We start from the raw sequence: 71,658 nt of genomic DNA, 5'->3' as shown, positions 1-71,658 counted from the left end.
CCAAACAAACAGTTGGATTGCAACAATTTAGAGACTCTAAAAAGCAGTTAAGAGTGGAGTCAGGATTTTCCTACCTGAGGTTTTCTCTGGAAGAAATCACACATTTCTAAAGATGTTTAACCAGGTTCCTTCAGTGAGGGTTCCTAACCCACAAAACTAAGCTCACTCAGTCTGCTTAATGCTCCCTCTCAGCCTAACAGCCAGCTCCAAGACAAGAAACAGCAGCAGAAAAGTTATTTTCTTAGAAAAGTTACCAGTGAAATCCCAAAGGAAACTACACTACTGAATACATATAATGCTGCAATAAAGTTTCTTTAGATTCCAAACTTATCCAGACAACCAGCTGAAAATATGACTGCAAAGCCTTGCAGAAGATTCCCTTAGATTTCCACCCGGGTACTCTTTACTAGCATCTCAAGGTTACCAATCCAAAACTTAATGGGAAATACCACCCTAAAGACTGTGAATCATTGTTTTTAGATTAGCTACCACCACACAGGAAAAAGATCTACAAAACTCCACTGAAAAACTTCCATGAAAAGTTAAACTGATTGGTCAGTAACCCCCAAAAAGCAAGCCAGACATTTTTAGAAAAAGCAACTGAATGAAACAGAAAACAAAATGTTTCACTACTTAAGTCTATTGTGTATACACTGAATACTGTACAGAGCTTTGAGTCCTCGTTCTGAGGGGAATACAGGCAAACAAGGAAGCACAGAGCAGAATAGCAATACTGAACAGAGATATGCTTCCATATAAGAAGAGACTTAATAAACCACTGTTCTTCAGCTTTGGGAATGCGAAAACAAACATAAAAACCACACCCCAAACAAAAAATAAACAAACCCGAAACAGTAAGGGATGTATATGCTGCCTTTGTTTCATGGCTTTTCAGGTCTAGTAAGAGATTAATGCTTTTCTCTATTTAGATACTAAAATGCTCCCGTTCTACTCTTGCAGAAGTTCTGGAACTTAAGAGCCTACTGCCTCAGACTGCTAATCCATATTTTTCTATCTTCCTCAATAATCCTTTTACAATATGGAAGCAGTTTGGCAGTACTAGCTGCGCTCTCAAAACATCCTTGTGATGTAAGGGACTACAGTGCTTTAATTTTGTTGATAAACTCTGACGGAGCTTTCAGGCACTTAATTCCAAACAGCAAATGAGCTTCTGATGGCACTGACTCTGGGTGGAGGACTGTAGCTAATAGTGTACCTCAGGAATCAACAGTGGGCTCAATCCAGTATTGATCAACATTGTCATTAACGATCTCGATGATGGGACCAAGTGCGATCTCAGTAAGTTTGTTGATGACACAAACTGGGAAGACTGGCTGATGTGCCAGAGGGTCCTGATGTCATCCCAGGGGACCTTAACAGGCTGCACAAATGGGCTGACAGGACCTTGACACAGTTCAACACAGGGAAGTGGGAAGCCCCATATGTGGGCTGCGATAACCCCGCAATGCCCCAGAACACGCTGAGCACTGACCTGCTGGAAAACAGCTCCACAGGCCAGACCCTGGAGGTCCCACTGGACACCAAAGTGAACACAGGCCAGCAACACACTCAGAGGTGGACAGTGATGTCCTGGGCTGCATTTGGAGGAGTGGTGCCAGGAAGACGAGGAGGGAGATGATCCTTCCCCTCTACTCAGCACTGGCAGGACCACACCTGGAGTCTGGAGTACTGTGTCCAGCTCTGGGCCATCCCTACACAGACACACTGGACAAAGTGCAGCACAGGCCCATGAATGAGCAGGGCTCTGCAGCACAGATCACAGGGGGAAAGGCTGACAGTGCTGGCAACATCCAGCCTACAGAAGAGAAGATTCAGGGGCAATCTCATCAGTGGGCTCAAATTCCTCAAAAACACATGTTAAAATACAGAGTCAGGCTCTCTTCAGTGGTGCACTGTAACAGGACAAGAGGTGATGGGGCATGGGCTGAAACACAGGTTTCATCTGAAGGAAAGACTTTTTTCAAGACAGTGAAAGGGAGGCGATCCATGGAGATTGTGGAGTTGAAACCTGATGCCTGGTTTCAACAGGTAATGGCACTAATTCATATAGTATCACTGGCAGGAGGCGTAAGAAGAGACTGATGAAGGCAACAGTCTGAAATAAATATGGTATTTCTGATACAATTTTGAAACAGTGTTTAACAACTCAACATTTCTTAAGGAAACAAATGATTTCATCTTTGTTTCCTTCTCACACTACAACAGCAACTCCTCAAAGTCTGTGAAGGAGCGGGAGGCAAAAATCAAAACTAATTATTTTCTATGGAATACTGGACTGATATGTAATTAATTTCAAGATCACCAGAATATATTCTATCTTTTTACAGTTTCTGTGTTACCACAGGAAACAATGTTATCTCTTCCTCTATTTAAGAAATAAGTAACAGTTAAAAAAAATTTTTGAAAAACCAGATATATGTACCTGTGGCTGAAATGGTGGAGCAGTAGGCCCCTGCATCCCTTGTGATTGTTCATCCATTCTATCACACAACAACGTCCCTTATGTCCTGAAAAGAAAAACACGGTCATTACACTGTAATACAGTCCATATTTATGATTAATGAACATCAGCAAAAGAATAAAGGAATTAATCTTCTCAATTGTAGGCTTGAGTTTAGGAACATTTAACTAGTCCAGCTCTGCACTGTTTGGGGAAGGAGGTTTTCTTATGTTTAGCTGTTCTGTGAAATGAAATAAATTAGTATAGGCATCTGAATTTATTACTAAATAATGTGAATTAAATTGCACCACACAAATGATTCTGTCTGATAAATGCTGCATCATCCCATTACTCTTCAGGGGCACCAACCACTTGTTTAACTATGTAGATATCCGACCTACAGGCAGCACAGGAAACAGCAGATCAGCAGAAGAGTTACAACTGCAGCACACATACTGCTTATTTGCACTGATTTATCTGTTGGTTTTAGGGAGTATGCAAGAACAGTTCCATCTAAATAGAAAAAAAAAGCTAAACATGTACACAATACATCCTGACAAGCTGGTTAAGAGGCCTTTGAAATACCATGTTAAAAGCACAGCCTCCATTCTCTACTGTGAGTTTCTCATTTCCCATCAGTAAATGGGAGGAAAGATGCCTGCCATGTTCCCAAGAAAGACACACAAGGCTTTGACCAGTAATAAGAGTTGCAAAATGCACTGAATCATCAGTAGGAAAAACAGGAGAGACAAAAACGCAAATGCTCATTAGATTTTTTTTTTCTCAACGAAGTGAACCCTTTCTTAGGCGCTGCTGATGGGGAGCAGGTGCAGCACCCACTGGTACTGATGCCTACAAGGGCCAGCCCTGTTCAGATGAAGAAAACACAAAGTTCACTGGCAGCTTCGAAAGCAAACGATGAAATAAGCTTTCATACAAAACTAAGAGGAAAGGTCTGAACAACTTTTTCACCACACAAAGACGAAGTATCCCTGCTTACTACCTGGTCAAACCTGCCAAGACCTTCAGAGGAACAAGAATCATGTGTCTGACAGGAGTATTATCCTTGCTTTTCAATTTATTGTTTTCTTATTCCCTGCTCCAAATCCTGAATGTTCAGGAGACAGACACAGAGCATTTTTTTCTGACACCATTTAATGTTTAACATGAGGAAATTTCCTGTAATGAATTTATTCTGCTAAACCTATGTACTTCATGTACAAAGCTATTTTTTTTACACTCCACACAGATTCCAATAGCTGTTAAAACACACACAAATACTCCCAGTAATTTCTCTAGATATTCAAAGGGTTAGAAATAACTCTCAACAGAAAGCAGAAAACCTTAGAAAAGTCTTTCAAAGCCAACTGCAAAACATTCAAGAAACTAATGAATGGCTTGTGCCCGCAGTACTGTTGTCATTCTTACAGCACTGTTGTGGTAACATCACTAACAGACAAAAGAGTCACCAAGCAGCTCTGCAGAGTTTCTCCTGCACTGCCCTTGTGTAGTATGCAATGGACTGCACACACAAATCAGTCATTAGCAATCTGTTCTCCCTGGCCCATTGAAAGCAGTCACCCACATGCCATCCCAGCTCCATCAGCTCTTCCTAACACCAAACCACAGCCACCCTCCAGAGCAACCAAAGGTCCCCTTAGGCTTTGCCTTCCCATCCATCATATTTCCATACAAAGCATACAGGTTGGGGCTTCCTGTTGTTTTGTATTACCTGTAAGTGATTCAAAGACAAAGGAGATCCAAAAAATGCAATTTCAGGCAGGTCAAGAGAAAAAAAAAAAATCAATTACCAAACCAAAGTGAGAAGCAGAGAAGAGGTAGGAATTGCCAAGATTTCCAAGACTGTCAGAATGATCATGCTGAGAAAGGGGGAATCAGCTGGCAGAGAAGTGCACACCACTGACTAGGCAATCTTTCAGCCAACACTAGGACACCAATACTGACACTTTTTACAAGCTCTAAAACATCTCCCATACAACCTCCCCTCCAAGGCAAGAAATCATAACACAACAGCACTGAAAATTAAACTGTTGGCACAAAACTTAGCATCTAAGTTCTTCAGGTAGATTCACAGGGGTTGATGCAGTTGCAACAAATCCCAGGGGAGGAATGTACAGCAAACTTAAGGAATCTTCTGCTAATTTCTTGTTGTAGAGGTCCTTCTATCACTGCTAAGAAGGCAATAATTTTTTTCTGAAGTGCTATTTTATCTTTATATGAATTTTACTCTTTTCAATAGCATCAATATTTCTACTGAAGGTTTTGCGGTGTTTTACTAATATGTTTCAATATTCAAGATTTTGACCGTGTAATGTGCCAATAGGTAATTCCTATGGGTCAAACATTTGCTTCAAAATGCCAAGGGAAAAGAAGTAAAGAAAAAAACCTTTACCCTTTATTGCAAATATATACCCAGGATTAATGAAATGTAAGCTGAAATTTTTAGATGATGTATGTTGATTCAGGAAATATACAACCCACTCACCTTGTCTGAATGGTCAGAGGAACTGACTGACGTGTTCAGAAATTTCTGTCTCTCTTTCCTTGTTAAATTTGGGAAAAGAGCAGAAATGGGAGAAGTTATATTATTACCACTACCAGTTGCTCTGCCCTCTGTGGCTTGTTTTTATAATAAAACCAAAGCAAACCAAAGAGGTAAAACATTCTACCCACAAAGCACAGAAGATTTATTAACTTGTGGATTTGTTGCTGCTTTTGCAGAAAGACAAGTATTTTATGTCCATATGTAAAAGTTATTTTAATTTTTTAATTTTTCATCTTCAAAGACTGCACTGCATGATAGATCCATATTTTAGAGAAATGTGGCATTTTGATCATACAAAATCCCACAGATGCAAAAGAATGCCAACGATGCAAAGTAAATCTTTTGTACTATAAGACACAATATAAGTAAGAATTGGATTTTGTTGCTTGAAGACTTTTTTCACTGTGAGGCATGCCTTTCACCTTAATATTAACTCCAGAGGTCAAAACATAGTGCTGTAATACTGTTCATCTTTAAATTTCAATTGAGGCAATAATTACGTCTCTTCCAAAGATGGTTTTCAAGTTCTAATTTACAGTGACAAGACATTAAAAATACCCAAAAAGAGTCCAAGCTTGTTTAAAATTGAAATGTAAATACATAACACATCTATTTGTAACATGTCTGTCACCTCTTTAAACAAGTAATACAGTGACCACCTTCTGCAAATCCATCACCCTGATATATAAAGGTTCACAGAAAAGAGGCAACAGATGAGTTGAGTCAACTATACCAGCACCCCCCAATACCTCCAAATGCAACTTGTGTTTTTCAGTACTGTCAAATCACATGGGGGGAGAGGACTCCCTGCCTTCACCACATCACTTGCAAAAAAAAAAAAAAAAAAACAAAAACAAAAAAAACTTTCTGAACCATTCATCTTGCAAACATGATGTTGACTGTTTTGAACATGAAGATCATTTAGATTTGGACAACCTAACACTTTACAATTATAGTTAATACTTTTGGTTAACTGCTAATATTTTAAATCTTTGACTTTTTCAGTTGATCAAAACATTAGGTGGCACCTACACATAAAGGATGCAGAATAAGTTTCTGGGGACAGACAACAGTACCAATTTTTCATTTGGAATCACAAAGGCATGGCAACTCCTCTTACTCCACAAGGCAGAAAAGGAGCCCTCTCCAGTAAGTTAGACCATCAAACTCCAAGTGCCTGAAATGGGAGCAACACCTTTTCCTTCCTTCACAAACAGGCCTTGCTGTCCTCATTCACTTCCTCAGTGGCCACCTGTCAAAGCAATCGGGTATCTGCCCACACATCTGAAGATTATGCAAAGATATAAAGCAGCCCAACAGGCAGGAGCGCACTCCTACATGCCAAGCAACATCCCACAGGCAGCACTCAGCTTTCCAGGTGGTTTCCAGCAGCCTGCCAGAGGAGAGACAGGACTACCCACGGCTGTCAGTGCAATCAGAGCGGAGGACCCACTCCTGAACAGGAGCCAGAGCTCATCGCTTTCCTTTCACTGGAAAGTATTTTAAAATAACATTAAAGAAAGAAAAAAAAACAACCTAGGAAAAACTTGAAGCCCTTGTGATTTAAGTCTAGCAACTATGTCTTCAAAAACATGATCAAATTATTTCAGGAGAAAAAGCTTAAATGCACTGCTTAATCACATGAAACATGCTTTTTAAGAACTAGTTTCATAGCTCCAAGTCCATACAGCATTCACATCGAAATATATTTCACAGTATTTAGGCAAAAATGTTATTCCTTCAACAGATGGCAGTTCTACAACAACAAAAAAATACGTTTTCCTGTAGAAAAACATCATTAATAGTCTCAATATACATGGTTTCCATTAGCTACTCGCTATGCACTTGTTTGTCAATTTTGCATCTTAAGTGAGAACATACAGTAATCAATGTCAAAGCAGAAACAGCTACGCTTTAGGAAAAGAGCATATACTTAAAAGAATGTTCAGAATGTTACAGTTCTGCTGAGAATCTGAGAAGCTCAGTCTTCTTTATTTTCTGTAAAATATAGCTGTAACTACTTCACAAAATTGCTAACACAGAGAAACATGGAGTTACACTGGTTCAGGATGTGCTCATCACGGACACAGTCAATTGTTCTCGAAGGATGGAATGTACTATGTTTACTTCTGCATTACACCATCAATTAAGGCAGGTATTTTTAGTTTTTACTATAACCATTATTTTAGTTAGGTTGGAGACAAGGCTCTCCAGAAACAACTATCTATCTAATACCCTGAACACTCATTTTTTTGTAAATAATTTTTTTGTAAATTTTGTGTAAAGTTAGATTCTTCAGTATCTAACATGGATTTAAAATGAAAAATTTTATATCACCAAATTTCTCATTTATCTTTACTAAATTCAAAGATAAGGATCAGCCTCAGCTGAGGGTTGGGGGGGCAAACCCAACACCACAAATAAATACTATGTTTCCATGTAAGAACATAGGCTAAAGAAATATTCCTGTTTGCTTATACCACGTATCGACTCTCAGCTACCCAAAAGCACAATTTAAACGTAGGTAGAACATTCAAACAGTCACCCTGGTTGAACCTAAAAAAAGCTGTGTGCTGTGGAAACAAGCGTTCAGATTTCCAAATGCCTTCCTGAATGTCCGACACACAATTCCGCAGCCCACCGCACCAGTGTCAATCCCAGAGTGTGTGCCAGGCAGCCCAAGCGTGCCAGTCTGATCCCAGCACTGCTCTCTGACACCTGGAGTCACACTGACACAACCTCCCAGCTCCAAAGCCACAGACCCTGTGGGAGGAGGCAAATTTCAGACCCAGAAGTAACAGCGTGGCCCTTCAGCTTGATATGAGCAGGGTAAAACCAACCGCAGAACTGGTTTGTAAGTCAGACTGTCTTAACAGTCATTCTTTACCTCTTTAAGGCAAAAACTTGGCCACTGGACAGAACTGGCTTGGTGGTCGAACTCAGCCCACACTTTGTCAGGTCATCAAGACTGATCAACACTCTTCAGCACTCACTCAGTGCTGGCAACTCAGGGGTAGGCTGCAGTTTATAATGTTTATATTTGTATATATTTTTATGTGCAGGCATTAATAATGCAAAATGCATTTAAGCTGACACCCACTTGAACTCTGGCAAGACGAACTGACAAGGGACAGAGCAAACTCACTACTGGAAGACCAAGTTAACCATTATCACAATAAAATGTCACTTATCCCTATTAGTATACATACATATATATAAACATTGTATATATGCACAGTAAGAATATGTGCACACATCTATACACACAGATTATGAACCTACACCTGTGTATGTGCACAGAATATTTCTTTTTTTCCACTGTCAGCTAATAGCAAATATTTGCTTCATGCTGTCCAAAAAACTCAAAAAGTCTTCTAAAGTGTAGAAAACATACACCCATTTGTCATAGTCTCTGCAGCGCAGCAGCATCCACATCAGAGAGAAGCTGTATATGAAACTTTTAAAGTTCTGAAAGCGATTCAATACAGAACCATATACATCTATATTCAGGAAGGATTAGTTTTACTTTAGAAGCAGTTCCTAAAAGCCAGATCAATACTCCCCACAGGATGGCAAGGCACTCCTCCCCTCTGTAGGGACAGCCTTGAATCTGAACAATACAAATTCCCAGCAGCCGTTAATCTACAAAGAGATGTTTACTACCTAATTTGAAATACTGCATTTTCCAGCCAATTTATGTCCAAATTCCCAACTCATGGGCAGTCCAGTCAAAGCAGTCAAAACACACACATATAGTTAAGCTGGGGTAAAAGTTGGTTTTAGCGAGAGCAGGAGCAGCCATACACAAATAATCCTTTTGGAAAAAAGTGAAAGGAATACACTAAGAGTTCATACTCAATTTTCTCATTCATTTGGCCTGACTTACCAGGCTTATTTTCACTCCAGCCCTGAAAACACACACGCCAGTCACTGTCATTCCCCAACTACTAAGAGTTTGCTCTGTCAGTGCTGTCTGACTAGAAGATGAAAGTTGAAGCTCTCCTGCTTCACAAGTCCGCTTCCATTCCTCTTCATTTATTTGCACAGTTTTAAAAGTTAGTTTGTTTACTTCTCCCTCTCCATTTCAATTATGTCACTCAAGTAGATTGCCTACCTTGCAAGGTGCTCTCAAAGGGTAATACATGCCCTGACTTGCCCTTTATTGAACTGTTTGTTATTTCTTATGTACTGAAAAAGAAACAGGAACTGAAACTGCTTGAGCAGCAAGCTTCTGAATTTTTCATTTAGCTTCTGTTCACCTGATAGAAATTTGATAACCCACTTCTTCATACTCCATAACCAGTTATAAAGGACATAGGTAGATCACAATAATGTCACAGTGAGAAGTACTGCAGGGAACAATGCATTGTACCTAAACATGGTACCATCAACATGCAAACCCTCAGCCCACACCACACTCAGCTGTGCTCCTGCCTCTGTAAGCAAGCAGTTCTAAGGCAGCATGAACTGATGATGTGATGCTGCCGCTTCCCCTGCCTTCAGCCATGATTCCCAAACCCTCTTCCTTCCAGTGGGGTTTCTGTAGTTACCCAGACTCTTGGTAAGCAAAATAAACCTAACTGAAAACTAACCTTGACAAAGTCACTTTTTCCCAGTTCAGTTCCCCGAATCATACCATTGCAGAGACAAGGACAGAACTGTGATGGCAAAAGACAGAGGGGAACACACAGGACTGCTCTAGCCCCAGCTAACTTGGAGAAGCTGAATCTACCACCAAATTATATCTCTAACATGCAATTACACAAGTCAGTCTAACAGCTCAGTAACACCAAAGATCTTTCTTTCTCTGCCACACTGCCATCCTGAACTCTCTGGCCCTGTTGGTGAGCTGATCCAACTCCCCAATGCGGCTGGGCTTCTGCTCTGCAAGCAGTGAGCAGAACCAGCACGTGGGGGAGTCTGCTGAGCACCAGGGAAAAAAGTAAGAAGGGGAAGTTCAGGGATGGGAGATGCAAGAAAGGGACTGTAGAAGAAACAGAACATCTTCCCTCTGGCAACAGTGTGCTAGTAAGTTAGCTCACCACATTTAGCTGTGCTTCATCCTTAGCAGGGAGGTGAACAAGCACTTAAAGCTGTAACTGCAAGGCAAGAGCCAGAACGGAGAGAAGGCAATTCACTCAACAACAAGCCAAGAGTTTTGTCAACAAAATACTGTACAGGAAAGTAGAACTAGGAAACAAAATTGATGCAAGGACCATAAACCAGGATAACAAGTTAAACTGGAAAAAGGAAAAGAAAATAAAAGAAGAAAAAAAAAAAAAACACCTAAGATTTTCAGCTAAAGGAAGCTAAAGCATTATTCAGAAACCCTTACAAGCCCAGAACCTCACAGCTCTCACACAGAGAAGGAGTCCTAATGAAGGCATGGCTTTAAATACATCTGTAGAGCCAAACTGTTCATAAAGAGATGCTGAAGAGATTTTATTAAAAGTGTAAACAGCTGAGATTCAAACAAGAGTTAAAAACACAAGAAACATGAGAAGACTGGAACCACTGTCAGATAAACCCACTATGGCTAAGTGCAGGGAAAATACATCCAGATTGCAAGGCTGGGTGGACACGACTTTGCAACACCTCTGGCTGACAATGTCCATGCTGCTACAGGTGAAGTAGAACACGTGTAACAATAAATTCCACACATTCTTTAAATGTCTCAGTATTTTAGAAAGCAGCACAAGACACCTTACTGCAGGTGTTAGATGCACATTCTCAAGTTGAAAAAATTCATCTGTAGTATATAGTTTAAAATCTGCTACCCCCAAGATGATAAAGTGAATGAAGCACTATAAAGAACCAGAAAAGAAACACCAGCCATGTTTAACAGGCTTTCTGTGATCCTCTGAGCAGCATTACCCCGGACTCCTGAAAGCACACATGACAGTAGCGAGTAATCCAGGAACCGTGGGTCCAGAAGCAAAGCAGGCAGCAGCCAGCACACTCACTTCAGAGGCAAGCCAACACTCAAGTTTGCAGCTGTGTGTATGTTTTACATTAAACCACCACTGTCTAAGAGATGCAAGATCAATTTGTGGCTCTGGAGTATGCTCAGTGACCAGCTGTACGTTCAGCACTCTGTCTGCAGCGTGCTCCTCAAGTCCTGCTTGTCTCTGTAAAGTTCACACACAGCCCACGTACCCCACACACAATTCTGAATTTCAGTCAGTGCAAGGACTGGAAGTTCACTGCTGCAAAGACAACTCCTTTTTTGGATTTGCTCTCAGATGAGGACAAAAAGGGTACAGAAGAAGGGCCTCTACAGGGCAGAAGGCTATGTGTTTTCCCACCACAAGTTTTTACTTATTATTAGAAGTAACTTTTAGTTCACCTGTGATACTTTTGCCTTCCAGCTACCAAAGAATCAGTAATTTTGTAAGCTCTGTACACTAACCACAGAAAACTGAAATGAACTGAAACAGACTGGTTCATCAACACTTCACAGCACCTAATTCAAATACCTCCCAAAGGCTTCAGCAACAATCTAATCTACAAGCTCCACATGAACTTTTATGACATTGTGAAGTAATTCATCTGGTCCAACATAAATACTGCTATTAAACAAGACAGCAATAACTTTGTTATAAATCATTCCCGGCAGCTTGAAGAGGCTTGAATGCAGGCTCCCAAATGCCGCATGATGCAAACAGTCTATTTACTTTGTTACCTATAATGCAAAACAAAAGTCACTAATACTGCAAGATCAACTATGTGCAATCAGGTTTTAATGTGATTGTTCATAGTATTTTCTTACAAATTCCTCTTTTTAATGTGTTGTTTAAAATTTTATAACAAATTCCCTTGCATAAATAAGTGCTGTATGCCCAACTAGTTGTAATGGCACATGAAATACTGTGCATTTCCTAGGTACAAAATCCATGACTGAATCACAGTTATGTTTCACATGCCTGAGACAAATGCTCAGGAGTCTCTTCACCAGAGAAGCAACTCATTGTAACAGCATTGCTTCTCTGCAGCTTTTTTAACTACCCTGACAGGAAGAATCACTTTAATACTCACTAAGGAAACACAAAGTGAGATGATGCACTTCAGTCTAGGGCTCAGTTCCTCCCCATGTGGCCAGGGAAGTCAAATGGTGATAAATACAGCAAAACAGTGTTCTAAAGGCTGCCCTTATCATCACTTTGCTATTTTGGTCAGTTATTTTCATCTCTGTTGCAAAGTACATGGAACGCAGATAAACTGAACAAATTCTCTGGGAATTAGTCAGTTAACTCCTACGAATACCCACAGTATCAACCTTCATAGGATAAACCCCACCCTCTCCTAAACCCTACTCCCTGGGAATCACGAGGGATTTTTGGATAAACACCAAATAACCAAAAACTTCCCTTGAAGGTAGAAAAGAAGTTGGTGCAGTTGCACTTTTCCTAAGGGACTTCCCAAGGTAACATGAACTCAACCAACTATCCAGCACAGATGTTTGGAACAATGTCAAACTTCAGAAGGCAGCAAGGAACTGATGGTGATAAGCTGAATTTAGCGGCAGTATAAATGCAGAGAGTACTGCACTAAGCTAATTAAACGTGGAGGGGGTGTATTTATGAACAAACTGCCTCACCAGATTGTCTATGTGCTCAAATACACAGGACTGGCTACATTTAGTGCAACTGAGCACAACTGTTGCACAAAAAAAGAAAGGCACGGATGGGCTTATATGGCTCTATCTTACAGTTCAGAAGATACCACAGGTCACAGTAAAATGAGCAACTGACTTCCTGCAAGTCATTTTTCATTTGACTTTCTCATTTACTTACAGGCTTTCCAATGAGCTCTAAAATGTTATATTTTTTTCTTCTTTTGAAACAACCTTCCATGGTGAGGATGGGAATCTACTAATCTAATTTGTGTAGACCATGGAAGCGTTGTGATAAGTCAATTAAAAAAGGCTTTTTGGTTGAATAAAATTCCTTGATTTGTTCTCAAATTATTTTTTTTACTGCAATGACTAAATGGTATGTTTGAATACAAGATATCTATGAGAAAGGCAGTATCTCCATCCTTACAGTGAACAACCTCTAAGTGTGCTTTGACAGGCCACCTACCCAAACATCATGTATTTCTAAATATAGTATCTTCATGTTTTGAAATTAAAGAACAAGTGCTCTTAATATTATTCTTTCTTCCAGTATCAAAAAACTTAAAAATAACAAACACAGCTTTAAGTTCTTACTTTAAAGCTGCCAGACATTGCTTTTAAGTTTCCCTCTTTCCAGAACACATCACAGTTTTCCTTCCTCTAAGTTTTCCATAGGCCATGAACTAATAACTGTTTTCCATTTCATTTTGTCTCTCTCAAGACAGTGTAAGTCGGTAGTTTAAATACAGACATTTCTACAGCACTGCAACACATGAGTTATCTCCTGAACAGCCTGGAAAAAAAAAAATTAAATTTTGTTCTTCCTGATTAAGCCAATCTGTGAATCTAACCATCCAATCTAATCATCCAGAGTATGTATTTTATAGATTAAATTGCAACTTCTGCATCTTAAGCTTGTAATACAACTTTATATAGGCAATATACCCTGTACATTCAGTGAAATTACTGTGCACATGTGACCTTTCCTGAGAAGTGATGCCACTATTGCAATCTGAGGAAACACTGCTATCACTTCAAAAGGTGACAAAAGTTACCATTCAGTGCGTGCAAGAAGGGAAAAAGCATTTAGAAAGTTTTTATCTTTATATCAAGAATTAAATATTTGTGTGATCAATGAACACACATCCCCTCATCATCTTTTACCAGAAGTAGGGTGATTATCTTAAGTAGTTTTACCATTCAAGTAGTGATGCTCCTCACAAAATGCAGCGCAAATCAAAGCACATTCCGCTCAAAGAACAGCGTTCTCAACTTCAGAACCTTAAAACCACGCAGGTTCGGTTCGCATGGACACTGAAAGGAACTCGGGGCCGGTACCGGGATAACCGAGCCTGGGTACTCGGAAAGGTGAAGGAGGGGACACTCACTCCCCAGACGGAGGATGCCTCACTTCCAGCGTTTCCCACAAGGTCTCCGTTCTGCCCAGCCCCGGACGGCCCCGGGGAGCCGGGCGGGCAAACCCCGCACTGCGGGCGGCCCGGCAGCGGGAGGAGGGAGGGAGGGAGGGAGGGAGGACGCGCTGCGGCCGCGGGAGGGCCCGGCCGGGGAGCCCCGGCGCCCTCCCGGGGAGGCGCGGGGCAGAGGCCGCCGGACCCGCCGGGACGGGGCTGCCCCTCTTGCAGCCGCAGGGCCGCGGCTCCCGGTGCCGGCACTGATTTCACCCGGTGCCGTGTGAAACCCCCACGCTGGGCTGCCCCGGGGAGCATCCGCCTGACACCCACCCCCAAGAGAGAGGAGAGCACGGGAGCCTGGAGGAAACAAGGGGAAAACGACCAGGAACATCACGGAAAGCAGCTCCGCTTGCGGCAAGCACGCGAGGAGCCCGACGCGGCAGAGGTACGGAAGGCGGCCGGGCCGCAGGCAGGCTGAGGCCAGTGGCGAGGCCGCCGGGAAGAGTCCCCAGCCGCCCGCTCCTCTCAGCGGAGGCAGCGCGGCAGCCGCCACCGGGCGAAAGGCCACCGCAGCGCTCAGGGCGCCGCTTGCCCTGCCGGCGCACGGCGGCTCGGCGCCGCTCCGGCCGCAGGGCAGGTGCCCGGACGCGGCGCAGCCCGCGGCCATCCCACCCCACGCCGCGGCCGTGCCGCCCCAGCGCCGCGCACAAACTTTCTCGCAGCGGCCCCGCGCCGCTCCCTCCCCACGCGGCGGGCGGAGCGGCAGCAGCCGCAGCCAATGGCGCCGCGCGCCGCAGCCCCGCGGCCAATGGGCGGCGGCGGGAGGCGGGACCGCGGCAGCCCCGCGGCGGGGGGAGCGCTCCGGCAGCGCCGGCTCGCAGCCCGAACCCCCGGGACTCCCCGGCCCCGCCGCTGCCCACGGCCCCGCTGCCGCCCCGCTCACCGGGCAGCCTGGCTCCGCCTGCTCCTGACACGAGGGACCGGGACCGGCCGCCCCTCCTCCCCGGCTTCTCCGGCGCCTCGGGCCCGGGGCCGCGCCGGCGGCGGGCGCCTAGCGGGGCTCCTGGCGGGCGGCGCGGGCACCAGCAGCAGCCCCGACCTGCTCTCCGCCCCCCGCCGCTCCTGCCAGGCCCGTAAACATCCCGGCATCCCCGAGGATGGGGCGGGGCGGCCGCCGGGCCCCGCCTCGCTCCGCTCCCCCCGCCCGGCCGGAGCCGCGGGGTCCGGCGGGGCGCCCGCGATCGGTCCCGGCGGGCAGGGTCCGGCTGTGCGCGGGGGACCCGCAGCTCCTCTGGAAGTGACCGGGGTTGTAAGTGCGGTGAGACAGGGAGTGCCTGTCCCAGCGTGTTCGTGCCGTGGAGCACACGGGGCCCAGGCATTGCGGTAACGCAGCGGGCATGGGCAGCGCCGCTCGCCCGGGCCGAACCAGGAGCGGCCGGGAACGGGAGGGACACCAGGTCCAGCCTCTGGAGCAGGGACTGGCCTCTCTGCACTGCTCTGAACAGCACTGGTCTAAGGCTTGGGCCCAGCCAGATTTGAAAACGCAGCATGCCACCAGACTTGCTCATTTTGTGTATGAGGTGTGGTACTCACTCTGCGAGACATTCGATATTAACTGAGTACATCATCTGGAAGTGACACAAACTCCTTTTTGCTATACTGGGAGAAATAAAAGTGACGGGAACAAAAAAGACCAGACTCTTGGTGAGTCCTGCTCCTCCAGTTTCTACTTTGCAACAGTACTGGGTTTAAGTAGATTAAAAATACTGAATTCCAGAATACTACGGTTTTTCAGGCTGCTGAAAGTTTACCGTGCTTCAGTGCAAGGAAAGGCAATTAACTACACAGAAGAGAAGCCTTAAGAACCAATGATGGGGAAAAAGTATGAAAGCTGACCACAGTTTCCCCAGTAAGGTTATGGATTACTGTGATCAAATAACTTTTTCCTCAGGTGTAGAAGCCCTCTGTAAAAGGCACTCCAGTAATTTAAAAAAGAGAAAGGAGTAATTTTAAATCATCTTGAGTTAGATGTACCTGATTTTTCCAAAGCAAAACTTAAGTTCTCGTTGCAGTTTGAGGTTTTGCTGCAGTCTTTCCCTTGTAACAGGTAAAGTAATACTTGATTGAAACCTTGCAAAATAAGTAGGAAATGGGCCAGTGTGTCTGGAAAAAGTCTATTCGCCTCCCTGTGTACAAAATTATATGTGTTTTTGAGGCAAATTTTCAGCTTTGAGACATCTGCAATGTCTCCAGTGATACAAAGTCTAATGAAATTTGAAAGGAAATCGTTTTTGTTGGCTCTCATTTCTCTGATTCGTTAATCATTCTGCACATTGCCTCTGTGTTAGCATTGGGGCATTCGATGCCACTGGCCAAATACAGTAACAAGGTGACCACCCAGGCTGTGGAATCAGACGTACCCTATAACCTTCCCCTTTGATGTGCATTTTGTATTTCTTTAAGATAGTCCAAAAGAATGAATTCCAAAATAATGTGATTAAGAGATTTTGATTTTTTTTTTTTTTTTTTGGTGGATAAACTGTCTTGCAAATACACTTTCTTGAACAAGAATTCCCTGGATTGTTTTCTTGTAGAAAGTGCAATACTTCAGGGCTCCCCACATACCAAAGAGTGATAGATCTGCCATGTAATGTTAAGAAGTTACTCAAAAGAATTACAGTCAGCAATTCCACTGACTGTTTCCCATCTCCGAAATCTCTTCAGCCTCAACCAGAAATTGGGTTGTGTGAGGTAGTCACCTATTTGCAAAACCTCTGATGGAAAAAGGAGATTGTTATTTGGTGTATAGCTGACTGTAAAATACTGAGTCTTGTTAGGTCTCATTTTTTCACAGGTAAAGGCAATTAGTACTATAACACCCAGCTATTGCTATTTTCTAGACTCTATTAAATGGAAAATGAGCAATTCACAATCTAGACTTAGGTAGCATTTGAAGGCTCATGCATAAGAGAGTAACCCAGGGCCTACTTGCCTTTCTTACAGTAGGTTTCTCACTGTCTTCCTTTGCTTAATCTGATTGTATTTGGATTTTTTTTTCTTTCATCCTATTTTTATACTCTGTGCTCTTTCACTTTCTTTTTCCTTTATTTTCTCCATGCTGCTTTTTCACTGTACAGTTGAATAATATTTTGACTTCTCTCTTTAGTCACCTGAATCCAGTGGCTACTTTAGCCTGACATTACCAATTGCTGAAACATCTCCTCTTTCCTGTATTTCAGCCTTATCTTTCTTAGAAGATGGTTGTTTCCATTTTATTCTTGGTGCTTGGGACTCAGAGAACCTAAAACTGAATAGTCTGCTTTAGTTAATTAGTTCATCATCACAACCAGGCAAACAGGCTTTCATATAAATGTAACTACACTGCCCCCATTAATTTTAAATTTGCAGAGTGACACATCTTCCACATACCGCAGAAGATCCTCTTCAGACCTGGGTTGTACAAATGTTTATTTATAGAAAGATGTTTTTCTTTGCTTTTCAATGCACATTTACAGTTAAATAAATTTGTCTAGTATTCCCTGTAATGGAGACTTTATATCAAACAGAATCAGAAAGGCAGAAGAGGCTCCAGAAGATCCAGTAGCCTTAGGGATTGTTAAGGAGCAGGCTTATCTCTGGCAAATGCTTCTCTCAGAGGCCAGAGGGGACACTGCCTAACCAGCTAGCAAAGGATTAGAGAAAATGGACAAAGACTGGAATTAGGAATCTGTGAGGGAGAATATGGCTTGTTCCCTAAGTCTTACCAACTTCTGAAGGTGTTGGCAGCAAATGATTTAGACCTGGAATTGAACAGGCCAGAGACAGAAGGAACAGGGACCTCCCTGTTTATCAGTGGATGCTACACTTCATTAGCCATGCTATTATTAATCTATTTACATATCAGCATTGATTTAAGAAAGCTGCACCAGTCTTCTTCTGATCATTGAAATCTGTGAATATATATAACCTATAAATATTGTCAGGGTTTGAGAATATCAAAGATATCAAATGATGACAATGGGTATTATTTGGGATGGCAATGTGACACTTGGATTGTCTCTGAAAGCAGTGTTCTTTGTCAGGACTAAGCTGCTAGACTTGAAAGCACCTAGAGAGTGTTAGGTAACAACATAAAAATCAACCAGGAATTCAAACATTTAGCCCAGCTCCCTGGATTGTTCTTAACTTGCTTCCGCTATTATCCAGGCCCCTGTACAGCTGGAGACTCCTGAGATGTTCATTAACAGAATAAACTGAAGACTCAGGAGAACTATAGATATGAAAACTTTAAAACTTTCAGGCAAAAGAGCTCACTAGGACAGTGGAGGATGGGGATAGATGTCTTCGAGGTCACAGAGATAGGAACATAACGTAACAGCTCACTGGTTAACAATTCTTCAGGTTCTTCAAATCAATAAACTACAGGAAATTAATCAAAAGGAGCAACTGCTCTGCTCTAAGTCCTTGAAGCCTGAAAAGTCTCCCTCTCTCCTGGTTCTTTGTTACTAAAAGTAAAAAGGCTAGGATAGCTGCCTGCGACATGGATGGGGAAATGAGAAAGGCTGTGAAGGCAGGGGTAAAGAGATCTCCATTATACTTGCCCTGGATAAATATTATGATAGGGCTTTATGCAGAACTTAAGCTTTTAGACAACATAAATCATTAAATGGAGCAATCCAGGGGAGCTTGGAGAACTCCTGATTTGTATCAAGCAGGGCACCAGACGTTCTTCAGAATTTCTATATCAAAGAACTGTTTTAGAATTTTGATCATAATATATTCAAATTCAAAAACCCTGTAGAAGTGAAAAGGCCAAATAAACCTACCATAGCAACAGTGAATGTTGAAAAGAGGACTATATAAAATCAAGGAAGTTTGTTAAAAGTAAATTAGGAGGAAATGACCTGTATTAGAGTTTCTGAGTAAGTATCTATCATCTGTCAAAGCCAGTTAGAGGGTCTCCAAAAGACTACCAGAGCTCTACATGAGAATAAAGGATATTATTAAAAAGGAAAAGGAACTCCTAAAAAACATTGTGTTCAGATGAGAAAAACAGAAAATAGCAAAACCTCTGGCAAGCTAAATGTAAAACTGTAAAAGGCAGACCAAAAGCATTTGAAGGAAAATGTTAGTAATGGTATAAAACTTTATTATAAAACCTCTTCCAAACACATCAGAAGCAGGAAGCCTGCAGGATAGAAAAATGGTTTGCGTATGTGGATATTATGAGAAGTTCCTACAGGGAATCCCTTTATACCACAGAAACCTGTGAGAGTTTTTGGAAAGGTATGTGGAAACAGGGAACTTGGATAATAGGAGATTCCTGTATTTCAGTAAAACTTCTCAACAAATCTTCACTAAAATTGCTTAGAGAAATTAAGCTGCATTGCAATAAAAAGAAAGAATCAGTACTGAGCTATATCAAGTACTGTGCAATACCTTTTCCTAAAATTTGGTTCTATATACATAATCGCAGTTAAATACAGTTCTTTTTTTCAAAATTTTTCTTTGCTCTAGCACACTGCTATTTTGATGTATTATCTTAATACATGTGTTATTGTTTAAATGAAGGAAGAAAATATTTGTATGTTGTAGTGAGCACAGTTAGCCGAACCTAGCTTACTGGTAATGAAGAAAACTACATTTTGGTGCAGGTTAATTGACCACAGGCTGATCTCAGTGTAGGACAGGCTGTTCTGCCCATCCAAACTCCCACTCCACTGCAGATAGATGAGCAGGCTTCAGGCTTTTTATACCCCAGTCCATCCCCATCTACCCTCAGCATCTCCTGGCATTCCCCATGTTCCCTGAGGGCAGGACTACTCACCCTCGTTTTAGTAATGTCAGTAACAGGCTACCCAGGCAGCAAGTTCAAATGCAGTTTAGGGCTGGTTCTGCCATTTACGCAGGATGGCAATGACTGTTCAAGAACCAGCAGCAGACATATTCATCTGTATTATGTCTTACCTCAGTTCTTCCTGTTTAACAAATATTTATCATAAACCCCAAACTGTTCTTCTCAAGATTTTATTTTTTTGCTAAGTCATCCTTTACATTTATCTAAAGGTCCAGCATGTTTTGAACATTGCAAATGTAACAGTTTCAGTAACAATGCGACAATGAACTGTATGACTAATCAGCGATGGCAAAGTATTCCCTTTATATATTTTTCAATTTTCCCCCTTGTAAGTTGATTACCCGGCTCTGAATGCCAGAATCTGAATATTAGTACATTTTGCTAGTGGTAGAAACTATCTAACTTCTGTCTGGCAATGGTCCTTCATGCATGTGGTTCTTTCACATGCATGGGGCTCTTTCACAGAAGAGCAGAAATGTATTCATATAAAAGAAACCCTTAGAGAAGTGGGTAAGACTTTCAGCGTCCAAATTATTGTTCTCTCTGTTTGTCCAAGGTGGTAGTGTTTACGATATGACACAGGATTAGAAACTGCCTCCAAGTCTATAAACATGTACTTGCCAATAAAACCTGTAAACTGTATATCTGGTGTCACTGAAGTTCAGACTCTTACCTAGTGTAAGTTGGTGTAGCTGCTCTGACTTCAGTGGAGTCATGCTGATTTATACAGCTGAAGACCTGGGCCTTAGCTTTTGGACCTGGGAATTTTAACAAAAAAAAAAAGGAAAAAGTAAAATTTAGTCAAGTTCATCCGTTCCTTCAGTAAGTTATAGCTGCCAGCTTGTTATGCTGGAGACATTATTACTATAATATGACAAAACAAAAATGCAGTATTATGAATGAAAATTCATAGCCATTACATTTTAAGCCAAATAAAATAAATATCCATGCATATAGATCCCATTGGCTTTAGTGATGGAAATGAGGAGTGAGGATGTGGTGTCTAAAAAAATGACTGAAACCTTAACCATAACTTTAATTTTCCTCTCCCACCTGAATAAAACCCAGGGTAAATCAGACATCCTCACCATTGTACCCCCAGTGTTGAACTCTGGGATGTCCATAGGAGCAAGTTACCTTACATTGTAACACAGGTAAAATTTAAAAGTTTGTAAAATATATTGGGATTTTTCAATGGACCATGGTAGATGTCTTGTCTATTTAGCACACAAGTCAGTGAAGCCACAGACCTCATGGAGGTGCATATTCGAATACATTGTGTTATCCACTGTGTCATTCCAGGTGACAGACCTGACAGCTATTGTAAATACACAGTTCAGGTCTTCTTGCCTGAACTCAATAAAGTGTACACCTTTGCAGAAAGGCAGCCTGAGGTTCATGATTAATTAAACACCATTTAGTGTTTACATTTAGTCCTGACACGAGACAAAAAGGTACCTACATTGCATGTAGGCATTTTGCCCAGAGTCTAATATGTCTTTGACCAGTATGTTCTCAATTCCATTGTTACTCAAGAAATTTAATTCAAATCACTTTATTCATTCTTTCCATATATATAAGCTTGACCAAATTTCCTAATCTCTTGTTCCAGCCTTTCAGATAAAAACAAAATGAAGGTAAACCAGCATTTGTTCTGCTAGCATCCTTTCTCTCACTCAGCCTGTGTCACAACTGGTTAGAGTGCAATTCTCCCAAATAAGAATTGTCTCTCACCATGTCTTTGCACTTTGCCTGGTTGAATGGAGCCTATGCCTGTGCTGCAATGCAAATGAATAATAATTTATGGTGATGTTGGAAGGGTGTTGACAGAAATGGAGCTAACGGCATGAGTGGGGAATAAGGCATTTATCCTAAAAAATAACTATTGTCAGTCAAAAAAGCAAACTTAATTTCCACTGTTTAGTCTTCATTAGCTGAAACCTTAGAAAGAACATGATTTTCAGTGGCAATTCTGCTAGAATGGGGACTGCGGAAGTTTTCTACTGACTTCAGAGCCAGCTTAAGACAAGAAAATTGCACAGAACAAGTGAAATAAATATTGCTGGCATTTTACAATAAAATGGGGGTGCATTTTATAGGTGGCTAGCAGCTTGTAATTACCCTTAATAAAACTAATCCTTTCCCTGTGGTTATTAAAATGTTTCATGAATCAGCAGGCCATGAAAAGGACTCACTCCCAATCTCTTAACTTGCACTAAAACTGAGAGATGTCCACTTGAGCCATAATTCCCAGTGCCAGTCTTGTTTCTCTGCCTGCTATTGGAATTCAAAGCCTCTGAGGGAATTAAAACTAACCCATTAGTTCCTAATTAAATCCAAAAGGGTTGTGAAATGTAACCAAATAACTTTATAGTGTTTCTTGGGAATATGATCTCAGGAGGATAAGGAAGGAGCAATGGCTTTCAATTAATGATTTTCCCCTTCTAACCCACAGGAAATGTCTGCAATGTTCTTTTGACCCCTTTTGATTTCTTCAAGGGGAGCATTTGACTCTTCAAGCTTCCTCCTACAAATATATTTTTAAAACTTCCTGCAGGTTTGTAATAATTTAGTAGGATAAAGAAGTACAGTCATTACTATAGCAGTCCTTTTTTCTTCAATTAGTATTTCTAATCACATTAGACATGTTTTCAGTATCCAGAGAGGATGCCTGATCCCTACAGCTATCGTGAACTATTAACTTTAATTAAAATTTACAAGTCTAATGTTGTTACATCTGCTAAAAGCATTAACTGCCATGTTAATTACCAAAATGTTAATGTTGCGTTAAAATATGAATGTTCCCTTTTGACAGTTCATCTGTGGTTTAATTATTTATTTTTGGTGGAATATCTCCTCAAAAAAAGAAAAAGGCATAAAAGCATAAATGCTGGCTGAAAAAATGAGACATAATGGGAAAACTTCATCCAGGAAGAAAACTTAATACTTTAGAATACCAGTTGTTAGCAGAAATTCATTTGCATTCCTTGCTGTGTCTAAAATAAATACATAGCACTTGTGTCATGTCTAAAATGTTATTTATAATTGCAGCACATTCTTCTGCTTTTACTTGATAGGGATATCTAATGTGCAGGACAAGTTCTTAAATCCCTGTAGTTCAGCAGTGTCACCGTGTTGGTGCTAAAATAGAAACCCCCCTAAAAAAAAGATTTCAGGACTTCACATCAAAAACTTTCTTGAATTTCTGAAGGTTTCCCCATATAACTCATTTCAAAATAGATTTACAAAAGGAGAGATCTAGAACACAGTCCTGGAGTTACTGTACTCACTATCCCAAGAGTACAGGATCAAAGTGAAAGTCTTTTTAAATCGCTGCAATTAGTAACAAGTATAGCAAAGACTTCGCAGTGGCTCATCTAAAGTAAACAGAAATCTCTGCTTAAAGTAAAGCTGTCTCTTGCTATATTTCATGGTAAGATACTCCTCTATCATATTATTCTTAAAGGCATTGTCACTGAACTTAATAAATGAGAAAGTTCTGACAAACCAATGTTAAATATAATTGTTAGTTTCTCTCACGTTGAATAATTATTTTAATAGCTGAAGTTAACAGTCTGCCAAGTAATTTCTTAATATGATTGTAAATAGGTACTGTTAGATTTTATGCCATACTCTATTTTTAAATTTTGCATGAAGAAACCTTAATTTCTCCTGTAGATCTTCTATGGTACTTGTCAGAGGCACATTCCTCATACTCTGTACTCTCTTGAATGTTGGAAGTAGGCAGTTGTTTAGTGGCAAGTGCATAATTGGTTTTGTGGGTGGAGGAAAATTTTTAGAGATCAGATGTCCAGTTCACAGATTTAGATGGTCTATTAGGATAATAAAATTTTTTAAATCCCCAAGTAAGACCACTGCTAGTTGTCAGTGGACTTTGAGCTACCAGGACAGCACACGTAACCCCTCTTGCTTCACCACAGCCTGACCTCTTCTAATGTCCGGATTTTCTCTGCATTGTATGGTGGAATTAGGTAGTTCCAATTATAAAACAGGAGCTTTAATGTAACATATTTAGAGCTCTTCTTAGAGGTGTGTATCGTACCAGAGCAATGGAATTCTACATGAAAAGTTGCATTCAGTTTTCTTTTCAAGTTAATATGGTAGGAGAGTGCTGCAATAAATCATCATTTGTCTTCCGCAGAGTTTGGAGGATTTGCCTCCCAATCCATTTGCAGGGCCTTTAATAAAAAAGAGCCACTGAACAAACTGGTCTGAAGCAGAGAAAAGCTCTGCAGTCTCCCAGATGTTCGGAGCCCAGATTGGTCAGAGTTTATAGAATATATCCACATACAACCCCACCTCCCCTCACGAAAAACCCCAAGCAAACAAAAAAACTAACCCACACATTCAAGCTCAGATGGCTGGTTATGTCCTATGAGCCCTGTTGCAGGCACATTCAGCAAGACTAGTGATAAGACACACTCTGGTGTGCTCTGATCCTGAGGCTTTTTAAAATACTACTTCAAACAGAAAAGATTTCCGTTTAAAAATAATAGTGGTAATTGTTTTGAAGAATGTAGCAAGTTGCTAAAGAAATGTTTTCTAATAGTCTGCCAGAAGGCAACCTATCTCCTGGGCTTTGTTTGCTTTTATAGATTTCATTGCCTGCAGCAATACTTCTTTAAGTCAAGTTTACAGAAACTTGTCTCTCTTGGGGGGATGAATATCTTTCAAAGCTCATTATTTATTTGGGAATATTCAAGCACTCTAGAGAAGACAAGGAAATAATTCAAATGATTCATTTGCAATTAATCTGATACTAACTTTTGTGTTGCAGTGCTCTAGCTTATATAACTTCTTGCAAAGGTCTGTGTTACCGCCAGTCTTGATGCACGAAATTCACCCCTCTCTTTCAGTGCCACAGTTCTTACAGCATGGGGAAACTACTTAACTCCTTTTCTAAGCAAAAAAAGAAACACATTTTTTATCTGGTGGCTTGTAGCTGCTTGTTTGGCTGTCACTGTAAAGCAGAGAGTGAAGGATAATCCTGTACAGCCACTGAGACACACAGACAAGCTAGAAGCTTCCCTTTTCATTTATGCAATTATCAGAACTCCTTTTATTTTGTGAAATGTAAATAAATAAATTAACCCCATTGTACCATGCCCACAGAGTAGCTCCAGCAAAAATGTTGCCTTTTCTCAGTCATTCTGATTAAGGTAAAGCCAGATCTTATTCAAAGATGTAGCATTAAGGAAACAGAGTACCTCCATTCAACAGTTTTGATTTGCCACTAAATGTACATTAAAAAAAAAAAGAACTAAAATAATTTGTGTTTAAGATCAATGTCTGCCTTAAAATTTGCATATCTTCCTTCTCTGCCTACATTTTAATATTTTTTTTCTGTTGTGCATATACTATTAAACTTCAGAATGTTTCTGTCATTCCCTTCACCAAGCTTTTGGTGAAGGCTGCTCCTCTGAGTACACTGTAATAGCTGGCAATCAGCCTGGCACATCATCCACTGAGAAACTCTTGCTGGGCTCTAAAACAGTGCAGTCTTATTATTAATAGTTAATTAAAAGGGCAGTGTAAGGGTATTATTTTATGTTCTCTTTCAAGATGTGTTCACAACAATTTTTATCAGACAAAGCATCAACAGGCAAACTGCTTGGTTTTGCTGTGCAGAACTTTTTGATAAGAGTGACAGAGTCAGCTTCAGCAGTAAACCTTTTTTTGACCTTTATTGCAGACATACACACATATTTGAATGAACACGGAGAAAAGCACTGCATTCTTAAAATTACAGCAAAGTTCTGGAGCTCTGCTGCAGAATCACTGCTGTTACAAATCAAGATTTACTTTAAAGAGAGCCATATTGACCTCACATAGCTGATTTCATCCACAGAGATCTCCAATGTGTGAATATGTAAGATCATACCTAGCATCAAGGCGCTATTTGTAGAGGACTACACTATTCACATATTTTAATTTGGGCATGTGATTTATGATTTACCTTCCAGAACATTAACAGGTTTTGGGTTCATTATATGTATGCATCTGTGGGTGTATATATATAAAAATATTATATGTACAATAGAAATTAACAAATCAGAAGTAAATACATTAAAAGTGTTGTTTCAGGTCAAGGCATACTGAAAACAAGACCTTAAATTTCAAAAGTGAAATCTTGGCTCATTAGACCTGAGGGAAATACTCATTTATTTCTCTGTGACCAGGATTTTCCTTTAAAAACTTAATTTCCACCTAACATCATGCTTTCTGTTCTAATTATTTATTCTTCTGCAATTAGCCCAAGTAATATTCCAGCAGTGGAAAAAACCACTGGTATCTTGATGTTTGGCAGATGTCTTCCATCAGTCATTTTTAGATCTGAAGCTTATGCAATTGGATTGTAATTTTGAAAAACATAGCATCTGCTTAATGAGGCAGTGCTTCAATGTTTAGAAGTCTGATTTTAGATTCTTAAAAAAAATTTTGTTCCACATTTCTCATCTGAAACATTGAAAACTATATATCATCTTCTCATCTGCCCTAAACTTTAGAGACTCTCAAGGCTATATGTGGGAGTATGTCACCTTTTTTGTGTGGTCTCACTAAGGAACAGTGTTAATCACTCTCCTAACAAGTATTTTATACCCAGTGTACTAAAAAATACTCTTGATTTGCTCAAAGCTTCTTATGAGATACTTCTAAGACACATAATCCATACAGACAGTCCATTCACAATCTTGTTAATGGGATACAGCAGTATTTAATGAAATGGCACTGAAACCGGGCACTATTTTACTACCTGCAAACTGAACCTGTAAGTTAAGGTGTTCCTGTTATTTACTTGTAGTAGATTTAATGCAGCATAATGCTCCTACATCTGCACTGGTTTAGATAAACCTACACACACAAACTTACTAGAAGTCAAATACTTATTTTACAATATGCATACAAAAACAGGAGCATATATACTTACTAAATATTCTCATTAAATGTCTAGAAATGTACCATTTCTTGTTCTACAAACTGCATCCCATCAATGATAAAGCACACTCAAGAGCCATTCCTCGTGCCTTTGTTCCTTTTACCTAACTAATCTCCCCCATCTCTGGTTTATTCTTTTAATTCTACCTTATGCAATGAAAAATAGAAATCTCTGGTGGGGTTTCCTTTATAAGTGAAAAATGGAATAATAGTTTTGTTCCAGGTACTCCACAAACTACTGCCTCATCTGGCATGACATTACAGCTGAAATTGAATTTGGAGGCTTCATGGACTGCTCTCCCCCCAAAAATACAAGAAAATATGCATGAATGAAAACTTTGTTCCAGGATATCCAACTTACAGGAAGTCAGAGCAAGCCAACAATGATTTTCCTGCTCCTGTTGTCGCTCACTTTTCACCTTTTTCCTAATAAAATAGTCATTTCAATTACACACAAGCTGTTGAATAAAATCTATACAGGTGCACTGACTATCCCCTGCTGTTCACTCATGTTCAAAGCATGCTGTTGTTCTTTAACTCCTTATCCATCTGATTTCATAAAGGTTGCCAATTACATATTCAAAAACTGTTAGATTGACAAATGTAATTATTTTAGCCTATTAAATTACTAAAATATGAGTTTAGATCTATGGATTGATCCTTAATTAAGCAAACATCAAAGAACAGAAACCCAGAGAAATCAAATAGGGTACAATTATTTGCCCAGAAAAAGACTTTGCTGTTGTCAATACTTCCCACAAGTGAGAACAAGTCACAAGTTCAGAAAAAAAAGTTGCACAGAAAATACCCAGTCTCCCAGTACTATATTTTGCAAAACTTAAGCTATGTACGTAATTCAGTAGCAACACTGAAAGGGTGGAGGAGCCATCCTCATATCCAGCTTTTAGGTCTTCTGCAAGAATGGAGTGAAAGGACAACATGATTTAGGGCTGAACATTTGATCATCCTAAGTAGATCCTAATTGTCAGTGTAAAGGAGGGTGTACAGAGCCTTTTATAAAATAGCACCATTTGGTAGAAGTGTGGGATGCAGAAATATTGTTTGTTCCCTCTAATGCTCTTCCACGTTTCCTGTTCATACAGATTTGCTGTTACTGTAACAAAGTGAAACAGGACAAGTTTCTTCCTTTTGGAGTGCTGCTTCCAAAACCCCACTCCAATACTCCTGAAGCATTGCCACAGACCTAATAAATTCCAGAGACCACTGGGAGCAAGGTTTGGAAACACTTCAGCAGATGAACCGCTTTCTGAGGACTGAAACCTTTGTTTCGAAAACACATTCAATACAATCTGACTCACAGGAGGCCTGAAGTTAGAGCTTCCTTCTCTCTTTTCCAGATTCAGTCCAAAGAGAGAAAACTTGGACAGAGAGGAAGGTTGGTGTAACGATCAGGATACAAATAAACAAAACATATAGGAAACATTGGTATGCATCTGCGCAGATACCAGAGTAAAAAATTAGCATTCATTCAAAGCTGCTTCTGCTTTCTGACAGGTAATAATGATTGTTAATGGGACTGACATTTCCATTGTACAATCAAAACATATTCTTCAAAACCTATTGCATAATTAACATTACTTACACACAATTCACATCAAATAACATCAAATTAGAAAGACTTATGGGGCTAGTGAATAGCATCCTGAAAAATATCTTGTCCAGGTGTTGAGTGAGCCCTGATAACACATGCAAGGCTGTGCTTGGTTCTTCTCTCAGCCAGACAAGTCCTCAGTGTGTTCTGCCACTGCAATGAGTAAAAGGCTGCACACATGAACACAGGACTCACAGGGATGCTTTTCCTTTCTGCACATTTTCCTGACAAGGACAGGGATTGGTTTGCCATACAGGAGACATGTTCCTGCACTGTAATCCACATGAAATAGCAGGAGAGGCAGGAGCAAGGTTCATATCTTTACTCACCTGATTAATGGCTTGATGTTGCTCAAGATTAGGCAAGACTATAAAGGAGTTCAAATTCTTAATTTCCTTATATCTTTATTAAATCAGATACTTGATGCAAATTCTATTTGTGCTGTCAATAAGCTTTTCACTCGTTTTCTAGAACAGAGACTGATCTATGCCCAGATGTTTCCAGAAACACTGCACCTACTAGATATAAACATTTCAGCTGTGGCCTCTTGGTCAGCCAGAGTGGAGTTAACCATGTGGCCTCTTTGCTGAATAGAGACGTGATGGTCTGCAATAGCTTCCCAAGGGAACAGTCAGGGGAAAAGCCTCATTACTTTTAATGTGATGTTTAGTCATTACATGAACATCATTTTGTGCCATAGTGCCCAAAACACAAACCTGGGAGGTGCCTTCCCAAGCTAGAGCCTGTATGGTTGGGAGGAACCTTGCAGACAACAACCCAATGATTTCCTGTTCTTCTCTTAGAAGAAACTTGACATATTTTGGGGGGTTGCAGTGGGAGAAGGAGGGGGAAAGGAGGTTGCTATCAAACAGCTGTTAAAAACATGCTAAATAAAAGGTCTAGATAAAAAAAAAAAAAACCTTCTTCTACAGGCTTTGATGTTGCCAAACATTGATTGTGAATTGAACAAGAAAAAAAATAAAGCAAGCTGAAAATGTGCTGTCAGGACTTTTATAACGCCAAGCTTTTTTATGATTTTTTAATGCTCCAATGACAGATATATGAAAATGAGTGCAAAATGCAGAGAAGAAAGAAAATAAAACCTCTCTGTAGAATTTGCATAGACAAAAAAGAAGTATAATTTCCCACCATTGACGACAGCATAAGCATGGAGTAACTTTCAGGAGAATTATTTTTGCTAAACACCAGTATGTTTCACATGCTTTGGTTTCTAATATGTCATTGTTAAATCAAAGAGTACTTTTTTTTTTCCCCCAGGCATGTGGAAGAGTTAAGAAATATGAAACAAATTTTAACACTACCACTAAGGCTTTAAAAAAGAAAATAAAAGTTACTTTTTTATATTATTCATCTAGACCATGCCAACAGATAAAATAGCCTACAGATTTCCAGTACAGTACAGGGGACTGCACAAAATATGGTAGTTAAATCTTGCATCAAAGTTTATGTAAAGTGTAATTATATCTGGCACTTCAGTTTATCACTTTTTGAGGATTTGTGCAGGAGATAGGTGGTACACAAGTCATATCTTCCTACTGAATCTGAGCAGGACTAAATTTCACTCCATTTAGTCTTTGTTTCCACTTCTCATTTTGCATATCAAAGACTAAATAGCTCAAGCTAAATTTTAGGAAAATTGCATACTTAAGCTTTCTTAGAACTTGTCTCCAGAATGTTTTTCCAGTCTACCTGTAGTGGAATAATCCGTGTGTTGATCACTCAAGAATAAAGGAAATTAATTTGGATTCCTAAATAGGAAATTATTTAGGATTTTGTTTATTTAAAATATTGCATTTATAGCACAGAAATAGATCTAAACATATGTTTTTATTTGCACTTCAACAATTCACCTTCCCAGAAAGAAATATCCCATGCATCTGACCTCAAGCTGCCACTAGCAACAACCTGCAAGTAGGTCATAAGCAGGTTGCTAAAACCCATCTCCTGGATATTGGGAATGAAAGTAGCATAGCTAGAGTATATCACAAGCATATTGCTCAAACATTTCTAAAATTAGAAGTAGTTATATAATCTAAATAATAGAAAAGAAATTCGCAATAAGGCAGAAACTGAGGACGATTGAAAGAGGTTCATGCTACCATAAAGAGGAACAAACTTTCTTAATACTGGTTCCTGAGTTTTAAATTGTCAAGGAAAAAAATACTCAAATCTGTGGCCCAAGTTTACCTTCCTCAAAACTATCGTTTAATCTCTTTAACAAAAACACCTTTTAAAACTTTTAAGTACTTTTGATTTTTACTGCCTGTGAAATCCACTCTTGCATACCTGTCAGCACTCCAGTCTACCTGAAAAACTTGGTGTAACATCCCAGCCATAAAAGTTACTTCATATCAGAACTGGGCATTTCCAAAGTGATTGAAGAGGCTAAAATGTAGTCTAAGCCCAGACTGAAGCTAGCACAGTGGCACCTCAGTTTTTCCCACTTTCATTTATGTTGTCTTGTTTTTGCATTTTTAACATGAAAAAAACTCCATGGGGAAAATCCTCCATTATATATTTGCTGGCTGCCAAAACAATAATTCTGAAAATTCTGTAATGAAAAGGATATAAATTCCAGAAGCAGCTTCTTGTAGTAACTTTCATAGGTTTCAGTGTGGTAAAAACAAGCTTGGAAGCGCTTGAGATTCACCTTTTGATTATGTGCCATATGTTTCTCTTCCATGGCATTTCTCTTGCTTTGGGAAGCCTGAAAGGATGGTCCAGTGGAAGTCTGTGATGGATCTCTCTGCCTAGGAGAGTCCCCCCCAGTAAAGGTTAGTCCTGTCCCCCCAGATCCCCACAAGTCTTTGTGATCAACAGCGCTGTCCACACTCTTCACCACGACTTTGGTGAACAGTCATCTTTCTCCTGTCCTGTTCTGTTCTTTGGAAAGGGAACTTTATGCCACCCAGATCAAGCCTTCCTTCCAGGAATCATTTTTCAAAACAGAGGCAACTCCTTAGGAACTCCCAGAAGAAAGAACACAGGCAGGCTGGAACATAGCACAGAGATACTCAAGCAAGGTTTAAGCAAGCTGGATCAGCGCTGGAATCAGCAGAGTATTTAATGCAGGCTCGTTGAGCTGGTCTCTCCAAGGGCACTGGAAGGATTTAGTAGTTAATTACGTGTCGAGGCTGCGCGCCCAGGGCACCGCGCTGTGACAGGAGACAGAAGGACCCGCTCTGTGCTCTGTGGCTGATCTGCCTCAGAACCACGCACCACATTGCCTCCTCCCCTCCCCTCATGAAGCTGTCTTGCTCATTAGGAGGGTGAGGATTTTTGTGGCAGGCAATGTTTTTCCTCACAGGTGAAATCGTTGATGTGTTGCAGGCAATAGTAAAACTCCAAGCTCTGGGCATTCCAAGTTTTAATTCTATGCATTCATAAACTGCTTAGCGCAGTGAGGGCTCTACTTCAGTTTCTAGGTGCAAATAAATTATAGCTACAAAGGATCTGTAAATTATAATTTTAGAGCAAAGCAATAGAATCTTTCATAGGTAGGAGGATGTGTTTATTTATCCACATATTTATATATATTTATATATCCCAATTACCATAGAGAGGAAAGCAATTTTTTAATCATTAAAAAAAGTACATGAAAAACGAGTGTAACATTTTTCCCTTATCCCCTGACTAGGCACACTTCAGGCAGGTCAACAGCATATATTGGAACCCAGACAATGTGAGGCATTTGGAAGAGGGAGAGAGGTTAGGAAAAAGGAAGAAAGAAAAGCAGATTGCAAGTTTGGGCAACATTTGGATAGTTTGGAATTGCTTCGAATACTGCACTCTAAGCTGTTGAGGTGTGACAAATTTGGGCTTTGTTTTAAACTGGCATAGTCTGCTGTTACTGAGAATGCTTTTAATATTTCAACTCAAAGATATCCTTTAGGGTGACATATTGCATACATGCTTTCTGTTTTGTTTTCAATTTTGCTTTGTTGTCGGAGTTGTAATGTAAATATGCACCATATTTTCCTCTGCATATTCCTCATTATACTCATTTTAAAGTCTTCTCTATGAAGTATCTTCCTCCCAGCACCAGAGCGTACAGGAATATATTGTCTCTATTCTGAGTTTGGCAATGAAAATATTCTTCGTGGTTTAACTATACAAGGGCAGAAATTGGGACAGTGGGCAGCAGCATCTGAAATTCATTAGCAAACATCTGAGATGACTTCCTGAGTGGGCCACAACAAACTGTGGAATGAGCAAACCATCTGCAGGGGTGGCAGAGGGGAAGAATTCCCATGTATGATAAAGGCAAAGAAGGAAATGCACATTTGTCAATACAAATCTTTTCTTCGCCCTGATTCTGGTGCCTTCCATGCAAGTCTCTTTTCCCCCTTTACTTAACATGAGAATCAAGAACTCAGGATTCCTTTAACAACCTATTACTCCATTTCACTCAGCTGTCAATTTCAACAGGTTCAGTACCATGATACGTGCTTCCAGGAAAGTCTTGCTTCCTATTTTTCTTTGATTCACTCTTAATTCACCCACTTGGCACTAACCTGTGCCATCCTGTTTGAAATCCAAAGATGAATTCTTGATTACTACATGGTGGCTACCAGAAGCAAAAAGAAGAATGCTCTGTAAGAAAGGAAACTGGTATTATATTATGGTTTTATGCCATGGTTTTTTTCAAATCATGCTCTTTAGACTGCAACATTCTTCAATAGCTGTTTTGTTACCATAGCAACTACAAGTACTTGCTGTGGCCCACTGTGCAAGGGTCTGTGTGGAACAGAAATGGTCCTCGTTGCTAATTCAAGAAGTTCCAAGAGAGGCGTACAGATGCTTGGGAGAAAAAATACAGATTTTTGATACACAAGATGGTGTGTGATATCACTATATGAGCAGTCCCAAAACTGAAATATTTATTGTAGGTATCACAGTGAAGGGGAAGTTTGAGGAAGGATGGAGCCTAACACTGAAAAATTTTTTGTTATGCCCCTTAAAATTTATCAGCAGTTGAGGGTTTCTACAATTCCGCAAAATTTTGTATCACTATGACCAAAAAAAAAAAAAAAAATCAAAGAATTATTCTACTGTATATTCTATAATTTGTACATTAGACATTACATTGACTTCAGGTGTTGAAATGAGGTGTGTTATTTTTGTACTAGAGCACTTGTCATTGCTTTCCTGAATTTAAATTCAAGTATAAAATATCTGTCATTAAATTTTTAAACATGCTTAGATTATTACATTTCAAAACAAAGCAAGAACTGAATTAACTGCTAAAAAAAAAAAAAAAACAAAAAACCCGAGCAATAATTCGATCTGTCAGTTCAGAATTGTCAAATACATCACTCTAAGCAGCAGTGGTTTTGCCATTTTCCTGTTTGCCTTTAAGACCTTTTTTGAATAATGTTCAACTATATTTTTTTTTGTTTTATTTTATTTTTCTAGGAGAGACAAACTCATTTTTTATCTTGAATTCATGGGTACAAATCAAACAAATCTCATTGCTCAGGCATGGCATAGGCAGAGAGGGGTTTTCAGCATCCCACTGCTGAATTCAGCAAATGACATTGTATTGCATGTCTCAGGCTGAAATATTATTCATGTATTTGTTTCTGTATTTCCTGATGCAATTCTACTGCTATGGAGAGAGTAACCACACTTCCATTTTTCTGAAGGTTGTATTAGAATAACCCCCTTAACTTTTTGTGAAAGTCAGTGCTATTTTTAGTATCTGAGTTCTTGAAGGTAAATGAGATTTACACTGAAGATAAGGTCTGATTTCAAACAAATTTCGTGAGATGGTCTCATCTCTAAAGAAGGTGTTTTAATTTTTTTTGTGAAGATTAGGGAATCTAATCACCCCCTGCTAGCAGGTGGTTAATTTTTTGTTTACAAAATCACTGGTTACACACAGAATGTGGGGGGATTTTATGTTGTTGAGTTGGGTGGGGGTTTTTTTCCAAATATACACACTTCAAGAACTGAAAGCACAAAGTTTTATCTAGGTTCTGACTGTTGTCATATTTGAGCAACTGTTCAGATGTGCCAGTCAGGCTTTTGGAGGAAAACTGGCCACGTTCTCCCGCAGTTGTCATGTATTTGTCACACTGACACCAGCTAGAAAAATCAAATTGGAACCATTCTGTTACGAGCTGTGAACATCCTTTGCAGCAGTGCCATGTGCATCAGAACGGCTGGTATTGTTTTCAAATGTCAATATTAATATTTCAAATGGAACAGGAAAGGCAAAGCAGTCTTTTGTTGAAAGTTAGCCTGTTCATGAGTGCAGTGAGGAAAACAGACTGAGGCAGAAAGTAGATCAGATGGGATTTAGATCCTTCAACAACTTCCATGTACCTTCCACCAAGACACTGGGGATAGATACAGCTCTCACAAACTGCCTTTCCCTCTTTCAAAACACTAGCTATCAAAAAGGCAGAAATAGACATCTACAATGAAGAACTGCAGTCCAGGACAGTTTCTGTAGTCACTAATTTAATTTTTAAAGTGGCAACTACAGCTTAAAGTCTTTCCAATACTGGTCCTCCTAAATACTCATCCTCCCAACCTATGTATTTAGAAAACAGACAATTCTGTAAGCTATTCATTCTTACAGCACTTAAGGAAGAGTTCTTTCTCCTGATAAGAAAAAGGACATGTTTTTTAAAAATTGAATAGATAACATGACACACAGGAATAAGATAAAAAGTAATTCTCTCAAACCAGAGGATACACTGAATCATTTAAGAACTCTGCAGGAAAATTTGCTTCTTGGCAAACTGCTTAGGCATATTTCTATGACAGTGATTTGTCTTTATTCTTTCCACTGGCACTCAAAGATATGGATAGTATATTTCTAGCATTTTTAGTATGTGGTTGTTGTCCTTCTTTATCATCACAATATAGACACACTAAGAAGTGTGAAATACTTGCTTGTACTATTTTCCTTCCATTTCTTAAGTTCAAACAGCTTTTCACTGCAAGATATTCTAATAATATGTTCTCACACCTATTTGTTTATTGTCTCGTCTATTCTAAACATTATTCTACCCATCCTGTTTGAAGTCCTACACTGCAGCAAAACACCCGGGTTCCCCAACATATGACTCTGAATAATAATCTACTAAAAATAGAAGTATGTATAGTTATTTATATGCAGTATCTGGCTGTACTTGACAAATAGAAATTGATTTCATTGTCTTCTTTGAAATTGGGAACTCCCCAGAGATTGACCAGTGGTGGAACCTGAAAATTATGGAAGTAGGCTGCATGTGGTGTGGAGAAAAAATGAAGTTAGGTGGACTTAAAGAATTGAGTCATGTGAACAAAATGAGAATGAAAACATTTAACAGCACTTTGAGCGGACATAAGCACAACAGAACTGAAAACAATATTGACACAATTGAATATTTTAATTATATATTCTAGCTGTGTGAATAAATCAAAAAAGAGAAATCTCAGTTAGGTATGGAAAAATCCACAATATTCGACTATCACCTAAATCTGTAGATCACAAAAGAGATGATGATAAAATAATTACTGCATGAATGACAAAGTTTAATTTTGTTCACAGTTATTAAAAAGGAGGAAAGGAACAACATGATGAAAACGCTAAGGGGTTTAGTCATCTTGCATACGAACTAAAATTCAAACCATCAGATCATGTCAGAATAGCTAAAGCCGTAGTTTGCATGGAGGGAAACGGGTGTGAAGATGAAAGAGTGAGAAGATGGATCTGCATGTCACCTGCACAGCAGCAATTGTTAAAAGACAGATTCCCTGGTTTATGAAAAGGGCTTAGACAGCACAAAATCAAGGAGTCCAGAGAGGAAGAGATTTAAAGGAAGGACACCTGCCACTTTCAGAAGGATAATACCACCAGTCATGGGATTTTACTTGGATGAAGTAAAGACTTTGGCAAAGGTTTTTTCAATTATGGTTAAGGCATAATGCATACTGGAGAAGAACTAGAAAGAAATAGATGGGTTGTTCTTGTCTTTTCTAAAAAGAGCAAACACTTCTGGGTATCTTTCTGCACAAAAAATTAATCATTCTCACTGTCTGTCTCTCAGGTTCCCTAATCCCACAGCATTATATTGGAAGTTTGAAAACCCAAGACTGATTATTGTTCAATCATATGATTTTGGAGTATGATGAAAACCAAGGTCTGACTCTGAACTTGGCATTATTTCCAATGGGATCTGTGTATAGATGTGACAAAATGTACCCAAAGACTTTTACTGCAGATTTTAATTTCTAATACCATTCATGTGCTCATTTGCAGGTCTAGACCTATAATGCTTAGTTAGCTTGAACAGCTGTGTTTTTATGGCTGGAATAGGTTTGAATGAAACTTTAAAAGCTTGTGTGTACTTATTGTATATGTCCAATTAATCTTCACTCTGCAAAATCAAGGTTTTCCCTTCTTTTTGCTACACCACAGTTCTTATGCTTGCTTTGGACTGCAATCCTGGCTCACACTTCACGTTAACAAGGCTGTGGTACTGCCCTAATAATCCCTAACATGTTTAAACAGATGTTTATAGCTGCTGGTGTACCTAAGCTCTTGTTTTAATTCGTGAGGTTGCTTGTTAAACCTGAGTATGACACAAGGTTTCTGGCGATAAAGTGGGATTTTTGCTATATTTGATGGATGATATATGAATGCCAACACCTGAAGCATCTCAGACTGTTCAAAATAAATGACAAGTACAGAGATACGTGGTTTAAATCTCATAGCAACACAGCAGACTAATTTTATCTCAAACTGGGAGAAAACATCTAAAAGGAATATTATTTGACCAAGATTTCCACCATCTAACAAGCTTTTTTGTGATAAATTTTGAGGGAGGCATATTTAAAAATCTGGATTTATAAAATCCATACAAACCGACTTATTCCAAAAGGGCCAACAGAAGAGTTTTGTAACTCCTCATTTAATTCATCAGATTGCTCTGCAGATGGCAGTAAAATTTATTTTCTATTTAAAGAGCGTCTCGCCTCATCATAATCAAGGAAATATACTTTCCAACTTGACCAAAAACTTGGCAAGGACAAAGTTCTGCACTGGCACCAAGTAATCCCATACAAAAAGCCTGTCTCCCATCTTATTTGTTTTGCTGTGCCAGAAATATTTTTAAAAGACCACAAAGTAGACCTTTCATATTTTACTGTGAAATATTCACACTCACTTTAAACACACACATGCTCTCAGGATCCCAGCAATTGGCTCAGCCGACCTGGACCACATGAAATAGGTGTTTCCCTTCCCCACAACTGGCCTGTGGGAAGTCAGAGCATCTCCAGACTGTCAAGACTGGGGCAGAGAAGCACAGCTGGATAATTGCCTGCTCACACCTTGTGGTGTGAATGGGAAATGTCCTGAGAGGAAACCAAACTCTTCCAGAGCAAACCTACACAACTTTCCCATACAGCTGTCGAGTCATTTTTCCACAAAGGAGAGAAAGAAAAGGGCTTTCCCAGGAGACTGGAAAGTCAGAGCTATCAGGATAGGTGTCAGAGAATCCAAGGCAAAGGATGGGAAGATAAAAGGGGAGGAAGACTACAGTTAGCTCCAAGATGAGCACAGAGCCACTAGGACAAAGCACCCCATTTCCGACAGCAAGTGGCAGTTGGTGGACAGCAAACCTGAAACATTTCCATGGAGCATTGGGGCAGGACTAGGCTGCAGACAGGATAAAATTCTGCATAAAGGGCATTATCAGAAAGGTAAGTTCTATACCTTACTGCACTTCCACACTGATACTTGAGTGCCTTTTCCTGGAAGCTCCTCTGGAGAAAGTGACCACAAGGAGTCTGCAGGTGACACTCAGGCTTGGATAGTTTGCTTCTTAGCTGTGTTATCAGTGCCAAGTGGTTTGAAAAGGTGTACTTTTCCTCACTTGCACTTGCAAGCTATTCCCATGACTGTGAATCCAGGACATTTATCATTCAAATAGTTGAGCAACTCTACTCAAGACTTGTCGTCACTTGGAGGGAGCTACCACCACTTTATTTGTGCAGCTCTCACTTTGTAAAACATTTTCACAGTAAAAGTTAACGACAACTTCACGTGCCTTCTTGAGACTGAAAATTAGGTAGTAAGCTAAGAATCAAGATCTTGGAAGACTCTGAAGCATTTCTGGTGACTCTCCAAAGGAATACTTAGCTCTGTTAATTCATCTGCTCAGCAGTTCAGCTACATATTTTCCTAATCTGGTGGTTCTTGGCTTTAAATGGTTAAAAACTTCTTCATTAAATAATAGAAAATGTCTCAGAAATTATTTATCAAGTAATTCAAAAATACAGCTATAGATAAGAGAAATATTTCCTCACCTCCAGAATTGTTTCAAAGGTATATTTACAACTGTAATATATGCAGCAAGAAAATCTTTACAGTATAAAGTTTTCTAGCTTCAAACCTGCTGCTTGGAATGAAACTTGAGATAGAATCAAGGCAGATCTCTGGGGAGGTAATGATAGGAGTATATATTGAACTGCTGGGAGCATGAATATGCATAGCTCAGTAAAGGGCACATTACAGACAATGGCCTATTGTATCCAGCTGAAATGGGTGTATATGTTTGTTCTTTCCTCAAAAAAAAACCTGAATTCACCCCAAAAATAGCAACTAAATATTTACAGCCCTTTATTAAAGTAGGTTTCATCTTGAACTTTAGCATTGAATGTGTTTAGATTTGAGGAATCTTGTCGGGTTTCATTACTGCAGTATGGTAGCATCTCCTATATTAATGCCAGGGGGATAGTTACAAACAGAACATAAATGTACATTTTAAATTTTATTTATTAAGTTTTATCATGTAAGAGGAAGGAAGGAAGGAAGGAACCTGAGATTGACACCACAGATCATACGCTACTTTGAAATTTAATTGCTAAATAATATTATAATGTACAAAATAGTTACTTGACTTGGATGCTGAGTAATTATTTGCCAGTACCTGGCAGTTTTTGGCAGGGCTTCTCTTACTCAGTTGCTAACCAAAATGCAAAATGATAGCCCTTAAGACAAAGCCAGGATTACAGATGAAACTACTCTTTTGTTAAAAGTCTGTATAATTTTAATTCTGCTTGGTTTAAAACATCTTGAGAGATGTAGATGCTTATGCCTAAGGCAGCAAAGAATTACAAACCTTGCTGTAAGGGTACTGCTGCAATACACCAGCCAGGCTTCAGTGGGACTGTTTATCATCAAATATACATGAAAGACCAGGACCCCTACTTGACTAGACATGACAATTTAACTTTGCCTCTTCCATCACAGTGACATGATCATAAACATATTATCAAGTCCTGCAGTGTGATCAACAACAGATGTAAAATTAAGAGCTGGCAAGTTTTAGCAGGTAGCTGAGTCCTACATATTTTCTGCCAAATTTAATTTTAATTTCCAAAAATCTTCCAGGCAGCTCTTTTTTAAAGACTTCAGGAACCAGTCTTATTTTTCTCTTCTATTCTTGCAGTTAGAACCAGTGTTCTGAAAAAGTAGGATTTACATGTTGTCTCTTTCAGGACAAGTGTCTTTCCTCTTCTGTTTGCCTCTATTTTATTATTTTATACAGAAAATAAATCCAGGAAACAGGTTGTATACAGTTTTATTCACAACCTGAGTGACAACACACCTTGATGCAGCAAGGAAAGCCAAAAGGATTCTGGGTTGCATCAAAAAGGGCATCACCAGCAGAGATAAAAAAGGCATTATCCCACTCTACTCTGTGCTTGCCAGGCCACAGCTGGGATGCTGTGTTCAGTTGTGGTCCCCACTATAAAAAAAGATGGGGATAGGCTGGGCAGGGTCCTGAGATGGGCCATAAAGATGACCCAAGGACTAGGAGCCTGCCGTAAGGAAAGGCTGAGATGCCTGTGTTTATTCAGCCTTGAGGAAAGAGGTTTAGGAGAGACCTTGTCACCATGTTCCAGTATTTAAAGGGTGTTTACTTGAAAGTGTAAACTACAAGAAATTGGAGACTCCCATTTTACAAGGAGTTACATGGAAAAGAGGAGGGGTAATAGGTACAAGTTACTCCTGGGCCAATTCCAACTGGACACAAGAAGAAAATTTTTCACAACGAGAGCAATCAGCCATTGGAACAATCTCCCCAGGGAAGTGGTGGATTCCCCAACAAAGATTTTGGTTGGGCCATCTTGTCTTGGCTTTTGCCCAAAAAGTCTGGACCACACAACCCTTCAGGTCCTTTCCATCTGGGTCTTCTATGATTCTATGATAATAAATTAACAATAAGCCATGGCAGGTAGTGCACCTGTTATTTGAGAGTTAACTCCCATGGCATTGTAAAGCATAAGGTACCAATGAATGTGTCCTTCCCCTTTGGGTGCAATTATATTTCAAAAGCCATTTCCTGGAGTTGCTGGTATAGCTTCTCTTTGGTTAAAAGTTTCTCTATCTTCCATGGATTGCACTCATATTTGTCTTTGTGATTGGCAAGTGCTGACATGAGGATTTACTTGTGCTATGTGAGGTTCAAAGTTTAGTGCTCAACTTGATATGGCTTAACCATGAGAGCATTATATTGAAACATGAACACCAACCTTCTAAACCAAGTTTTAGTCCAAAGACTAAGCATCATTCATTCTAAACAGTAAAAATGTAGAAACAGACGTTTCTGATCATTAATTCTTCTCCTGGGAGTTCACAGTTAAACCCACGCTAGTATGGTAGGAGCAGTGGTGGTATAGCAATCACATCCGTGAGATTTATTGAAGATCTTAAATCTATTCGGTACCACTGTCAACTGTCTTTTTTCCTGTCTTAAAAACAAAGCCAAATCAGAGTACAGTCATCTGCAGCATGGTGAAAGTAAAGGAAAAGGCCAAGGAGAAGGCTTACTGCCAAATATTGGGAGCATTTAACCTAAAATATTATTAAGACCTAAAACACTACAGAAAAGTGAAAGCTGAACAACTATATGCCTGGATCATTTAAGATGAATATTTACCTTAACAAATAACATAAATATCTATTGTGGTTGCTGAGAAATAGCATCTTTAATGTAATCACATTGCCTCTCAATTAGTTTGTTTGGGGTTTTTTGCCTGGGATTCTTTATTTAAATGTTCCCTGTCTTTGAAATTTCTATTTGCAACCTTGTGCAAGTCACTCCCCCCCCATACAAACTTTTATAAATGTAATTTTTAAACTTGAAAATACCTGGTGTGTATTACAGTAACTGAGTACTTGTGAGCTGGGCCATAAATAGAGTTTAATGAATGTTTATGCCATTTAAATTAAAAATTTTCAGGAGCTTGAAAACAAAACTCAGTTACTTCATAAGGAAAAATAATTATGATTGTGTTATAAAGTACAGGTAGTTAAGTACTAAAGCAGATCAAAAGGTTATGAAATCAACCCTTATAAAAAGGTAGTGATAACTACACGCAACATGGAGAGAATATTGGAATGAAAAGGTGATAATCCAGTTTAGAAAGCTTGGAACAAAAACTGAGAATTGCAATTAATGAATAAAACAGAATTGAGGGAAAGGGGGAAGGGATAGCCATAAAAATCACATTAAACAAGTTTGTCATTTCCTCCAGTGAGTGATGGGGACTCAGACAAAAAATGTTAGGTTTGATCTGTTTTGCTATACTTTTTCTTCTGAAAAACAAAAACAGAAATCCTGCTGACAGATTCAGGGCACACTTTGCAGCAGTTAAAAGTGGTGATTGCTCTACTAATATTCCTTCCCATTTTGTTCTATTCGGCTATGACTTCTATGACCTCTGTCTACACCTTCCAAAAAAGGATTCCAGGACACCTAACACAGAAAAAAGGTCCTAACCAAACTCATTATATACAGTTATTAAATAGCAGAACTACTAAAACTACCTCAAGATTTCTTTCCTTGGTTTTTTTATACATTCTTATGCTGTATCAGTTTGCTCCTTCTTACTTCTTTTTCCTAAATTAACTGTTCCTATCTGTCACTTGTTTGTTATATGCTTCATTCACTTCTAAAATCTGGCATGATACCGCAATCATTCACTTTGACATCAGTAGTCCACAGTGGAAAGCTGCCAGCAATACTCTTATCATTCTGAGGTATTTCACTTCTTGTATTCTAAATTAAATATTTTGAGCTTCTTCATTAATTTGAAAGATTTGCTACAAGGGAAGTCTACCAACATCTTAATGATACTTTTCTTTCTCTAACCAGAGGCCTGAAAGTCCCTTCTCCGCCACACCCCAAACCAGAAATCTTGTCTTCATTCCTATGAAACTGTTTGTAAAAAACTTTTGAGTTTTCCACATTTATATACCAGATGTTGACTGCTTCAAAAATTTCAGTGTTACTTTAATGACAAATTTGTCTCAGTTCACATTTTCCCCAAAACACAGAACTCAGACATGCCCGTATTTGGTAGAATAGTGTTACCAAATTGAATGAATCATAGATGAAAATGAAGTTACTATTTTATCCTTAGGATGTTTAGGTTTTCCCAGTTGTTAGTAGTTACGGAGAACTGATCCCAGACCTCATGATCTGCCATTAATTTTTGTTTGTACTTCTCAAGCTCTATGCAGCATGAAGAAAGAACACATGTAGCTTATCCGCACGTTAGTAGTTCTGTAAGCTGAGTCAGTGTATGTGCAGAGATCATCTCTCAAGAAGCTTGAATGGAAAAAGAATGAAGGGTGACAGAACACTGCTGTCCATGGCACGACAAACAGCATTAGTGAACAGCAACATTTCAGCCACAGTGCCCTAGAAAGGCATGATCTGTTTACTGCAGCAACCCAAAACCACTCAGATAAAGTGGTTATACTTTATAAAACCCATTCAGTTCCAAATAATAGTAAAGGGTATACAAAATTTAATATTTCATGTCAATTAGTTATATTTGTCCTGCTGCATGCAATTATGAACTTCAGTAACTTTGGTGCAGATACCTTAGAATTCCATATATTCTGTAACAATGGGCCTCATACACTAACATACGTCATGTGTCAAAGCTAGCATAACTTACTCTGTTAGTCCATATGGTAGAAATACTCTTCCTACTTCTATTACAACATCTTACAACATAATGAAGAATGTTAGGTTTTTTCCCCCACCCAAAGTGAGCAAAAATATGGAAATAAAACTTGGGAGTCTGCAATGGTTGTATTTTCAAGTTTGAGTTTGTCTTGCACAAGAGATGGTTCTCCAAGGTGCTGTGCAGTATAAAACCAGCTCCTTACATGTAGCTGCATGTTTGCAAAAAACTTTACTAAGACATTGCATCTTAGAGTGCTATATAAAGTAAGTGCATTTTGAGTATTAAGTGTATTTTTTTTTTAGAAATTTTAGTCAATAGTTTGATGATTTTTTTTTTTAATTTAAAAAATTTAAAATAACACCTTCTCCACAAAAGCAGATAAATGTGTCAGATTCATAGTAGGAGGGTTTTCCTCCAAGAAGATTTCCTTCCACTAAAATATCTTTTTTAAGCCTTTCTTCTGCCTGGAGCTGGATGTGGCTGGGAAAAGAAAAAGAAAATAGAACAAGAACAAAAAAAAATTGTTTGTTGGTTTTTTTAGTGTTGTTCCACAAAAAAACAAACAAGTAAAAGTATATTTTAAACTTCCAGTTCATCATACACAAACCTGTTCAGAATTTGATCCATGGTCTTACCATCTATTTCCTTCTGGCACTTCCATAAGTCCAAACCTGACTAAAAGTTTCAGATTAAGTTTATATGACAGGCATGATCTTTGTGGTGTTACAACACGATCCAAAAATATAGAGTAAAAACTAAGGAGTTCCCCCCATCCTGTCTGGTTGGACTCTTTGTGTTCTGCTGTCCCAGTCATTATCTTTTGCTTACTGAGATTTCTCTATCTCCTCTGATTCCTTAGACATTTCATAGCTGCTGGTTAGATGCTATTACCATGTGACATGTTCAACCTTTGAAACAAATAATTTACTGTGAAAGTTGAAAACTGTTAGAATGATGAATTTGAATGTTTATCACTGAGTTCTTCAGGCCTAAGAATACTGTCAAACTCTAAAACAAACAAGTACAATAAAATTACCCTTCTTTTCAAGGTCTCAGTGGGTGGAGGGCAGGGTTTTTTCTGGCTCTTTGCTTAGTGCTGTGTAGCCTGTCTGGAGGTGCTGTTTGCAAAACAGCATTTTCAGCTTTTATCTGACATCCCCATTTGGAATTAGCGGCAGATAAGCACTGTGCTGCTACCTGCCATTCCCACTCTTGTTTCTGTGGGAAGGAACGTCACATCAGCTGAAGCTGGAGGCCAAGCCATGTGCAGAGAAGAGAAGGAGCTTAGACAGGGTAAGCAAAGTTCCCCAAATCCCAGAGCACTGAAGTGGCACCAAAGCAACAAGCACTGTGTTGCAAGAGAGCCTGAGGAACTGCTCTGCACAGAAAAGGACAGGGAATGAAAGAAAAAATGGTGCTTGTTTTCTGTCCTAGCTAGCCAGCAAAAGTGCTACAAAAAAGCATAAACCCAGCTCTAACTGAGTTACTAGTCTGAAGGAAGCTGCAAAAAATGCAGAAGCTCATGGTTCCACCAACCACCCCACAATGAAAAGGTGAGTTTTCAGTCAGGCCTGGGCTTGGGCAGCTCATACCTTCTACCATAGGCTGACAGCCCCTCCATGGCCTGCCCGAGATGTTTGTAGTACTTTCTAGTAGTTTTATTATTGTTCATCTGTTAATCAAGTTAAACGGTATCAACCCTACCCTAAAACCATTTTCAGGTGTCATACAGATGTGTTTTTTCCAGCCTCTACCATTTTGATTTCAGGGAAAGATAGCAGCAATGCCTTAGAAACTAAGACAGGGACCAGTCTTTTTACCTCATGTTTTTTTCTTAAAATCAAATCATGCCTCAACTGAAAGAGACTTTCTGCTAACTGCATTTTGAGACTGAGAGAGAGTGTGGTTGAATTTAATAAGTTTAGTAATTTAATTTGGCATTGAGTCTGGCTCTAGGCCTTAGAAACTAAGATAGCTAAGGTAGCTAAGATCTAGTGGCATTTCTGTAATGGAGGGAGATAAAAGCTGGACAGATCTCCAGTTTCCTCAACTGTAAAACCTATGTTCTGTTGTCCAGAAAAAGATGGTTTATGTTGAATTCTTGAAAACTGCTTGAATAGCTGCAAATCCTATAGAAATCATTGAGCAGAAAGATGCTGAAGAAGATGTGGAATATGGAACTGTGCTAAATATGCTAGTGTTGTAATAAAAAAAAAAATTATTGTGCTTTCAGCACTTTCCATTCAGAATATAAAACAATAGTCTGACTGATTGTTCTGTGCACTTTCATTTGTGCCTCCCAGGAAAGCTTTTGGATAGGCTTGAGTGTTAAAATTATTTTATAGAGTTCAAAATATCTTCTTCTGAAATGAAGAAAGCAACCATTGCCTCCAACTGTAAACGCTCTATTACTTCTATGGTATTTAGGACACTAAAAGAAAAGACCCCATAGAAAGGGGCCAGGGATTTTTAATGTCAGCACAAGGGAATGTCATCATTTGTTTCCTTCCAGTTACAATCCTCAAATAACAAACAAACCAACAAACATAAAACCAGCAAGCATTCATTGCTCTAATAACACCTTATTTTAAAAAAAAGGAAAATCCTTCACACCTTCTCTGAAGTTATGCAAATATTATACGAGTTCCAAAAATAAACCAACAGAAATAGTAGAATTAAGGTAATGTTAAAGAGAAATGAATGTGTTCCTAAATCCTGTTTATTTCAACAAGGTTCAGTAAGGACAGGTTCTATGCTTTAAGTACATAGACAGAAAAATCTGGGCATGCAGCTAGTCTGGGCGTGAAGAGTTTTCAGGCCAGAAAATGTAAAATCCTGTGTGCAACTTGAAACTCAAATGTTAAATTCCCTAAAACTAAAATGCTGTTGCTAACACAAGAAGCTTTCAACAAAATTCTGATCACTCTGTAGCAGAAAACTTTAATTCCCTAAACAAAGATCAATGCTGCCCTTTCCTAACTAGAGTAGAATCTCAAAATGTCACTCTAATTCTTGCCACAATTGTCTTTCACAGAAGTTGAACAAGTTACTAAAGTCTCTCAGGCAATAGTTTAGAACTGTTTATGATACTTAATGCTTTCTTCTCTTTTTCCTCTTCCTCTACTACCACTTTAGTGACACATAGTTTTGTTTCTTCTGACCCTATACATGCCCTTTACTATTTTTACAAACTCAATATCAAAGTCTTTCTTCAGGAAAAAAGGACAGATGAATTTGGACCTTCAGATTGCTGAAGCAACAACAGAGTAACAAGGCAGCAGGCCTTGTCAAAACATATTTAATGACAGAATTCTTCAGAGAGCTTTGCAAGATCAAAAAAGAAAAAAAAATTACTTGATGTTACAGTTCCCTGTGAGACTTGATTTTTGTTTTAAATTGGGAAATATTGTTCCGGAATAAACAGTGTATTGATTTGTTAAATCCCTGTTTTAAGAGAAGCTTTTTAGAATTGAAATGTAAATGGCATCTTTTCTTTGTTAGTTAAAAAAGTCTTCAGAGAAAACGATCCTCTAAGAGACTCTGCAAGCATCAAAACATTACTTATTTGTAAAACATTTAGTCAAGAAACATTGGACATGTTAGTAGGAATTAGTGCTTTTTGCCAGGACTGGGTGCAGAGCTGTACTAAACTACACAAAACAAGATCTGCATTTTCGTAAGGTACACCAGGGCAACTGCATCAGGCTATCTTGTAGAAAAAAGAATTAAATACTAGAAAAGCCAAAAAACAACAAGAAAGCAAATAAAATCTTCAGTATAGATGGTACAGATTAAAAAGCAGGCAGAGAGGAGAACTTTTTTCAGTTTTTTTTACTAAAACGCAGTCATTTTAAGCCAAAAATAGTTCTTTGCTGAAGCAGAACAGCTTGATTTGGTACTTGTATGAAGATCAGAACTTAGTTTTATAACTATGCCCCCCCAAGGCCCAAAAATCTATTGTTTAGATAGTGAGTTTTGTTCCACTGTTGTTAATTATCACAAGCTCTTCCAATATTTCTTCATAGCTCTGGATTTAAGTATATGAGTGTGTGCTGTGCCCACGGTATGCTCCCTTTTCTCCTAAATGTGAATAACCAAGGTCCTGTCTGCACATTAACTTTTTGTATTTGTATCTTCTTTAGGAAAGACTACGGCTTAAGTGTTTGGTTTGTAGTTGTCTCACCCTCTAGTGGCAGAGAAGCTTTAGTTCTCAGGGATGAAGAAATGGGAGAGGAGTTTTTTTCGTCTGGTCAACTGTGCTGTGTTGCCTGTTTACAGCAGGCTGGTAAAGAACTGAAATTGTTTTATTTGTTTATAAAGCCGCAGATCATTGTCTGCAATGTGTGCCCATCACTTCTAATGGAGCAATGCAAAATATGCTGACCTACAGGCACTGAAATAATTAAAAAGGTGCTAATGAAGGGTAGTTGTATGCTCAGATGTACTCCTTCAGTTATGTGAAATGACTGCTATTAAAGCCTTCCTGTGCCACCACAATTAGCAGTAGTATAGTGCTGCTACCTGATGACTAACAGAGATAGAGCCTCTATTTTCCTCTAAATTCAAATTCCCTATTAAATTTTCATTTAAAAGCAGAAGACAGACACCAGATTATTTTTGTCCCCAGAAAGACTTAAAATCATAATGCACAGCTTTTATAAAATAACATGCTGACCAGATATTAGCTGAAAAATTAATTGATTTCCTATCCTGTGTTTGGGAAAAAGAAACAAAAAATAAAAAGAGATAAAAAGAGTATTGAGTAATGTTGGCTTCTGCAGAAATTTCTATGCTACTTTACAAGATTAGAGCCTTGGAAACAGAATTAATTCAAACCTGGATCATTTAAGTTTTGTTATTGTTATTTAGTCTGTACAGTTGGACCAAAACAGAATAGAGAAAAAAAATATGAGGCATTGCCAGCACTTCCTGAGAGGTAGCCACTAAGCAAATGGAGAACTCTGGAGATACTAATCAGCTGTAAGGAAAGGCCTTTGGCCATATTTTAGAGGAGGATGTATAAAGTACAAAACCACAGGGAGCAGTAGCTTGGCTGCCAGTGTGCCAGCTCATTTGTTCAAACAACTTTACCATTTTTTAAAAGCTTTATGAAGGCATAATTCTTAGTTGTAAATATGTTGTTGCTGATAATCAGGTTAAGTTCTAATGTCACCTGTAGCTGTGATTGTTTAATTAACAAGTATGATTATGGTGCATCATTCTAATTGCCTGCATTCTCCACTATGATGTTTCTTATGCTCTGGTCTCTTGCAATTCAGCCAGATTTTGGCCAGTTGGATTTATTTTTCACATGGAAATACAAGACAGGTATTTCTGAAAATTAGGGTACAGAAAGCTACAGTATTTTTGCTACATCCAAAAATCCTACTGGCGTTTAAAATGAGAACTCTTCCTAACAGAGCACAGAAAAATTTGCGTCTAACCTTATAGGACTTTGAAGCACGAAATGCCCTTATGGTTTCTCCAAGCACGTGAGCAACAATAGGATTTGCTATATCCAAGAAGCCCAAACTGTAGAATTATGATGAAAATGAGTCTAATGATCCAAGCACAATCCCACGCCAACACTATTATTTTAATACCAACCATGAAATAGCATTTTTGCAAGGATACTGGCCCACATTTGCGCAGTCATTTTGTAGATACAGTGATCAACAGTGTCTTCAGGAAGACTTGTGGAGAAGGCAAACCTTCAGAGAGAATAGCTGACAGTCACAAGGTGCAGTGTTCAGGCTCCAGAGTGAATCTGTCTTGCTTGGTTACAAAGTCCAAGTTTAACCTATTACCTTGGAGCTGGCTGCAGTGATTGCTGGAAAAATCTGAAATTGTGCAGCCCCATTGTCTCACCATCCAAGATAGGGTGCAAATGCTGCCTCGAGTACAGCAAGCTTGCTTAACCTACTGCCCTGGATGCTCAGTACTTTCTCCATTTTCTTATGTACTTTAAAAGTGTCTAATAAAAATGTTTTACTTAATGTTTCCTCATATATAGGTCTCAAAGCATGGATAATGGGAAACAGATGATGTGAGCACATACAAGCAGGCTCATTTTGTATATATAAGTAACTTTCAGAAGAGAGATTGAATTCTTGTGAGCGGGATTGGTTTAATTACACCACAGACTTTGATCCTGTTCACAATTCCAGTGTGAATTTGGGCAAAACTTCACTGAAATGGTACAATTACAGACAAAAGTAAAATAAGAAAAGGTGTTTCATGACTCAGGGCTGAGAGAGCATTTCTGAGCAAAGAAGATGCTATTAGACAGAGTGCACAGGTCATACCAGCCTACCAGCCTTATTCATTGCAAAGTCCACACAGTGCATGTTCTGCTCATGTAAATAAGGCCCTTAGAAAACAATAGTGCAATATCAATTCACAAGGAACAAAACATGTAATACTGTAATAATATTTTTTTGCGTGTGCTACATTTGTCACCATATTAAGCATTTTTAAGGGATTTTGACTTGCTTTTTCCCATTATTCTACACTGGATTTCACTTTCACTAGCAGTGCTATATTAATGATAATAAATGTATTGCAGCAGTAGCACAGCAATGCCCACATCCCCCAGCCACCACTCCTTGCTGTTAAGGGCAACAGACAAGCACCAGGTTAATGCCTGCTGCACTCCCTTTGACAGGCTGCTGAACTTGAGGGTAGCTACAAATGACATTGATTAATTCCGATCACGTGCTCCATGCGTGTAATGGCAAATTCTCACCTATGACCCTATTTCCCTTTCAAACAAGGTGCAGTGCAAAATCAGGATGCATGAATGAGGATCACAGAGTTTGCAGTTTGGAGCTTGCAGGTCTTGAAAGCTGCTCGAGTGTAGTAACTTCCAACTTAGCTAAAGACGGGAGTGGCCCAGGTACGTGCAAGGTCACAGCAAGCTGACATTCACCACTGAAGAATTTATACGCTGGACAACACTGTCTTCTAAGGAGCTGAGCCATGAACCTTTCAGTCCATCACATGCCCTTGTTTGCATTTAAATACACAGCATATAGCACTTCCCTCTGGAGAACACACAGATACATTTACCTGTTCAGCCAACTACTGCTATTCCCCATTTGGAACTTCAATAATAGGGGATCAAAGTTCACCCTAGATTCAGGACAGACTTAAGTCTGTAGAGAACTTGAAGCACACATTCTAAATCCCATCTGTACACACCACAGGGCTAGCAGAACATCATAAAAGGATGCTGCATACCCCTGTAGCAGTGTTCTGCTTTCTGACATTGGTAACTGGTCAGTTATCCACACAGTGCTCCCTCCTCAGGAGGGAGAAGAGCTTCCTGGAGGACGTGCAAAAACACTTCCCTGAACAGGACTGCCATCAGCACTCCAGGTGAAGCCCCAGCCTAGGACACAGTCCCTGTTAGCCAGGGAGGGGATGGCCCCCAGGCTGTGACACAGCAGCAGGAGCACGAGCAGTGATGCAGGGACCGGCCTGTGTTCCACCACTGCCTCTGCTCACACTGTGCTCTGCACCCAGAGTAATTGACAGTCACCACACGATGGGATTTATGCTCTGTGCAAACTATTATCCTACTGAGGTGACCATGTGGGACTGCATGTGGGGGATGGAAGTGGGTTTTAAACAGTTAGCATGGTTGTGAAGGCATTGTTGGATGCTGCTTCCCTTTCCTCCTCAGGCTTTGGGTTGCCTGAATCTTTTTACCTGAAGAGAAGGAGCAAGAAACCACTTTCACCTGTGAGCAAGGAAATCAGGTTCAAAAAACTCCCAGAAATATTGCTTGAGTTTGAAACAGCTTTTTTTTCTACAGCTTTCTAAAAGTTCTTGCTTATCCTCTTCATTGTTCAAACACGAACCAAAAACCCTGGTGCTTTGTATTTATACACTGGCAGTAAACCCCAAATCTGGGCATGCTTTATTGCTATCTCTGCCTCTCATATAGCTACTTAAAAGTTGTGCTGAATATTAAGTATCATAATTTGGAAGCAGAGAAGAAATAACATCTGTTGTAACCTGAAATACCAAAAGTAGGCCTTTTCATTCCATGCCAGTCAGGAAACTAATAACATATGTGCAGAATGCATTTCATATATGGCAGTGACATATTTGCAAAACATTTAAATTATAGTTTTATCCTTTGACCATTTGTATTCTTGACCATTAATCCAACTGCTTCCATTCCTTCTAATGCTAATTCCTAAGCAAATGTTAGCAATTGACAGCAAAAAAGGCAAAATTCAGATGCTGTAGGGATATTTCACTGGTATTCTACTAATATGCCTAAAAATCTTTTAAATCATTAAGAAGGAAATAGAGTTGGTATAAATTATACACTAAACTCTAGATTTCATACCTCCAGTTAAGTCAAGTACTGCAAATAATCCCATTTAAATACATGTCAGTGGTATCACATAGGATAAGGAAGTTAAAGACAAGCATAAATGTTTTCACTACCAGAATCATAGCATATGGGTGCAAGTTGCAATTAGAAAGAGGAGCTTAAATTAGTTTCTCCTATCAGGGTTCTGCTGCCCATTAGAGTTACGGTGAGTTGCGTGGGATGGGTGCATGAATGCCAGGCTGGACAGGCCTTGAACAACCTGGTCTAGTCAAAGATGTCCCCACCCACGGCTGGGGGATAGGAAGGGAGTGAACTTTAAAGTCCTTTTTAGTCCAGACTATTCCATGATTCAAGAAAGCAGTCTCTGACCAAATCTTGAGGTATTCCTTTCTTACCAAAAGCCAGCTGGGCCTGAGGGTCCATGGGCAGCCTGGGATAGAGGCGGGCCCTGCAGCATTCCCCCTGGAAGCCAGACTGGAGGCAGGGGAAGCACAACAGAGCTGAGGGCTCAGGTGGGGCTGCTCAGGGGGTGAGTGCCCTCAGCCCAGCAGGGCTCCTGCCATGCACACCATGAAGGCCAAGCATTAATAAAAGGGATAAAAGTTGCTTAAGGAGAACAGCCGGGTGTGCTCAGCCCTCGGACTGATAGCCAGTGCAGAATCGCATTCCCAGCGCAGGCCGTGCTGATAAGGCTGCCAGAGCAATCCTGCCTGGACTGGCTTCACACGGGCAGAAATGGGACAGAGGAAACACAGGTGGCCAAAAGCACTGAAGGGAAAAAAAGAGTAAAATGATTTGGAGGATTCAGAGGATTCAGCTTACTTGAATTTTTTTAATGAAGTGTTATTTAATTTGATGACAGAATTCTTCAGAGATGCTCAAGAGTGGCCTTTGGAAACTAGTTATTAGAGTGCCTGATCCCAAAAAATGAGTTTCTCTGTTATTTTTCTTAGGAAATAAAGGAAAAGCCCACACATTTTGAAACTTTTAATTCTGTAAAATTGTTTCTTCACTGATGCTATTCATTATGTCATTTTTTAGTTTTTTATAAGACCAGAAAGTCCAATAGGCTATTATAAGACTGATTTTCAGTTTCAGCAGACCCAGATAAAGAAATCAAGAAAATTTAATGAAAAAGCTCCAGATTTCACCAGAATTCAGCAGTCCATGTTAGAAATATGACTTAGACAGTTTGAATAGGTTCAAGAACACAAATATGCTTTTAAGCTCACCAGTTTTAATTTGCCCATGTTATAGTACAAGGAGATAAAAAGATCTCGGATTCTGGATGTTATTTAAAAAAGGTCTGACCACTACAAATAATGTAGTCTATTTTTTAATGGTACTATTTTAGAGGTAAATTGTGACTTGAATATCTTCTCGATTTTGATCCATCCACAACAGCATAAGTGGTTAAAATTAGTGTTTTGAACCATATATTACTATGTAGTTGCTGTCATGTTAGTGCTCTGTTACAGGTTAAAAAGAGAAGAAATTGATTCATTCCAGTGAATTCTAACATTATTGTAAGTTTAAAACAATTCTGGACACATAAAATATTTCTAATTGATCATAATGAACTAACTTCTTAATTTACTCTAGCCAGTTTCACAAAAAATCCTATATCTGTCCAAGGGTTTGATTATTAAGAAATATTTGACAGACTGGAGTAGGTAATTACTTCAGCTAATGTAGTTACAGCTCATCTATGTAACTTCATATATAAGAAGCAAGGCACCTTCAAATTATAAAGCAGAAAGAAAGCAGTAATATCAGTCCGTGAGTCTGGCAGACAGAGCCTCAAAGCCGCAGCATTTTATATCAAATATGCTAGCAGGCACATAAAAGGCACACAATCCCATTCAGGTACTTTTCAGTGTCCATTTAACTTCTTTTTCTGTAGCCCACTCTTTCTCATAAAGTAAAAGATATTCTGCTGGACAGCCAGAAAAGAAAATGAGAGGTATTGTCTAACACTTGTGGCTGCAGCCCGAGCAGTAACAATACAAGTTTCTTGGCAGATAAAAATACTCACCTCCAAGCTGCCAAGCTGGTTACTTTCTAAACTGATCTCAGCTCTCCCTACTGACATTACATGCATGGCTCCTCATTCTGATGGGATATGTATTTGTTTGGTAAAGGTAATTATCATCCATGAACTAAACAGAAGCCATGAGCCTGCATATCTCTCTGTCTAAGATATAGTAGTAATCAGGGCTTTCAGCTTTCCAGAGGTTGCATTTCATTTTACTGGTTTTAGGACATCGGGCAACAATTTTTTATTTTGCTCGATAATAATTCCTGAAAAATTCTTGTTACAGGTTGTTCTTTATTGCATCTCAGTTCTGGGATCAAGGTGCATGTGGCAAAGCAAGCTACTTGATCATTTACTCTATGGTAGGTCCAAATTCCTCTAACAAAATGGTGAAATAAGAATTCATAGCATGTTAAATAAAAAAACAACATCTCTTCCAGGGACTGCATGTATTTGCAACTTGATAACCATTTCTTAGCTTGTTCTTTCCCTTATTATTTACTTGCTATAGGCAGCATTCTCACAGATTCAAAATGCTATTTATCTGTTCAGCCTCAAAAATCTATACTGAAGTGCGCAACTGTGGTGCAAAAGGGAAGCATATATAACTTTTATTGTTTTGCAGTAAAATAATTATTAACAATACTTTTATTCTCTGTTAAAGCCAAACTTGAAAAGAGAGAAAACTGGAAAATAACACTGATTTTTGTCAAGCTAGAGCTGCCCTTCAGTCTAGCTCTCTATTCCTAGCAGCAGCAAATACCAGAAATTTCAAAGGATGCTTTTTTGCAAAAACATTTCCAAAACCAGAAGCATACTTGAGCCAGAAATGAGTAAAGCTAAAAAAATGCTATCATTTCTAATATTAATCATATTAGTTAAAATTAGAATTTTCTATATTTTATATTGTTTGTTGTGATAAAATTCATCTGCAGAGGGGAACACCTTACAGTAACATGCAAGCCAGGAATTCAGTGATTACCATAGATTTGTTATTCTGGATATTGGAAGAAAAGCTGGCAAAATAATCTGTACACTTAAATGCATCAAGCACTACAGTTGGGTTTTTGTCAAATCTATGAAAAGAAAAAAATAAACCATACAAATGTACAAACTTCTAACATAAAACCTACTACAGAAAAATTTTTTACGGTAAAGGAGTATCAGAACAAAAATTATGACAACTGCCTTTGCTAGAACGTGGAAGCATGGAGCGTTGCTTCCCGTAGGTTTGAATGACTTAAATAAATATGAAGGTACTGGTTATCTGAAGGCAAGACAAGGATGTGTGTATAGGTATGTGTCAAGATAAGTCTGTGTCAAGTGAGAAGCGCAAAAGAATTGTTCAACATTGCAGAATAACTGAATAAAGTCTCTGACACTATAGTAGCTTCTGGAAATTCCAGTAGTATAATTTGTGTCCTGCATTTGGCTGAAGGAGGAAGAAATATTTTGAAGTCAATTTAATGCATGTGCCAGGTGCTTGGGTTAGCAGCTCTGAAGGATGAAGTCCAAAGCACAGAGCAGCATTGCTGTCCCATATATTCTATCTCATTCTGAGGGTTATGCTTTCTTTAGAGACAAGAGGATAATTTAATCTCCATGTTCATTCAGCTCCTGGCTCAAAGCCCATGGAACTGGAGACAGAATATTTCACCAATTGCAGTGGGCTGCAGTGTCATCCTTCTGTCACTTGACCCGGTCCTGCAAGCCATTTCTCTGGTGAACAATTCTGAGTGAGATGTTCTAGGACTGCACAATTTGACTTCATTTTCAAGACCAGGACAGCAAAGAAATGCTGTGTCTAGACATGGATATGTATCCCCTACAAAGACCCGTAAGACATTTCTCACTCACAACAATACTGAAAACCTACCTTTGCCTTGTGTTCTCTCAAGCCTTGTCTGAAATGTTCCTTTCCTTCTTTCTCAGATAATGCTGGCCTTTCAACATGTTTGCTTTCTTAATGCAGGAGACAGTTCAGTATCTCTGAAAAAATTTGGATTGTCTAATGCCACTTGTCGGGTCAGTCAGAGCACTGTGTGCAGGACTGTCTCCAAACAAAACTAAGTGTTGTTAAGAAAAATCAAACCTTAATGTCTAAATCAGACACAGAAAAATAAAATTGTCCTGGTTTTATTTTAGATTTTGCCAGTATTTCACCAGGATTATTTAATTAATTTATTTTTCAAATTTAAATGAGGTGAAAAATGCAGCACATGGACAGGTATCTAGACTAGAAATATCTCTATTAAGTATTAAATTGGGGGGGGGGAGAAATCCAACTTATTGAAGAATACAGTGATTTACAAAAGAAAAATTATAGTGCATAGGTTTTTTTCTTGGTCCTAAGCACCACCAAGTTCTTTACTGATTGGAATAATTAATGGTTGTATATATTTTCCTAAGGACAATGAGAGGAAACCACATTGTGGCTGTGACACGAATAATTGCTTTCCTACATTTACTTACTTTCTGCAGTAATAAATACACATAAGGCTCAGCTTAAGAATTTCACAATAGACTTAAATTTCTGATCAAGCTGATTTGAATTAAGTCCACTATGCTAACCTTTTTCAATAGAACTTTACAACATACTATAAAACTGTTGTTTAAACAATGCTTCCCATAATTACCACCAATAAATGATACCTTTTTATTGCCATTAGAACACTCTTAGTTACCGGTTTCCAGAGATTGCTGCAGTAACCTGTACATAACTTTGTGTTATGTTGTTAATAATTGTATGGTTTTCTTTTTAGAATTCTGAAACTGGAAAGGTTTAAGAAAACATGCAAAATGCTGAGGATACACGTAAGTGAAATATTTAATGTCCATCATTCATAAAAGTTACATTGTTTACATAGGGTTCATTAGTATATAATAAAAATGTCATCTTAATGAAAGATTTTCTGGCAAGTCTTTTATATGTTAATTTGTTTAACATATGCTTTGGCTATACAGCTAAATAGGAATATATTTTAAAAAATCTTTCTGCAAATAGTTGCTCAACAGTTACAAAACCTCATTACTAAGAATTGGTTATTGTTACACTTGCTTGTTGGCTTGTAAAAATCATCTGGAATTTGGACTCGGAATCTTAGGACCAACTCTATGTAGCAAGCTTGCTCATTGCATAGTGACCATGTAAACAGCTCAGGGACACACAAACTATATCCTTGTACTCTAAAGTCACTGAGGATTTTACACACTGTACTGCTCATGTTTTCTTATATTGATGAAGAATTTGGGGATTGTTTTATTGTCAATGCGGACAGGAATTTCTTTTTAAAACATGTCAGTTTTATACAAGAAGTTAAAAAATTTAAAAATTAATACCAAAGGGAATAATTTTACACTGTGTAATAGTATTGCTACTTCGTTCCTTTTGATTTTAGATATATATATAGCATATTGGAACTGCACTGTACTGCTTCCTTTCAAAAGAAAAGTTTAAATTAGTTGGAACAATTAGCTATGTGTTTACATAAAGTTAACTATGTTTGCGTCAAATAAAATGTTTATTAATGAAAGGTATTATACAAGAAACATCAAAGAGAAATTCATCATACAGAAATGTACACTATATGTGACAGATGGAAAAGTGCATGCAGAGTTGTCTCATTTAAAAAAAAATAATTCGGAAACAATAGTACTAAAGTTACTGGGTTTTGATTCCTATGATCTCAGATGAGTGAAAAGTTCTTGAATTTACAAAAATCCATTTAACAGATATGACTAGTACACATTAGCAAGCAAGTGGAATGAATGCACTCAAGTTTTATTTTACAAGTACTTGTGCTTGACAAATGTGATTTTTTTTAAAAAAAGAAAAGTTTTCTTCGAATATGGGCTGGGTAGATTGCTGCCAGGTTGCTCTGGTTTTATACATAGTTTCTCTAAATTTGTTTTTGATACCACACAATTTGTTGAAGCCTTCAGTTCTGTTAATTAGACACCATAAAATAACATATGTTTTGTTAACATTCAGGAAATGACATCGAGTCTTTTATTTTTATTTTTTGGCTCAATAGATTTTTAAATGTATGATTATCATAACCTAATATTGTCTTTGTCTTCACTGCAGTGGATTTCCGATCAAACTTTTCCCCTTCTTTTAATACTTTAGGGAATTTTCAAACGTCGGGATGTTTGGCTGTAATGCCCCATGATTTGTTCTCCCTGAAAGAAATCATAGTGACAATTTATTAAACTACAGAGCAACCTGGCTTTTCAGGGTCTGCAATTCTATTTTGTGCTCAATATACCTAGCATTAAATCTGGATTCATTTCATCATACTATTTAGGTTATATTTGTCATGCAATTACTTTAGCTCCTAGTTTTCTGGCTTTTTTAGAGGGCTAAGACAGGGTTTCAGTATCAAATCAGTGGGGCATTACTTTGCATGTTCAAAAAAGGAGGTTAAAAGGCTAAAGTCTAAATTGCACCAGCAGTAGCATATACATTGAATATGAAGAAATTGAAAACCTAAGAAGGAACCGTACTTTAAAATATTTAAAAGGCCGTGTTTCTGTGTTTAATACCAATTGTTCAGCGGTACTGTAAAAGCAAAGAGACACACAGGTACATGTAGACCTTAAATTTTTAAAAAGAAACAAAAAAAAAAACCCCAAACCAAAAAAAAAACCCAACAAAAAACTGATGGGAAATAAAACTCCTTAGATTCAAAATGGTTTATTCACACAAATTTAATAGGATATATCACAATTGTTTGGTCCATAAATATTTAGGGGAAATAGTTTCTATACAATGCATTTATCAATAAACAAAGAAACATGGACAATTTTGCTAGACCACTTACTGTACTATAAACACGAAGCTCAATATATAAGATTATTGGATTTATCAACTATATCTGAAAGAGTGCACAACTGCTTTCTATGACATGTTTGTCCCCTCTAACAGGATACACCATAAAAAGAGTTTCAGAAATAAGAGGTAAAACAGTACAAAACTAGTGAGGTGTCAAAAGGGCTTAAAACAGTTAATTTAACAAACAACACATATATCCTGATTTTTCACAAACTTACTCCCAAGGTATATCATAAGGCACATAGTAGAACTGAGTTTTAATTAGTCTACTTAATAAAGTAGATCTCTAGTACCATATATTGTTCTGTCAAAGAACAAAATTTATAAGTATCAATATTTTTACCTGTAAAAGTGTATTAATAAAGATCTCAGCCTTACCAAGGTCTTTTGGTCTGGTTAGTGGTAAATGCCCATAAGGTAATAGAAATAGGAAAAGTCAAGATTCAATATCCGTAGAAGATGATAACCATACTTGCTAAATATATAATGGCAAACACACCTTTCTTCTATTACAGTGTTAACATCTCTTCCGTCATCTTTTTTAAAAATAAGCTACTTTTCTGTGCTAATTTTCTAAAAACCCTGAGCAAAAATTACAATAATGCACTTTAATGTGGGCAGTGAACTGTCAATATGTAACCACACATTTATACAGCCAAAAAGGACACCTTTAAAATATATTAAATAGCCACTTTGACCACCAAAAAGAGATTTGATGGTGTCTAAAAAGTGGGGTATATGTGCAAAGTTATTCTTAACAATCCACTAAAAGCAAGACATAGATCTTGACTGGTTTTTGTTCGTTTTTGTTTCTGAGACTCTCCACAATCTAATTGGTGTTCAACTACAATAAAAGGATACAGATGAACATTCACCACTGCCCAGACCATTCAGACTTTTAGCTTAAATAAAACTAAAAAAAGAAAGATCACTATTGTAAACTAAGAAATGTATTCAGATCAGCATCCACAAGGCTTCTGAGTTTATCGGCTTCGAAGTTATTCATTGCCAATTCCTGGTTTTGTATGATTTTTGCTAACATATTTTTCTTTTATATAAAGTTTAAAAAGTTTAAGTATACATTAGAGATATTAATGAACTAAAGATTTTAAGTTCCTGTGTTAAACAAAGTGTCTGATACAATCTCAGGAAACATCTAAAGTAAATTCAAAATAGTAATGAATAAATTGTACTGAAATTTTTTTCCTTAAACATCTTAATAAATTATATTTTGCTTATTTCCATTTTCCCTGAAAAAAAAAAAAAAAAAAGTAGGATTTATCAAAAGTTCATTTGAATAGTACGCATGCATACACCTTCTTGAAAATTATTTTTGTGCCCACTAAAGTAACTGGGCAATCTCCTGTTTGCTTTAAAGGTACGGCATTGAAGCCGTGTAGCGAACTGCAATTTTTATGTTTTTTAGTTACAAAACTTCAGAGCTGCTTGACAGACAAAAATTAAAACCCCTTCCTAGGCAACATTTCAGATCAGCAGGACTCTCCACTTGCATTGTTACTTTGCTGTTTTTGCTTTAATGACATCCTTATAGGAGTGAGCTCACTCTGGAGGCTTTTTTCCAGATCTTGCCTCCTCAGTGTGCAGGGCACAACCTTAGGAGGCCAACAGCCTGGTCCTGCCATCCTCACCCACACATGCTCTCATCACTGGTCTCTCTCCAAGTCCTCCATCCAGGCATGGCTTTCAGTGGTGGCCAAGGACGTCCCAGCTGGGTGAAGAACTGGCAGAGGGGCGTTTAGCTATCCCAGTGAGACTCCCCAGTGCTCAGGAAGGAGCAGGCTTGCGACTAATGCATTAAGGAAAGAGCACTGGTACTTGCAGTCTGACTGTTTCCAGGATTAGTTTAATTCCTCTTGTATTATTTTTCAACATTTAAAAAATAAATCATACAAAACTTTTGGATGTATTATAAAAATAAAATTAAATTTGTGGTTCTTAAATGCTGTAAGTGAACATACAATCCTGAAGCAGCATTCTTTTGGCTATAATTAAAATGCTTTTTATGTGGTTATCAAGGAGGAATAGAATCTTCTTTTTTTTGGGGGGGGGGGTGGTAACAACGAATTTTTTTCAAGGTTCTGGAAATAAGTAACATACAATTTTAAGAGGCACTTATTAGAATGATTCATAACCTTCTCTTCAGTCGTTTGATAAATTTAAAGAATTTGAGTACAATTTAACAACAATAAATGTTCATTTATTATAGCAACATGTTACTTCAAACTCATTTGCCAGGTGGCTGCAGATGCTACACATCGAGCTGTTTATTTTCCCAAATATTTTGTGGGTTTGTTTGTTGTTTTCTTTTTTTTTTTAAAAAAAAAAGGCTTGAAAATAATAATAATAATTATAATAATTATAATAATAATAATAATGAAGAGTAAGAATTAAAAAAAAAAAAAAAATGAAATGTTAGAAAAGGTTCGTTAAGGTAGTTTGTGAGGGGCTCCCGGATTCGTGGCTGTCCAAGTTAGAGGTCACTGATGTCACTACAGTGATAGTGGGATTGGTCAGGTCTGTTAAAGTGGTCGCAGTGCCGGGTGGAGTGAGTGCGCCGCTGTCTGCTGAGGGCGGTGCCGGGAGCGAGGTGCCGTCAGCTTTATCGACACCCCCATTCTCCTGCCGCAAAAGGTTCCTTCTGAATTTGGCTCTTGCGTTTTGAAACCAAACCTGCAAACCAATCCCAATGGATTTCTTTACCGATGCTTGTTTTGCTTTGCTTATTTTTTGTCTTTGTTCTTGCTTTTTTAAGTCATTTTTGATGTTTGATTTTGCATGGCACATCACCTAAGTCATTCTATAGCTTTTCTGCTACTGGTGGTACTGACCCTCTGCATACAGGCTCAGTGCTACAGGTGCTCACAGACCTCAGAGAGCAGCCTTGAGAAAACTCTGTTTGCTCGCTTACCTAAAGAAAGCAACTTTCTTGATGGCCACGTAGTGTTTCTGGGGTTGGGTAGCTTTGGGGTCAAGACACATAAAGATTGAGGAAAAGGGTGAGTGAGCAGACTTTTGCCAAGGCTGAAAGTTTGCCTTGATTATTTGAAAAGGCTGAAGACAAAGGAGGGGTAATTACACCATCCCTGTCATACAGATTGTTGATATGGGTCATCCAATCTTTCTGTTCTGTGAGGTTCACTGGCAGTGGTTTAGGTGACATGTAACACAGACAAGGAATTGCCGCTAATAGATTCTCCTTCTACCTCACTCGCTGCCCTTCTTTGGCACTCTGCATGTAATACACACCTCGTTTTAACTTCACTGAGCTATCACACACCATATAGGGATTTTTAACATAATTTGCTAGGTTGTCCTTCACAGGGAAGTGCCTTTTGACTATGTAGGCCCTTAAGAAAAACAGTTGTCTAACAAGCATTGAGAGGGGGAGCCAGCTGGTCCTGGAGGATCATATTGGTCAAAGCTTGCTTCAAACACATCGGGGATCTGCTTACTGAAGGGCCACATTAACTCCTTCAGGGGAGCCCAAAGGCTTCACCCATAAAATCAGTAGCTTCGCCACCTTTATCCTTAGTGCAATCACCACAGAGAGACCACAGACCCCAGGATATCTACCGGGTGGGTGGACTCTGAAGACATTTTCCTCATGTTGAGGATGCAGCTAATCATAAACCACAGTTTGGTGTTTGGCTGCCTTGGGGCAATAAGGCACACATTTGGCACTCCTGCCACGTAATATAATACCCCTCTGCACACCCACTAGGGACACACCCAGAAAAAGTACTTTTCTATGTATATTGCTATTGTTACACATAAGGGAAAGACTATTGACTAGCAGGGGAAAATTCTGTCAAGTCTGTGATGTGGCTTCTTACCTGCAGAACTCTCTTGGTCAGGCCTGTTTTCTGGGCAAGCTGCTTGAGGTCCTTGGCATCTGGGTTGTGGTTGATAGCAAAATAGGACTTCATGGTACGAAGCTGGTGGTGTTTGAAGGAGGTACGCATGCGCTTTGTTTTCTGGGATGGGGGATAAGGCTGCTGGTCTCTGTCCAGGTGATCTGCCTCATTCTCATTACAACCTGTTGAATAAACAAAGTGGAACAAGGAGTTAGAGGCCATCCATCATGTAAATGATGCAATAAAGGGTTGATCAATGAAAATGGTCAATAAAGGCAAAAATCTTGAGAGGGAGGGAGGGAGGAAGGAAGGAAGGAAGGAAAGGAAGGAAAGGAAAGGAAGGAAAGGAAGGAAAGGAAGATGGTACAAGGATAAGTACAGGTGTGATAATTAAATTAGACCAAAAAAGATCTAGAACATTATCATTTCCTGTTCTTATAACATGCTATGACTCCCAGGCCTGTACCTACTAAGGGCAGACTTAGAAAGTTCTCTCTCCTTTGGCATTTATTTCAAATAAATCTTTTCCCTGTGGTGATGGTTTTGCTTTGGGCGCTCAAAGAGTCATTTGAAATCTCATTCAGATTTTGAAATCTCACTCATTGAAACATTCTTAGCTTGAGAGAAGAGTAAAGGTCAAACCAGTGTTTTGAATGTTCCTGAGCTTTTCCCCCAAATCACAAGCACCTATAAAAAGAGATGTACAGCAGGAAAGTTTGTTATGACAGTTCATCAAGAAAGCTGAGTTCTTTGCTAATAAAATAAATGCTTTTGGACTCTGCCTGGGAGTTTATATGAACTGCTCAAAGCCCTTCATCTGTAAAACATATCTAGGAAGCAGTTGCATCCAGACTTGATCCAGTCCCCCAGCCACAATCAGCAGTAGCCCTTAGCTGGTACTGGTTTAGGACATTTCTGCAAGCAAGCAGCTAGGGGCTCAAAACTTGAAAAGAGTTTCTCTGCTTTTTCTGATTCATTATTTTCAAAGTGTCTATGAAGGTTTGTTTCAGATTACACTTTTATGGGTGTGAATTGTACACAAGAGTTGCAGCTGTTTGGGGACAGTGGAACCATTACTTCATACTGGAGAAAGAAATCACAGTATTAGCAAAAAAAAAAAAATACATCTATGCTTTTCTTTTTCAGCCTAAACAAAAAGGGTTAGCCATTTCTAGGATCTCATTTTATAAAGATAGCTCAGTCACACAGGAGAAAATTAATGGTGTCATCATAGCAGGGAATATTAATTAAAGAAGAGCTAATTAAAAATGTTTCAGAATGTCTGTAAATTAGACTGAGTTTCATTAGTTGCTCTTTTTGATTTTTGAACTGCTTTCCAGTAGTTACTGGATTATTTACAAGGCCTAGCTGATCCCCATTTCTAATTGACAGAGAGAGAGAAGAGAAAGAGGGAAAGCATAGAATACAGAGAGACTGATGTAGGCAGTGCTGAAAACAGAGGCAAAGCAACTTGAAACCACAAGAAAATAAAAAGCTTCTTGAAGGTGTTTTCTCTTTTGAATTATAAGACAAGTCAGCATGAACAGATGCTGGTAAGACAACGCTTTGACAGAAAATCAGGTGAATATTTAATTATAGCTAGCTTTGCTCCTAGTCTTGGTAAGAAGTATATCTGTACTTTCAAACAAAGTAAGCTGACACTTCTGAAAAGACCAGGAGTTGAAAGTTGCCTTAAAAACAATTTCAGACCAGATTCAGATTGTATTTACTACTTGTTTTCACAAGCAATCACACTGCCTTCAGTCAAACTGCGTGGGCTGTAACTTATGAGCTGACATATATCAGAGTACCAGAATTCAGTCCTCAGGTTTTACTTCAGAGTTGCAAGCTGCTTGTTTGTGTTATTTTCCTTGGGTCGCTCAGGCTTACAGCAGCAACACAAACTTCCTCAGGCTCCTCTGTCCTGCTTACTGCCTTTGTTTCTGTACTCTACTTTTTTTTTGTCCTTTTTTTTGTGTCAATGGTCTACTTTATTTTGGATTTTATTTTCAAGAGAAAATGAGAAGAGGGTTCCAAGAATCTTCAGACAATCCTAGTTTATATAATGATTACACTCTCTGTTTTACATAAGCAAAACAGTGTTGTAACACTTGGTTTGGCCACATCGTAGGGCAGAGTTTTACACTATCTCCAGGAGAACTAAGGGAAAGCAAGAAGTCAGGCAAGACATTGCTCATTTCTTTGCAGCAGGATTGGAGGGTTGTTTAATTTTTGCTTTCAAAAGATCTAGAACAGTTTGCTTCTTATTGCCAAGAACTCTTCAAATGAGCTCTTCATAGTTTTTCACACACACACACACACACACACACATATAATGAAATAAAGTAAACAGCTCTTTGAGGAACAGCTGTGTAAAATATTTTCCTAGGGAAATCTTCTTCACCATCTCATTTCTATATCCTGTAAGCTGTAAGTCAACACAGTTTCCCTCAAAATACATATTAATTATGTGATATAAGATGTAATATAGAGAAAGCCTTGAATGTTTTAAGTACTTTTGAATAGTTTCTTCCATTTTTCACATTAATTCCAGGCAGCTCACAAGTATGAGTGACTTCTACCTCATAACATTTTGAGTTATTTATTGTTGTGTTTTCACTTTACTACCGAGGAGCTGAGAAAAAGAAATTAAGCTAGCAAACAAAATACAGAATAGAAAAGCTGTTGTAGATCCTGCAGCAGAGTCCGATTTTCCATTCTGGACCAGAGCTCAGCTCCCCTGAAACATAATGTGCACACAAATCTAAGCCAGGGCCTGCTGGATGGCTGTGAATACACACATGCTCATGCTCAGCTGGGTGAAGTTGTTGGCTCCATCGGAGTTTCGTTTTTAAAACTCGGGGTCGTTTTCCGTAGTGGCTTGGCACAGGGGTATGGACACCGCTGCTGGGACTGTTTGGGAAGGTACTTGACTTACTGGGGAGGTCACAGCCGGGGTGCCCCCAGCCCCGGAGCGCCGAGAGAGCCCCGGCCGCGGGCGAGGAGCTGCGGGCGCGGCTGCGGAGCGCGGTTCCCGCTCGGTACACCCCGGCGCGGGGGCGATGTGCGGGGCAGGGCTGTGCCCGTGCCCGCGGCTGTCCCCGGCCGGGGCACCGCGCCGCGCCATCCCCGCGGGGCCACCCGGCCCGGACACCGCCCGCCCGCCGCTGCCGGGGCTGCGCGGCCCCGCTCCTCTCTCGGAAGGAGGCAGCCGGGTATCCGACATTTAATTCCTGCGGACTGCTTGCCCTTTGTAAATGATTACGTGCAAGAGCAGTTACTGAGTCACAGGGCAGGGAACGAAAAATGTGTGTAGGGAAGTGGCTGCCAATTAGTTAGAGACTTTTTTTTTTTTCTCTCAAGAAGCGATTTCATCTACTGCAACTCATTTCGTAGCTGTTCCACATTCGCTTTCCTCCTCCTGGATCTGCAGCACAGTGGGTCAATGGGCTGGAGCCGTTTGCACCGGATGCATGGTTTGGCTGCAAACTTTCTCGAGACCATGTGTCAACCCTGGACATTGCTAGATAATATTTATAAAAGAAAATAAAATCACGGCCCTAACAGAACAAATTTCTCAGCCATCTAGCCTGAGTCCAATGCATCAGAGCGTTTGCTGATTTGTTTTGGTTTGGTTTTTTTCTCCCCGTTGCCCGGAGGATTCTGAGAGTTTCTCAATGCAGTGAGCTGTATTTTCATAATGGGTGGTGCTTTTTAATCTGATTTGGAGTCAGTGGTCCATCTTATATGGCCCGTTGTTGTAAAGAAGGGTAGTTTTAAGACTAGTACACAAAAATTACATCAGTGTTCACATATGTCTCTCTTGAGTCCTGATCTGAAGTTTAAGGGGTGCTTTATCACATCCACAACTCTTCATCCTGCCCTAACTTCTGATTCTAATTCTAAGGCTAAGTTGTCCCTAGAAATATTTCCCTTTAGGAATCTGGGGATTCGGGTGATGCTGTGTGGACCAGGGATAGAGACCAGAGAGGAGCGCGGGTGGACGGGAAATCCACCGTTGGAAGCTGGGGCTGAATGAATCCTGGCTGCGCTACAGGTTCCCTTTTCTTTAGCAGCTTTCAGGATTGATTGGAAGCAGCTCCGTAGCCAGGGATTCCAATGTCATCTTCAATTAACAAGGAACAATTAGCGCAGTGATTACCCTGGCTCCAAGGTCTACGCATCAGAGGAGATGAAATCGCCTTGCACAGCTCCCCGGTTCCCAGCTAAAGCCCGTTTCACGAGCGGCCCCAGAGGAGGTGCCGGGGGAGGGGTGGGGAGGGCAGGGGGGCGGTGGAAGGTTCCTTATGTATCTCAGTGGCAGCGGGTTGAACTTGGTGGACGGGAGAGAGCTCCGGGCCGAGAGCGGTACGCTGTTACCGACCCGCCGTTGTCGGAAGGGGAGGCCCTGACCCCTCTCCCGGCTCCCCGGTGGGGCCAGCGGTCCGCAGCCCTGGGCCCGGAGCCCCCGGCTCCCTGCCCCAGCCGGGACGGCTCCACACTTCACGGGGAAGCACACCTTGCATCACTCTTGCTGCCCACGGCTTTCTTTCCTCTGTTACCGTCCATCGGAAGCTTAAGTTTCTCTAAAATAATTTTGGAGTCGGGAGTTTGCTGATTCGTATTTACCCTTACTGCTTTCGTCTTTTATCTAATGAAGCTCTGCCTCAACTGCTTGGTCATACCTGAAACTCCTTCACCTCTGGCCGCTAGCACTCTTCATACACGGTTTGGGTACTCAATACTGGAGTTAGAGAGGATATTTAATACAGGGCAACACTTGTTCCTTTCCTACTGTTGAGAGAACAGAAACCGTTCTCATTAATTACATTTGTTAGGGTCTAGTTACAGGGAACAACATTTACTCGTTGACCTCTTGTACAGTTTGATCATTTATGAGTCAGTAAAACAAAATTATTCAGCCTGAAGAATTAATCACTGTAAATTCAATATATAAATCGATATGTGCATACTACATTGATGTTGTAGGAACCATATATAACTTTAATTCTTTTTTCTCATTCATTTGGTTACTCCTAAATTGAGGTTTAAGTGGTGAAATGCTTTTAGCTAATCAAATATAAATAGTGATAACTGTATCTCTGAGATTCCAACAGAGAAAGAGCTATGTGGTTTTGGGGTTGGGTTGGGATTTTTTTTTTTTTTTTTTTGTCTTTACCCTGGGAAGTGGCTAAGTTTGGGTGTTTGACATTAATAGGCAAAGACAGCCTTTGAGGAGGGCTGCTGTTAGCTTTCCTGCAAACGCTCCAACCCTCAGAGGGCTGTTTGTTTGATTTTCCAATGGTTAAGCAAGATTTGGCCTGGCTGAGTTACTCACGCACTGCCTGGCTGAGGGGAAGAATGCTCTGTTCGGGGGAGCGGGAGGCAGACTCGGCGTGTGTTTCCCACCTGAGTTGTAGCTGACGATGTCCACTCCCAAGGCAGGGCTCTTTCGTTTCCTGGGCCTCCCCTTCTGGACCGTGCCAGTGCCGTTGAAGTAAGGCAGGGCCAGCCCTCCGCTCTTGGCAGCCAGCTCGGTGTAGCTCAGCTGAGGGGGGTATTCTCCTTGCAAAAGGGACTCGAAGTGGGCCCTGCAGTAAACCAGGTTGTCCTTCATGCCAAAGTGATCGCCCGTGGTCAGAGTCTTGTTGCACGTGGTGCAGGTGAAGCAGCTCAGGTGATAAACCGATTCCCTGGCTCTCATGACCATTTCGGAGGCTGAGATCCCAAGGTGGCAGCGGGCACATCTCTGCACGGAGAACCTTCTGAAGGAAACAGAAAAGTGGGCATCAACTAGAACGGCAAAGGCAGAGCTTGACCCGGTGCCTCCCGCCTTCCCTCCCGGCCACGTGAGGGAGCCTGTCCCCGACGGGGTCGCGCCCCCCCGGCCCCAGGACGGCCCGTGCCACCGGCTGTGGCCCCTGGCCCGGCTAGTGTCGGGACATCCTCAGGGAGCCGCCTCCGGGGTCCCGGCGTGAGCGCCTCGCACTCTCCGCCGAGCTGAGCTATTCTCTCAGGACTTTGGCGAAAGCCCTGCCGCTGCCCGTGAGCAGGGGGCCAGGCAGGCCGGAGCGCGGGGAGTCGGTCCCCGCTCTCCTGGCATTCCTGTCAAGACGAGAAGAGCCGCGAGGCGCTGACCAGCCGGACAGCTGCAACACACGGACAAGCGGGGCCCGCTCCCGGGCCCGGCCGCGGGGCTGGGCGGGGGCGGCGGGCTCCGGCCCTCGGGGAAACCGGCAAGCTGCGGGCAGAGGGAAATTTTGGTCGGGTCTTTACGGAGGGAAACCGCCGAGCAGCGGGAGAGCCTTCGCCTGTTTGTGCACCGCCACACATGCTCAATCAGCGCGTCCCCTGACGGCCCGTGCAGTTCTGAAACGTGCGAGACTTTTCTGAGGGGACGCGTTTACAGGGTTGAGGAATAGCTGACTGCGAAAAGCTACCTTTGAAAGCCTGTGTGGAGAAAAGAGCGTTTCGGTTCACAGTGCCTTTCGAGGGGATGTGTTTTAAACCCATGGGGACTGATTGCTGTACCTGTAGTAATCCTCCTTGCAGTAAATACTGCCGTCCTTGGCAAAGCAGGTGAGTTCTGACTCCAAAGCCAGTTTACATTCACAGCACTTAAGACACCTGAGGTGCCATTGTTTGTCAACAGCCAGCAGGTAATATCTGTCTGAGATCTTCCCTCCACAACCAGCACACAAAGCAGGCTTCTCGGGGCTCATGGGGGGCATGTTCTGCAAAACAACCACACCACAAGGGATGAGACAGGGAGAGAAAGACAGGCAGGCAGGCCGGGCTGGGGACGGGTCCTGCGCAGGGCCCGGGGCTCGTACAAAGGCACGGCTCTCTGGGACCAAACTCTTGGCTCCCGGCGGGAAGTTTAAGGGGGAACCGGGACCCGCTAGCAAAGTGTTTACCGCGATTCACAGTAAACCTCTCCTAACGATCTAATGTCATTTCTATACGTGAAGGCAACGGATTAGGCCGCAGTAAAAAAAGCAAAGCCCATTATTTTCTGAAGTTCTGAACTTAAAGTCTGAGGCTTCCCCGTTTCTTTGGCGTTTTAATCTTAGAGCAATTCAAAGGAACAGCATTTTAAAGTAGAAAAATACCGGTTTGCTGTTCCTAAAGTTTATGGCAGAGGGTTCAGGCTTGCACTCATTCTACGGCAAATTTGCACCCGTATTCAAACGAGCCGCAACCGCGTCTCTAAAGAAAGACAGGCCTTTTAAAACAGAAGCAAGAGAAAGGAGACAGGTGGATGGTGTAAAGAGCAGCGAGTACGAACGCTCACCGGCCCTAGGGACGTGGGCAGAAAGCTGGCACGGGATGTTTTCAGCTCAAACCAGCATCTTTTTGTCAGTAAACTTCTGCAAGTTCCCATTGATCTGCTCCCCACGAGGAGCGTCGCTCGGGACAAAGGGAGATGGAGGGACGGCGGAGACAAAAGCTCGGCCGTGAAACTTGGGGTAGCGTTTGCTGATAAAGTAACAGGGGGAAAAAAATCCAAAACATCTTGTTCTAAAGTCGCAACTGTTTTAAAGTGGCAACTCCGCATTCATTTTTCAATCTGAAGTTGTGTTCCTCGCCCCCTTTTCTTTTTGCAGCAATTGAAAGGTGAATTAAATTTACATTGCAAATCCTCATGTAACAAGGCATGAGTTTATTTAAGAGAAGTGGTAAAGGACCCTATGGCCCAAAGCCTTAAAGCAGTTTTCCAGGCCGTTACTTTGTGTGCAGAGCCTTGTGCGCGATCGGCGGAAGCCCTACAAGTTGGAGAAAGGGAGATCTCGCTTTGCACAAAGCCCAGCGTGACACTCGATTTCTCCGCCATCCCTTAGTACATTTCTGAAGACTTCTGAAGACTAAGGAAAGAGAAGATGTTACTTTCTAACTAAGTAGTCGGCCGGCATAACACTCAGAGAGAGCGGAGCCTCTTTGTATCAATCACACACTTCAGACCAAAGACAGTGTGAAAAGTAAGCAGTCGCGGTTTGAGGTTTAATTTAGGAGGTGCCAGGAGCGCAAAATAAAAGTAAAGCACACCTCGGGAGCTCCAGCTGCAGCTCTGCTCGCAGGGGTAGAGCGGCCGCAGGCAGCCGAGCAGGGGCAAAAGGCTGCTCCGCCGCAAGGGCTGAAATCCCGTCCCTGCTACGATTTAAAGCAGTTTCCCCGTTACTCCAGAGAGCGCACGCAACGACAGGGTTTAGACAAATGTATAATCGAGCCTGGCCAGCACAGCACCCAGCGTTATGGGTGGGTTTACAGGGAGCCTCGGAAAGGGTTCCACAAGTAAGGGGTGACAGGGAAGGGGCAGAGGGAAGCAGCGTCTTTCTCTTCCCCAAAGTCAGGGTCTGTCCCGATGCGGGTCCATGCTTGCAGGGATTCCCTTGCAAAGAGCGCCAGCTCCTTTCTTACCGTTTCTCGGCCGTTCATCTGTCCCCCTTTGGCCAGGCGGGACTCGGTCTTGGATCGCCTCTCCATCTCCTCCATGATTCCTTGGATGTGGCCTCCGGAGATCCCGTGGAAAAGCATGGCTGGGGGACGGAAAGGACAAGTATTTTCTTCTGCTCTGCACCCCACTATTTCCATATACAGACCCCAGAGTCTTTAGATCATCCAAAATGTTTACACCGAGGCGCACAGCGAGGTTGCAATAGGAGCTTCTCTTCGCGCAAGCACTGAGGGCTTCCTGAAGATGTGCAGAAAACAAACAAGGGGGAGAAAATGTAATAATAATTAGTTTTAAAAATAAAATAATAAAAGCGAGCTAAAGGATCTGTTACTGTTCTGGAGAGCTAGGGCTTCTGACTGGAGAGACTTGGACCTGGGGCAGTAGAATCAGTCGGGAAAGGATATAGTTTTGAATACAAAGAAAGCAAAAAGAAGTGCTATTTTCAGCAGTCCCTGGTTGCTTTAAAGTTCCCAGTGCCTGTAGGTTGGATTTGGGACTGCTGCTTTCCGGAGCTCTGTCCAATTTGTTAAGAGACTAAAGCCAGCCCATTTTTGATAATTTAGTAGGAGGAGTTCTCTCCCTTGAGCTGCCACTGATTTTTATTCAGACAACAAAGACCTGTCATA

At 40.1% G+C, this 71,658-nt stretch overlaps 2 protein-coding genes across 5 annotated transcripts in view; both read right to left on the bottom strand.

The window, feature by feature from the left end:
- NEK7 (NIMA related kinase 7) overlaps positions 1-15,154 on the bottom strand; it is a 70,106-nt gene extending 54,952 nt beyond the window's left edge. For 2 of the 3 annotated variants that reach the window (XR_014226649.1, XM_082287069.1), the window contains exons 1-2: positions 14,998-15,154; positions 2,444-2,528 (exon numbers count right to left, since the gene is read on the bottom strand). Coding sequence is in view for 2 of the 3 variants with exons in the window: in XM_082287069.1 (XP_082143195.1) it covers positions 2,444-2,500 (57 nt within the window). In the remaining variant the exon portion in view is untranslated. Of the gene's footprint in view, positions 1-2,443; positions 2,529-4,967; positions 5,026-14,997 lie in introns of all 3 variants that reach the window. The other variant, XM_082287070.1, reaches the window with a different exon arrangement.
- A 42,839-nt stretch (positions 15,155-57,993) lies between these two features.
- Positions 57,994-71,169, bottom strand: LHX9 (LIM homeobox 9; the record flags this gene model as incomplete). Of its 2 annotated transcripts, none has more annotated exons than XM_082287491.1 (5): positions 57,994-58,050; positions 62,557-62,759; positions 67,987-68,342; positions 69,109-69,311; positions 70,996-71,169. In XM_082287491.1, the coding sequence occupies 5 exons, from the start codon at positions 71,167-71,169 to the stop codon at positions 57,994-57,996; spliced, it is 993 nt and encodes a 330-aa protein (XP_082143617.1). The 2 variants fall into 2 exon arrangements, with proteins under 2 accessions (XP_082143617.1, XP_082143616.1); XM_082287490.1 differs by lacking the exon at positions 57,994-58,050 and adding an exon at positions 61,136-61,393.
- Positions 71,170-71,658: the final 489 nt, after the last annotated feature.

Source organism: Coloeus monedula, assembly GCF_965178545.1.
Source record: "Coloeus monedula genome assembly, chromosome: 9".
Lineage (NCBI taxonomy): Eukaryota > Metazoa > Chordata > Aves > Passeriformes > Corvidae > Coloeus > Coloeus monedula.
This window is presented reverse-complemented; position numbering and strand designations above follow the sequence as displayed.